The sequence below is a fragment of the Hypanus sabinus genome, chromosome 2, assembly GCF_030144855.1.
Source record: "Hypanus sabinus isolate sHypSab1 chromosome 2, sHypSab1.hap1, whole genome shotgun sequence".
Lineage (NCBI taxonomy): Eukaryota > Metazoa > Chordata > Chondrichthyes > Myliobatiformes > Dasyatidae > Hypanus > Hypanus sabinus.
In genome coordinates this window covers 59,277,149-59,349,237 of record NC_082707.1, presented here as the reverse complement: position 1 = coordinate 59,349,237, position 72,089 = coordinate 59,277,149, and positions in this window count along the sequence as shown.

The following is a 72,089-nucleotide window of genomic DNA, read 5'->3' as shown; positions in this document are numbered from 1 at the left end:
TATGCCAGTGATATTATACCTGATTCTGATTCTGGACAGTAAGCATTGCCAACTTCAGCCTAACATAATATTTCATTCCTGGACATTTTTGACAGCTATGGACCTTGGCTTGGATTCACGGCTTGAGCAGTAAAGACTTCACTGAAGATGCTTTCATTAAGCATGTATTGTATGTCTTTGGTGCTGTAATTCACTAGGTTTAAAATTGTCACTGGGAGAAGAATTGCAGAGTGAAATGTTGTGCTGAAATGATTTTTAACTGACAGTTTCTCTCTACTTGTACGTGAGGTTCACTGTCCTGTGAGCCTATTTGCTGTCTCTCAGACAGGGTATACTCCAAAGCATCCAAGTCCAGAAGCAAATGATTTATGCAGATATTTCACATCAACCAAGAGACCTCTGCTCTTGTGATACAGCTCTCTGCAGACTGAAGTAGCTATAGAACTCAGATAATACTTCCAGAGCCAAGAAAACAGTAAATGAAATTCAGCTGTAATAACATGCAAGTGGTGGATACACCCTGTGCAAAATGCAGGGCATAAGGGATATTTATTGCACGGCCAGGCAAGCAGGGTTAAAAAGGTGGCCGTAGCTGGGACGTTGAGCTCCTAAGTGGCAGACTTGATCTCATAACAACATTGTAAGCTGATCAACATCTTGATCCATTTCCTCTGCATAATCTGACAAATATTCTTTCTCCTGTTCCTACATGTGATGCACTATTTGTGACTTACAGAATGATGTACTCTGAAGATGTCAATTTGGTGCTAAACAAGAGCCAAGGAATTATTGATGTGAATTTTGCAACAGATCTGTTTAATTGTTGTTTATCATTAAAATTAGAAATATAGCATGTATAGGTTATATACAAGGCAGAAAATGTGCATTCACATTGTCAGCACACTGATAAGCTTATTGGTTATAGAACCCAGAGAGAACTAAATTGCACTGTGGTTGCCAATGGTTACAACCATGAGTCTTACCTTAGGCCAACAATAAGATCCTGTTTTCACTTTCAGATAACTGAGCTATCCACCCATCCATTTCAATGAACCGCACTTATTAAGGGGGTGTGCGGATTCCTACAGGTCCAAAGTTGTGAATAATCTTTAAAGACAAAACAAAGAAATAATTTGAATACTCATTTATACCACACATGTTTTATTATTAATAAAGTGAACAATATTCCAGGATCAATTCTGTTTTACATAGCAATATCAGAACAGGTTTTTACTGCATTTAAAGAAATAAAGTTCTATTATTCTGATACGGTAAATCAGGGACAGACATGGAAACCAAACAAACAGCACTGACTTCTGAAGTTCTTCTTGTCCACAGCCCACACCTGACAGCCTAACCACTTCCAGCTGAATGTCCAGAAGATGATGGAATTATTTATCCTGAATCTTACACCAACACACACCAAATGCTGGTGGAACACAGCAGGCCAGGCAGTATCTATAAGAGAGAAGTGCTGTCGATGTTTCGGGCTGTTACGTCCGTAGCCCCCTCCTTCGTGAGAATCGCAAGATCACTGTTGGTTTGGTTAAAGGGGCCCAGGAAAGGGGAAAAGAGACGTGCAGGCTGGCTCTTTTCCCCGGCGATGTAAAGCTACGGTACATGGCCATTGTCTCCGGAAGACCAAGTTGTGTATTGAGTACTGTACTATTCATTGAAGCCCCTCAGGGGATGACCAGAGTGGGCTGGTTGAGGGATTGCATCATCCCAACCTGATTGACATCTGAGACCACATGAGGAAGTATAAAAGAGGGTCTGGGGAACAACCCCTTCAGATGCACCAGAAGAAACATTAAGCGACCATGTAACAGCAGGAAGTCATCTGAAGGAAGCCAAGTGCGTTCGATTCCGTGGCTGGAATTGGCTGGAACCAATGGAAAACAGCTTTTAGCTAACAACGGGGAATCCTGCTCCCCTGGCTCAACGGATCGGCATCATAAAAGACATGGGGCAAGTTAAACCACATCGTTTTTAAACCCAACAATGCTGCAGCTTGGATGAACTGATAGTGACTGTTATCTTTCCATCGGACAATACATTATCCCCTAGACAAGGAGAGAACGATTTCTTATTGATTATTATACCTGCGCACTAGATTTAGTATTGACGATGTATATTATCTGTATGTTTGCATTAATCTTATTTTTGTGCCCTTTATCAATAAATACTTTAAAAAATAGTACCATCAAACTTCAATGGACCTCTCTATCTTTGCTGGTAAGTGATCCAGTTATGGGAATTCTTAACAGGGCCGAGACCCTTCGTCAGGACAAAGCTTCGACAGCGCTTCTCCCTATAGATGCTGCCTGGCCTCCACTATTCTACCAGCATTTTGTGTGTGTTGCTGTTTGAATTTCCAGCATCTGCAGATTTCCTCGTGTGTGCTCCTGTATCTTACTATGCTTTTCAGCTTCTCTGCTGAGTTATCCACTTGAGCTTGGTGGTACATGTTCTCAAGCTTTTCTCCTTTCTCTCCAATGGGAAGATGAAAAAGAGGGAATAACTATGGTTGGAGAAGGCCTTGATTATGTTAACAGTTTTATCAAAGCAACAGGAAGTGTTGACAGAGTGAATGGAAGGGTGGCTGTTTTTCCCAATTGGTTGGGCTGTGTTCACAACTCTGTAATTTCTTGTCGACTTGGGCAGAGCAGTGATGTATCTGGACAGGATGCTTTCCGTGATACATCTCTATCAGTAACTTTTACGGAAAGCATGAGGACATGTTGTATTTCCTTAGCCTTTTGAGGAAGTAGAGGCACTGTCGTGCTTGCCAGCATTATTCCACTGGCTGTGATACCACCAAATGCTGTCGTCACCCAGACTTCCTGAACATGAGAGCTTCTCTTCCCCAATTTTGTGCTATTGTGATTTCTCACTGCCCAAAATAAGTGTTGCCTCTAATGTGTCCTTTTCCCTGATGTTTGAAATAACAGAAGGCCTGGTTCCTATTTCTACTGGGGTACTTACAGTATAATACCTGAATATTATCTTGTAAACCATTTCAATGGTTCAATCATTCAATTTAATGTCAGAGAATGTACAGTAAACAGCCTGAAATTCTTGCTCTTCACAGATATCCACAAAACAGAGAGAAAAAACAATGAATAAATGACAGAAAGATGTTAGAAAACCAAAGACGCCTTCCCCCACACACACAAATGCAGCAGCAAAGTGTCAACCTGCCCCCTTTCCCTCTCCCACTTGTTCCAGCAAAAATAATCAGTCCCCCCACCACCTACCATGCTATTAACACCAAGACCCCAGAGACCATGATCTAGAGTCCATCAAAAACTACCATCCATCCCAGCACATCAACATCTCAACAGGGCCTCTCTCTCACTGACGGGGGGGGGGGAGGAGAGAGGGGGGGGGGGAGGAGAGAGGGGGGAGGAGAGAGGGGGGAGGAGAGAGGGGGGAGGAGAGAGGGGGGAGGAGAGAGGGGGGAGGAGAGAGGGGGGAGGAGAGAGGGGGGAGGAGAGAGGGGGGAGGAGAGAGGGGGGAGGAGAGAGGGGGGAGGAGAGAGGGGGGAGGAGAGAGGGGGGAGGAGAGAGGGGGAGGAGAGAGGGGGAGGAGAGAGGGGGAGGAGAGAGGGGGAGGAGAGAGGGGGTGGAGAGAGGGGGGAGGAGAGGGGGGAGGAGAGGGGGGGGAGGAGAGGGGGGGGAGGAGAGGGGGGGGAGGAGAAGGGGGGGAGGAGAGGGGGAGACACACACACACACACACACACACACAAACACACTGGCTTTGTCCACTTAAAACTATTTATATCATTATATAGCTTATCGGACTTACATCAATTAGAGTAGCTCTCAGTTTTATGGGCACTTCTTCATCCAAGACTTTAAAGGTTAGTTGGGAATATTAGTTATTCAATAGCTTTCAAAGAGCACTTTGAGAATATAGCATCACACTTGCATTCTGTACTCAGGCATTCGATTTCAGCCCAGAAAGTGGTAGAGGTACCATGGGAAAAGAATGAAATAAGCAGTACATATCAGCATCTGGTTTGCAACTGTAAAACAGCCACATTTCCAATACACTTGTAGGCTATTGAATAGGATAGATGACAGTTTTTAACCTTGTTACACACTTCTGCACAAGATAGATTCAGAAATACTTTCATCTTCCCTTACATCGATCTTGGAGAATACTATATATCTGAGTTAAAATCTAAGATTTGGCCATGTAATCCCATGGTTACTTGGCTGCTTCATGAGGACTGATTGAACACTTGGTTAAAAGCCTTTTTGAAAATCAATGAAACGAATGTAGGTAGGTTTCCCTTGAGCTTCAGGACACTCAACAATGTCATATAAATCATGTATACCTTCAAACTGTGCTGCATTTCACTTCAATGCAAATTTTAACTTCCTTTCTGATGTTTGCATCTAACACATACCAGAACGACACAAGGAACCATCTTAAGATCCATTGATAACAATAGGATTCCTCACCAGGTTTCATGCTATGTTGTGTGGATAAAAATCATACAAACTCAGAAACTACCAGGATAGATATATGATTCATACATCATGATCTTATGATATTATAATCATATTCATGAGGATCAGAAGATTTAATTTGGTAAAGAGTTAATGTCTATTTTCCATTCTTGCCTGCATTTGCAGTATCAGTACGAGCTACCAATGACACATCACATATAGGATTAACCTTATCAGTTATGTATCACTGTTCCAGGTTACTGGATTAAAGCACTGATTAGGGACCAAAATGATGGCTGATATATGTAATATTTTGTTTGCTTATTCAGTTAAGGTACTGGACTATTTAATTCAAAAAAAATGTGTATTAAAATCTCACCATGGCATTTCTGAATTTAGATTAATTTATTTATATAAATGCATAATTAAAAATGGTAATATCTCAGGTGTTGATTATGATGTGACAACGATTTGTCAAATAATCCCATTGATATATGAATGTCCTTAAAGATATATAGCCTTCTGCCCTCACCTGGTCTGGCCAACGTATGGTTCTTGATCCACATCCATTTGGCTGATTGACTTTGAAATGCTCCAGTAAGATATTGAGATGTGTCAAACCAATTACTGTAGTCAACATCAGCAACTCTTGTCAGTCATCTTAGTCTCAGGATAACATTTACGGAGATTTTGAGGGTATATCCTGGGCCAAAATATTCATGGCTGTTCAGCTACATTGTAAAATGTGCAATGGGAGATTGGTCATGGATTACATGTCATCCACAACTTTCCATGAAAGTAAGCAGTCAATGAAACATCGGAAATAGATTTAGGAAGATTAGTAAGGATTATATTTTTGGAACTTGAGTCTGAGATAATGACCATTCTCAAAAAATTGCCTGTTCTTGGTATTCCATCAAATGATAAAAGTCTGACCCCCATAATCAATGTTCTGTAGGTTATATTTGACTGGAACCTGGATTCTGTCATGTGACTCACTTCCCAACTCGTCATAACTTATAATCATCGACAAAGCACAAATCATGAGTTCATTGAAATATTTTCTGCTTCTCTGAGAGAGCACACTTCCAAAAACACTAAAGAAGCTCAAAAATATCAAAGAGCAAATCAGCCTACTGATCAGTACCAGTATGGGCACACATGCCTGCTCTGCATACCATCAGCCATTCAATGTGGCAATTCAGCAAGGATTCTTCAATACCTCCCAAACTTACACTGAAAATTGATGTGGAAAAATGCTTTATCACAAAGCATTGCATTCTCACATCTATCTTCTGGCTATGATGTGTTTTGAATTTCAGATTAATTCAGACCTCAGGTACATACTTTCAATTCCATTTTTCTTCTCTACATTCAAAGCCACTTTTTCTTTTAAAAAGTAATACATTTTGTTAAAATGTCAGATGAAACAGAATGAGCACTGGCAAATGTATAGGGTATATTATAGACTCAACACATGGTATTGCATTGTTTTGTAATTCTTCATTGTGTCAAAATCCAACTCATTCCATTCTGAAAAGTGTTATCTACTTACCTGTACAATATGTATCAACAACCTGAAAAATCACCTTAAAAGTCCAAAGATATAATATTAGATTAAAACGCACAGCCTTATAAAGGTTGACTAAACTGCTTAATATTAAAGTTTTATTTTTCCTGTCCTGTTCAACTTACCAATGTTTACAGTATTTTGCTTTAATTTATAAACTTGGATGTGTATGAAAACTGTCAGACTGCAGATCAAATTACTCATTGGTCATTAGAATGAGATGGCTTAATTAAAACATTTAATATCTTGTGAATGATATTGAGAGACTTGTTTCCACTGTCTGGAAAATCTAGAACCAGTAATCATATTCTCAGGGCAACGAGTTGCCCATTTGAGTGTAAGATTAGGAGAAATTGGTTCAGTAGAGAATTGTAATTCTGTGGAATTCCTCATAACATAGAATTTCAGATGCTCATTCATTCTACAAATCGAGTGGACTTTTGGCAATCAAAGGAATAATTCAAAAAATGGACCAGCGTGTATATCAATTATGATTTTATTGAAAGACAGTACAATTTCAAGGGCAACAGCTCTAGGTGTGCTTCTATATTCCATGTTCTTAACCTCACCCTTAGGGTTTCAATTTATGCAAACTAGCCACTGTCCAGTATATCCCATTCTCACAAAATGGTGTAAAACAAAATGTACAAATTGAAAGACAAGGCTGAAGAGAAAGCATGACTGCTGGTAGAACTTAACCAACTAAGACCATAAAGCTTTTAAGGATGACCTGTGAACTTTCCTGAAGCTTACCTAGACCATTCCATACCTATGATAAATTTAATGTTTTGGGATATTGGAGAGTACAGTAGATAAAATTGCTTTGCATGAGGCAAACTCCACAATGCCATTAGTCAACCAGGTTAGCAAATCCAATCAAGAGTCCCATGAACAGTCAACCAATCAACAGTCCCTTGAAATTCCAGAGTCCCAGCTGGTCACAGGTTTAAAATTTCTGAGTTTACCACAAAGGATCATATTGGTGCCAACTTCCTTTGCTAGACCATTCATCATGGAACCAAATCAATGTGGAAGAATTCCACTCATTTTTGACTTGTCTCTTGAAGAAATGGTGCCAGTCACCCACCCATACACATACACAGTCAACTAACACCAGGAGTGGATGTTTTTCAATTAGTACTGTACTTTACTTTTGATCTTAAAATCTGTATGGGTAAAATATGGTTAACAGGACAATGCAGAAAATGGATATACTTGTAGTAAAATCCATGGCACATTCTGGAATGTTTTGTCTTATATATTAGATTTTTGACCCTCGTGTCTTGATATAAAAATATTCAAACATTTGGGACTCGTCTTCTACCAAATGAAGCAACAAAATTATTTTCCCTGGAGAAATGCTGCACTTGCATTATTGTTCTTCAATATTTCAATAGTCCTTATCTAATAAAATGCAAATAGTTTAGATAAGTATACTAAATGAAGTATAATGTTGGAGAAAAGATAACTGCTTCTTAATGAATTGACAACTTTTTAAAAAAATATTAGTTTACATTATGAATTTGCTAAGATTTTTAACAAAAAAATACAAACTACCAGATTGCATTAATTAGTCATTATACTTAAAATTTGATTCAAATATAGCTCTGGTCTATTGTAGCACTTCATTTTTAGATCAAAGGATGGCATCTTCTGTTAATTGATTGACTAGCCTCTTTTATAGTTGGATAAATTATTGTCTGCCACACTGGATGCAATGATTTAAAACACTGTAATACAATTCTATAAAAGTCACTCATTGTAGCATTGGTATCTAGACTAGTAAATATAGAGTAAAATTACTGATGCTTCAAGTATCTGTTCTAAAATTCCTAAATGCTTGATAAAGTGCCTGATAATACCTGATAAAGCTTTATAGTCAGCATACAAATTAAATCCCAGTGTTAGAATAGTTTAGGTGCACACAGTAAGTACTTAATCAATTCTTGAGCGCTTGCTATGCCAGAGATGCCTGCATTTTCTATGAATAAATCATTTCAAGGATGCAATCAGTTTAGCACAGAGCCAGTAGTATCCTGTCAGATAGGCATGAAGTGGCAATGGTGTTACAAACAGACAGAAAACCACAAACAGCTTTTTCAGCAACTTGAACTGATCATGCACTGTCATCTTTACTTTTTAAACACCAAATCCTCCAACAATCATTTTAAAATTTCAAACAGTCCCAAGCTTCTTTTCACCACCTTAATCTTCACTTCTGCCTCTTCACCCACCAGTTAAATTATGTAGAGGAAGTGATGTGATTCTTTGTAGTAACATCTTACGTTTGAATTCAAATTGAAATAGCAACATCACAGATTATTCAGTTAAAAGAGCAGTATAATTATATGCATAGAATTTTGACAGGTAAATGGGATTCTCCACCAGCTTCCCCAGTGTCCTTTGAACCATTAACAGGTTAGACTCAATCAGTTGCCAAAACAAAATTTAATTCAATTTAGTTGATAAGGTTTAGGATGACCTCACCCTTGACTCATCCTCATCAAGCTTCAGCACTGCAGATTAACAAGACCATGGAAATATGCTGGTGATGGATTGGTGTTGAACCTCCTCCCCGTTCACCAATTATACTCTCACAATGAGAAAACGATGTGATCAGCTCATCATCGTGCTAACTTTGAGTTGGACCTGACACTTTAATCAGCTATGAGGACGTTAAGTTATTCTCCATGTTTCTGTGTAATTCACATGGATATGTAAATTTCTAAATTACCAAATCTGACAATAATCTCAAGTGTAAATTCTATGCAAGATAAAGCCTCATGTATTTCCATCAATCCAGATTTGATCCTTACATCTGGTGCTGTCGCTGTAAAGTTTGCTCATTCTAACTCTTTCTGCGTGGCTTTCCCCAGGGTGCTCTCATTTACTCTCACAGTTCAATTGTGGCTGATATGCAGTTGGCACTGTAACTTACCGCTAGTAAAGCTGGATGTAGGATAATCAGAATGAAGCTGACATATATGTAAGAAAAATAGTTTAGGGGGATACACACAACTGCTGAAGTAACTCAGAAGGTCCTGCAGTATCTATGGAGAGGAATAAAGAATTGTCTTTTCAGGTCGAGACCCTTCAGTGGGTCCTGCTGGCTGCTCTTGGCCTGAAACATCCATGCTACTCTGGATTTCTAGCATCTGCAGAATCTCTTGTGTTTATAGTATAGGGCAGGGGCTCCCACCCTACTTTTTTGCCATGGTCCCGTACCCCTACCATTAACTGAGGGAACCTCTGGTTTAGAGGGTAATTCTTGGGGATAATGAAGTTGATGGATCTTTCTGAGTGCCAGTGTAAACTTGATGAACTAAATGAGATCTATCTGTAATGTGCTCTCCAGGCCTATGTGGACAGACAGAGAGCATTGGGCTCCCAGTTTTTAAAAGCACCTGAATTAGTTAATTTTTGTTTAGTAAGAGGTATGAATAATTTAGTGTTCCTCGTGTTTTTGCTTGAGTGACTTGCCTTTTGTAATATGGTCTCCTGGTGCTTTCTGGTTAAACTTGTTAAGTTTATTTTGATAAGCTCATGGATTCCATGTTTCTTGTATGATTTAAAGCAGATGCAGGATTAGCACTAATTGTGGGGTCTAGCTTTGAGAATATTATGTCTTGTGGTGTTGCTTGGCCAAACCACTGACATGCTATTGCAATTCTAATGAATAAACTCAGTTTGCTATCTCAACACGGGAGTCTGTCTTTCTTCCGCACTTGGGTTCCGGCATTGCCATTGTGACATTCTATGTTGTACAAAAATATGAGAATATGAATATTCTTTGGACCAGCATCACTGACCTTTCTCAAAACTTGTCTTAGTAGTTCTGAAAGAGGTCAGTCATTGAAATGTTTTGCTGGATTTAAGATGTTAGATAAATGGAGGTTATTATTAATGTCTTAATTCCCAATATTTACAGTTTAATTAGCATTATCTAGTTTAATAATACCAATTGCTATGCAAATTCAATTGTGTAACTTTGTATCACTGCTGTAAGAAATTCTTTATTGTTTTGAAAGCCAGTTTCTTGAGAACTTCAATACTAATTTTTATGAAGATTTAAGGTACAAAACAGGCACATTAGAGGGAAGAAAATCATCAAACCAAATTAGACCAAATGGCCAGTGGCAGGATGTCTATATATATTCCATGCCCTTTCCTTCTAGACTTCTGTAACTGAGACCTGTAGTCAAGAAAAGTCTACCAGCCTTCAACCACGACACAGTTTTCAGGCTTTGAAGCTGCAGTTCTGCAAAACAAAGCTGTTTTCTATCTGTTTCTTGTTCTTTAATTACTGCAACAGACCACTAGACTATCCAAAACTTCTAAAACTTCACATTTGGCTGAATAGTAACTATTACATTAACTCCTTTGCTTTTTAGTATCACTGACTTTACATTTTATTTGCTATCATAATGTTCTTCCAATTCCTACAAAGCTATTTATGAACAGAACTTCACGGAAGTGAGTGGAGGATAAAAGTGAGATGTTAATTGACCTGTTGTTGTCCTTTACCAAATTACAACACCTTCTCCTTAGTTATAACAAATGCACTTGCTTCTGCTGCCTGGCACTCTCACACTTCCAGCACACTACTAGTGTGTTCCACAGTGAAGACTGATGCAAAATACTTATTCAGTTTGTCCTCCATTTCTTGTCCCCCCATTACTTTCTCTCCAGCATAATTTTCCAGCAGTTCAATATTAATATCAATATCTTGCCTCTCTTTTACTCTTTGCCTATCTGAAAAGAACTTTTGTTTTAATTTTTATTATTGCCTAGCTTACCTTCATATTTCATATTTACTTATGTTAAATTGCTTCCATTGGTTTTTAAAAAATTCCCAATACTCTAACTTCCCATTAATTTTTGCTATATTTTATGCCCCCTTTTTAGCTTTTATATTGGTAATGACTTCTCTTGTGAGCCATGATGGCGTCATCCTGCCTTTTGAATATTTCCTCTTCTTTGGGATGTATCCATTCTTCACCTTCTGAGTTGCTCCCAATAACTCCCGATGAAAGGTCTCAGCCCGAAATGCTAATGATTTTCATTTCCATAGCTGCTCCTGAACCTGCTGAGTTCTCCAGCATTTTGTGTGTACTGCATTGGACTTTTAGCATCTGCAACCTTTCTCCAGTTTATGATTTACAGCTCAAACCATTACAGCTCTGCCATCATCTCTGCCGTCATTCCAATCAACTTTGGCCAGCTATTCCCTCATGGTTCTGCAATTCTCTTTGCTCTACTCTATTACTGATACATCTGACTTTAGCTTCTCCCTCTCAAATTGCAGGGTGAATTCTGTCATATTATGATCACTGACCCCAAAGCCTTTTATAAGAAATAAGTACAAAAACAGAGTATTTTGCTTAGTTTGGTATTTCACATAATTTTGATGCACGTAAAATATACCATTTTGTTCTAATTCTTGGATTAAATGTGCTCTAGTGCCCAGAAAATACTGTTAGCAGAGAGAGGGAGTTCTCCATCCAGAGGGCTGGCTTCATTCGCAGTGTCTTATGGACTTTGATTTACATTCCTAGCTGAATATGAAAGTGCTATTCTGTTTTCCTAAGTCATGATTTCTCAAAACTAACTTTACTGAGCTGCAGCGCTTGAGGCATTTCAGCACCTTGTGTGATCTTTATTGGGATTTTTAGTAAAACAAAATCTATTTTCTTGTGAACCAACTGAGAGAAGTATCATGTCTCAATGCAGACACTTCATTATGGTTTGTAATTTATGTTACTGTTAATTAGGTGAACTCATGAAAAAGTTCCCCAAGTACAATATAGAAGTGTAAACTGAAGTATCTCTAAAGTGCCAAAAGTGACTAGCCATCACAGAACAGGTGCAGCTTGAAGAGATTTCCTGATGTGCATTTTAACAGAAAAATGTGAACAACAACCAATAATGTCTTAAAATATTAAATTTTAACAACATCCATCAGAAATGTTATCAAAACAAGATAGTACATAACCACCCTGAATGTTTTAAGAAAACCATAAGACATAGCTGCAGAATTAAGCCATTCAGCCCATCGAGTCCACTCCTCCGTTCCATCATGACTGATTCCAGATCCCACTCTCAACACCGTACATCTATCTTCTTACCATATCCACAGAGCATTCCACAGATTTACTACTGTCTGGCTTAAAAAAAATCTTCCTCACCTCTGTTTTAAAAGGTTGCCTCTCAATTTTGGGGCTGTGCCCTCTAGTTCTGGATACCTCTACCATAGGAAACATCCTCTCGACATCCATCCTATCTAGTCCTTTCAACATTTAGTAGGTTTCAATGAGATTCCCATGAATTTTTCTCAATTCAAGTGTGTACAGGCCCAAAGCCGCCAAACACTCCTCATATGTTAACTCCCTAATTGCCAGAATCATTCTCCTGAACCTCCTCTGGACTCTCTCCAATAACAACATGTCCTTTCTGAGAAATGGGGCCCAAATCTGATGACAATACTCCAAATTCTGCCTGACTAATATCTTATAAAGCCTCAGAATTATCTTCTTGCTTTTATATTCTATTCCCCTTGAAATAAATGCCAATATTGCATTTTGCTTCTTTACCGCAGACTCAACCTGTAAGTTAACCTTCTGGGAGTCTTTCACGAGGACACCCAAGTCCTTCTACACCTCTGATGTTTGAACCTTCTCCTCATTTAGATAATAGTCAACACTTATTATTCCTTTTACCAAAATGCATTATCATACATTTCCCCACACTGTATTCCACCTGCCACTTTTTCTGACCATTCTTCCAATCTGTCAAAATCCTGCTGCAATTGCATTGCTTCCTCAGCACTAGCTACCTCTCTGCTTATCTTCATATCATCCACTAATTTTGCCACAAAGCCATCAATTCCATTATCCAAAGCAATGTGAAAAGTCGCAGTCCCAATACTGACTTCTGAGGAACACCACTAGTCACTGGCAGCCAACCAGATAAGGCTTCCTATATTTTCACTTACTGCCTCCTCCCTGACAGCCATTCCTCTATCCATGTCAGTTTGAGGCTGCTTAACAAGATACAATCTTATGGTGTTAGCAGAAAGATACTGACATGGATAGAGGAATGGCTGTCTATCACGTCTTCACTTACTCTAGCAAGCTGAAAGTCATCGAGCTGCAGCTCCAGCTGCTTAACACAATCTCTAAGATGCATCTGGTGCAGATGTGGCCATCAGGGAGACTGGCAGTCTCCCAAAATCCCACATCTGACACCTAGGACAGAACACTGGCCCTGTAAACATATCCCCTATTCTCTCAAGAGTTAAATAAGAAGAAAAACAGAAACAAGAAATGAATTTACCTACTTACCTTGCCTCCACCTATTTTGCTGAAGCCCTTTTGAGCCAAAGCCTTACTATTCTGATACAGGTCTCCAATGATGACCAGTCCCACAACGACTTCTCTGCTAGACAGTACCCCTCCTTTTATGGAGAATAGGTTCTCAAAGCTCTTTGCTGGACTTGCGCGGGAAGGCTTCTACTTCCCTCTGTGCAGCACTCCATTCAACAATCCTGCTTTTTAAAGCTCTTCACCAGACTTGCAAAGATCTAATACTTCATGTAGACATAAGAAAAGAAATCTGAGTTCATTGCAAATGACCCTTTCCATTACAGTGTATTCATGTCATTAATTCAGCCTCGGTGAGAAGCCTGAGCTGACACCAAAATAAAGTCGAATGACACCACCTCCAGGGTGGTCAGAATGGTCACTGGTTCTGAATTATAGCTCCATTTACAGCAATTGCTATTTATAGGTGAGCGTTTCTTGAGAAGCAAAATGCACTGTACTAAATAATGAATGATTAATTCTCCATTTGTTTCCACTTAATGATCTTAATGACTTTAACATTTCTGCTGTTGAATAAACAACAATCCCCCAGCAGTTAGTAAAAATAAATGCATTAATTGCCCATTTAAGAGTTAATAAGAGCATGAAATGCTCCAAGGTAAGTCTGACTCATTTTCAGTTTGTGCAGCATATCACAATCGGTTTATTATCATTGACATACACTCAGTGGCCACTTTATTAGGTACACCTGTACACCTGTTTGACAATGCAAATATCTAATCAGCCACTTCAAGTGGCAGCAACTCAATGCATAAAGGCAAACAGATATGGTCAAGAGGTTCATTTGTTTTTCAGACCGAATGTCAGAACAGGGAACCAGTGTGACCAAAGTGATTTTGACGATTCAATGATTGTTGGTTGCAGACAAGGTGGTTTGAGTATCTCAGAAATCACTTGGGACATTAATGTATCACAGTCTCTAGATTTTATGAAGAAAGGAGCAAAAACAAACAAAAAAACGGAAATTGGCAGTAAATGCCTTGTTAATGAGAGAGATCAGAGGGGAATGGAGAGACTGGTTCAAGCTGACAGGAAGGTGATGGTAACTCAAATAACCATGCAGCACAATGGTGTAGTGCTGGATAGCATCTCTGAACAGACAACACATCAAACCTTGAAGTTAGAGCAGCAGAAGGCAATGCCGGGTAACATTTCTTTACCTGGTAAGAGTGTATATCATGAAATTTGTTGTTTTGTGGCAGCAGTGCAAAGTAACATCTTAAAAAAAATACTCTATGTTACATTCAATGATACAAAACAAATAAACACATAAATAAATATATAAATAGTGTACAAAGAGAGCAAAAATAGTGAGGTACTGTTCATGGGCTCATGGAGTGTTCAGAAATCTGATGGTGGGCAGGAAAAGCTGTTCTATGAGTGTTAAGTGTCTGTCTTCTGGCTCCAGAACTACTGGCAGTCATGAAAAGAGGTGACGTCCTGGGTGGTCAGGGTCCTTAATGATGGATGTCACCTTCTTGAAGTTTTGCCTTTTGAAGATGTCCTCAGTGGTGGGGAAGCCAGTACCCAGGATAGAAATGGCTGAATTGATAACACTTTTAATTGCTTTTCATCCTCCATATCAGACAGTGATACATTCACAATGCTCTCCATGGTACATCTGTAGAAATTTGTTAATGTCTTTGGTGATGTAAGAAATCTTCTCAAACTCCCAATGAAGTATTGCTGCCTTCATCAAGATTGCATCAATATGTGGAGCCCATAAACACAAAGCTGCTCACCCTTTCCACTGCTGACTCTTCAATGGGGACTGGTTTGTGTTCTCGCAGTTTACCCTTCCTAAAGTCCACAATCAACTCCTCGCTGAGGCTGCCTGTTGTTGCTGCAACACCACTTCACCAGCTGATCTATTGTACACTCTCATACACCTCCTCATCACCATGAGATTCTGCCAACAACAAAGTACATTTATTATTAAAGTATATACACTATATACAACCTTGAGATCTGTCTCCTTACAGGCAGCCACAAAAATAAAGAAACCTAATGGAACAATTTTTAAAAAGACCATCAAACATCCAACGTGCAGAAGAGTAAAACAAATCTTTCAAACAATAAAAGTATGTAAATAACATTCAGAACTGAAGCTCATGAAAGTGAGTCCACAGCCATGAAGCCAGTCACATCCAATCCAAGAGCCAACTAGGTGCAGGCCACAGCCTCAATTCAGCAAAAAGACAAGTAAACCTCACCAAACTGAAACAAGGAGGTGGGGCCTGAGCCCGAGAGTGAGATACAAGCTGATGTTTAATTAATTTAAGCGACCTTTTCAAAAGGTCAGGGTGTTGGGGTTGGCAGCGTGGGACGGACTAGTATTCGGCTCACTGTTGGGTGAGATTCACTTATCTCTGCGCTGAATTGAAGTTGTGGCCTGCAACTGACAGGATCCTGCTCTGGCTGCAGTGATGACTGGCTTCATGGCTGTGAGCTCTCTTAGTGAAATATAGTTCTGAATATCATTACCTTACTCTTTTTATTGTTTGCGCAATATATTCTTGTTATTTTGCAATATTAGGTGGTTAATGGCATTTTTATTGGGTTCTGTTGGGTTTCTTTGTTTTGTGACTGCATGTGAGGAAACAAGTTTCAAAGAAATTTGATAATAAATGTACTTTGGACATTAATAATGAACGAGTTCTTTTCCCTTTTCAAGGAAAATGAAATCTATAAATGAATGGTTTGAAACTAAAACATTAATTATCTGTTTTCTTCCACTGACTTGCTAAGTTTCTCCAGCAGTTCTGTGCCACTCTATGAAAATCTTCCTGTTTATTTTCACACAAAGTTTTCTTGAGTTCAGTTTGTAGTATTATTGCCAGAATAGAAAGCGAAAAGTTCCCAAAGAACAGTTACGGTTTAAAAGCAGCATTCAGCACTGGTGCCATTTCTGTCTTTACACTTTGGTAATAAGCTAGTAAAAGGACATGGTTCATCTGTTATAGTACTTGCTTGACTGTCTTTCTATGCTGCATCAATGCTATTTGATGCATTTATCCAGATCACTGACACATCTAATTATATTGTTATTGGTGCTCACTTGAATGGTGCAGAAAGAAACTCTGCTTTTTATCAGGTAATGTATTTACTGAAACTGACAAAATACAAAAAAATTGTGATCTTAATTGTGTCCTGCATTTTCAGCCAAATTTTAATTCTGATCTTGTGATCACCAATTTAATACTTTGCACCCTTCACACTTAAAAACTTCTATAAGATGCACCGTAGAGAGTATCCGGACTGGTTGTGGAAGCATCAATGGCTAAAGTCAGAAAGCCTACAAAAGGTGGTGCACACAGCCCAGTCCATGCCCTCCCCACCATTGAGCACATTTACAAGGAGGGCTGCCTTAAGAAAGCAGCATCCATTATGAAGGACCCCCACCAACAGGCTATGTTCTCTTCTCACTGCTGCCATTGGAAGGGAGGTGCAGGGACCATAGATAACACACCACCAAATTCACAAACAGTTATTATCCCTCAAACATCAGGCTCCTGAACCAGCGTGAATGACTTCACTCACCTCAATCTGAACTGATTACTCAACCTATGGACTCACCTCCAAAGACTTTACAACTATGTTTTCCCTTCCCCTCCCCTCTCTCACAATTATCTTCTGAAAAAAAACAGAAATTTTCTAAAGTAACACATACAAAATGCTGAAGGAACTTAGGTCAGGCAGCTTCGACGGAAATGAAAACAGTCGACATTTCAGGCTGAGACCCTTCGTAAGGAAGCATTATCTAAATAGTGAGAGTCTGCTGTGTTCTGAAATGTAGAAGGATCTAGGCAACCAAGTATGCAATTCATAAAAAGTACATGCAGTTACTGAAAGCAACTAGGAAAGTTAGAAGAATGTTATCATTTACAAGTTTATGGAAATTATGGAAGATTTTGTTTCATTTATGTTAGGCATAAGTGATACATATCTGGAGTAAGTGTATCACATTGATCTCCTTAGTTAAGGAAGGATTGAATGTGTTAAAAGAAATTCAATTAATGTTTACTTGATTAGTGCCTGGAATGGGTGGGTTGCCCTAGAAGAAGATTAAGCTTATATTGTTGGAGAGTAGAGGAATATGCACTAATTTGATTGAAACATGTAAGATCCTGAGGGATGTTTGCAGGTGAAGGGACAATACGTGTACTGTCATAGAATATTCTACAGCTCAGGGTCACTATTTAAAGTTCATGTTCAAAGTAAATGTTCTTATCAAAGTACATATATGTCACCATATAGAACCCTGAGATTCATTTTCTTAGAACTATTACAGAACTATTACAGTAGTACAGAACTACTACAGTAACTATTACAGAATCAAAACAAAAGGTCACCCATTTAAAATAGATTAGATTAAATTTTTTTCACAGAGAGTTGTGTGTCTTTGAATTGTCTTCCTTAAAACATGGTGAAACTTCTTTTGAATATTTTGAAGATAAACAAGGAATAAAATGTGGCTGTGAGCAGATGGGAATGTAGATTTGTTTTTAAAGGTCAAATCAGCCATGGCCTTAGTGAATAGTGGGACAGGATCAAAGGATCAAATGGCCTTCTGTTCCATGCTTGTAATTGACATATCTCCAAAGTTTTCTGATTTATTTTTAGTTAGCTGTATTACAGAGAGTAATAATGAATGGACACCGTGGCAATTTCAAATAAAAGCATTTCAGGCTTGTAACCTGTCACCTACTGCCATGTTAATAAATGGATGTCAATGTTATTCTGTTATACAGGGCAATGAGCTCTGAAGTGGTAATCAGTATAGAGCTCCACAATAATTATTACGATTCTAGTTCTATTCATTTCTCTGTTTTCTCACAGTGGATGCTATCAATCTGAAAAGTTGTTCACCAAAAGGTATTAAAACAAAAGCACTTATTTTGTTCATTGATAAAACCATTTGTATTTGCAATCACTTATATGAAGTTATTGCCAATCAGTTATTTTTACATCAACCTTAACCCATCTTTGATTAACATCCTTCTTGGATTTAGGCATCTTTTCAGGAAAATTTCATAATTTTCATATTTTGAAGAATATCTGTCATGCTTTATGACAAAAATCATACATCAAAACCTATTGCATTGTGCAAGTTAATTCAAAGCAGACACATATGAAGGGTTGACTTTGGGATCCTCTCTCTTGGATGTGTATATTAACCTGTATTCAGCAGATAGATCACTATTTCAAACTTCACATATGAATCTGAATTGGAATCAGGTATATTAGCATAGACGTATATCATGAAATTTGTGGATTTGCAGCATCAGTGCAGTTCAAGACATAACAATGACTATAAGTTACAAAAATAAGTTATTAAATAACGTGAAAGAGGAATAGTGAGGTAGTATTCATCAACTGTTCAAAAATCTGATTGCAGAGGGGAAGAAGCTGATCTAAAATGTTAAGTGTGGGCCTTCATAGTCCCATACCTCCTCCCTGATGGAAGTATTGTGAAGTGGTTATGTTCCTGATGGTGGTCAGGTGCATTAGGTTCTCTGTATGAGGTGGTGATGCAACCAGTTAGAATGCTCTCCATGGTGCATTTGTTTTTTTTAAATTATGGAATTAAGTGAAAATAGCAGGTATTAACTCAAACAGGAACCCGTCTTCAGTTCTTAATATAAGTTGCAGACCAATAATCAAAGTTAAAAGGACAGCTTTGCTCACAAACACCACAGAACAGAAACTGCAGGCCCACTGCCGGTGGGGGGGTGGGGAGTGGGTGATAGATGCTCAAGAGATATGGTTTGCAAAATGCTGTGACAATGAGACATTTTCATATATGTCAGAAAAGTTTAAGACAATGGGGTTATGTTAATCAAACCAAGCAACACTATTGATCAATCAATGGTTGAGCTATTTGTGTACACAGAGTCAGCTCTGACAGAGCTAATTTTTGGGTGCCTGGTTTATCTGTCACCTGAAGCTTTTAAACCATCTGTATGAATAATTTTGTCTCAACAAAGTGTTTGTACATTCAGAGCAGTTTTCTACTGTAGATGCACATGTAGCTCAAATGAAGCATTGCCAAACATGAAATGTTGTAACTATTGAAATTGTATTGAATCATCTGTTGTTACCTTAGATCTTAAGGGTATAAAAATGTGATAAACTTTGAGTTTGACTCTACCATGAGGGTTTCTAGAAGAATACCTGTTTGCCATGATGAGTAAAGACCTTGATATCACCAGCTTCACTGTGATTTAGATCACAGACTCAACATGTCTATAGAAATCTGATAGCATTTTTGGGGACATACCAAATCTCCTCAAAATTCTAATGAAGATTAGCTGCATGACATGCCTTCTTCACGATTGAATTAATATATTGTGCCCAGCATAGATTTTCTTGAGATGTTGTTGCTCAGGAATTTGAAGTTGCTCATCCTTTCCACTGCTGACTCTTCAATGAGGATTGGTGTGTTTTCTCCTGAATTCCCTTTTCTGAAGTCCAAAAGCAATTCCATTCAACTGAAATATTGGTATTGATGGGAAGGATAAGGAAGCAGGTGAATCTGTCATGTTTACTTGTGGAAATTTCTACCAGTTCTGCCATATACTGAAAGCAAAAGGTTTACCAATGGCTCAGCTGGATGACTGGACCCATGCCCAAAAGCAGTGAGACATGCACTTCAATGTCTCATGTTTGGCAGCCATGACAACTTGGGTCTGTAGCTCTCTGCTGGCCCTAAGCCATGAGCCTCATTGACAACAATTTGTGCACCATGTGATGAAGTGAATTGCAGTGATGAATTTACACAAATAATATACAAGGAGTGACATGGCTCCATAAAAATAGTGAAAAACTGATCACCAGTATGCTGAAACAATGATTCGATCATCATCCCTGAGAAGTCCTGCCACATTTGAGTGAAGGGATTTCAAGATTCAGGGTTGTCTGCTTCTCCCATGTTGGACCATTCTTCAATCTTTTATAGGGCAGAATCACTTCTTGCACAGTTTCCAACACTGAAAATCTCTTTCCAACAGTCAAATAACCATGGGCTGAAAGCCCATTTCTGATGAGAAATTAAAACTGAGGCTTGACTGTTTTTTCAGCAAAAGGTATAATAACAATATTGTGAAGAATGGCAGGAAAGCTCCTCCCTGTATCCCTCTGCCAATGATACACTGAGGTCATTATTACATTGCTGTGTGTGTGGACCTTCAGTCCAAAGAATTGCAAAGAATTGGCAGCCACTTTTCCTACATTACAATTATGACTACACTCCAAAATTCATTGGCTGTAAAGTCACCTAGGATGTGAAAAGTATAACATCAGGTGGTTTTCTTTCTTTTGCTAATCCATTGATTACATTGTTAGCACTGACCTGATGTGGAGGCCATGCCAGAAAGCCATCAGTTTGCTATTTGTGTAACATCGCATTTTAAGCAATGATAATGATGACTGGTTCTTTGCTTGTGAAGGTCCACCATCACTGTTCAGGAGGAAATCTCCATCTCCATCACTTTTCTTCCTGCCTGCACTGTGTAGGTTTATAGTGAGGATCAGTACACGCAGATTGATTCCACAATTTAGGCCGGGGGACACTCCACAATGGCACAGCGAGCTGTGACAACTGCAGCAACCGCAATGCTGTAGGTTGAGTGTTGCAATTTTTCTTCTTCTAGACAGACTATCTGTCAAGGCTAATGAGATCCATCCACCTGAGTTTAGAATTGGAGATGTCCTTCTCCTAGGCTGGCTGCCAGCCAAGGCTGATGAACCCAGCCTGCCTGTCCAGTTATACCGCTGGACACCCAATCGCACCATGACATAGCAAACTCAGTAAGAACAGGGGCACCACATGAAGGCATTGCTATGGGCACAGTAGTGTAGGAGAGACCATAAGTGAGTGACCTCCTGCATGACAAGCCAAACAGTATCCTGCAGTGATCACTACTCCTGGAAAAGAGAGGCTATGGAAGACACTTCGCATTCCTTAAGTGAGCAAGATATCCAGCCTAGGGTTCACCTGACCCTTTTATTAAGCAACAGTTGCAAGTTAATGGTGCATTTTAATCATTTCATCTGATTTCTAGGCCCTTACAACGTAGCTTTCAGTACTGATTAGACTGGCTCCTTCTGCTGCATATGTGTGGAGTTACAGCATATAGACTTAAATGTTAATGAGAAAGATTATTTTTGTTCCATTTGCACTTTTCATAAAGCAACTTACTTTAAGTCTGTAATAGAATAATCAGTATTGTAATGTCTTGCTCCCAGAGCTCTGGCTCTGCTTCTACACTTTAAAACAGATCTGTGGCTTAGTTTGTATGCATTTTTTACTACAGACCATGTGTTAGTGAGAGATAAAATATATGTCACACTAGGAAGTGTTCCAGTACAATAAGTATATTTGTGCCAATGTAGATCCCCATGCACATAATATAGTATTCCTTCTTCTCTTTTTTTTCTGACTGTTTTCAAACTTGGCGATCTATTTTTAAACTTAATTGGAACTCTATTTTCACTTGTAACACCTCTTGGAGCATCTTTATTAATATCAGTCAGGCAGTACGGAGCTGTATCTCTATTTTGTGGACAAAGATATACTCATCTTTCTCTGAGGTGAACTGATTCCTGTAGCACCTGTTGCTGCAGAGGTTTGACTGAATGTTTCTGTTCCACTGTGAATGTTGCAGATATTACTGCTGATATTCTATATCATCATTTCTGGATTAGGGATTCTATTCAAGCTCATACTGGTTTCAATAAAATGGCTAGTTCCATTTACTTGTGTTTGGCCAATATCCATCTAAACCACTGGTTCCCAACCTTGTTTTTCCCATACACCCCTGACTATGGACACCAGGCTGAGAATCCCTTCCCAATCTAAACATTTCCTATTTATGTAACCATCTAAATGTCATTTAAACATTGTAATGATATCCACTTCCTCCTTTCATCCACATACCCACAAACCTTTGTGTGTCGTACTGCCCCCTCAGATTCCTTTTAATTCTTTACGCTCTCACATTGAACCTATGCCTTCAAATTTTAGAGCCCCTTACTCTGGGAGAGAGATGTGACCTTCTCAGTGCCCCTCAGGATTTTGTATATTTCGTATGCAGTCGAAAAAATATTTCCCATATTCTAAAACTTATGTGCTTATTGGACTGTATATTGGTTTCCTCCAGATTTTCGGTGTTTACTTTCTTGTGGAGGATTGGCAGGTGGGTGATCTGTTAGTTGTTTTTGTGTGTTAAGAAGGGGATTGGGTGTTTGGTGCTACCATCACTGTTCTTTTCTGTGAGTGAGGGGATCAGGGGATTGTTATGTGTAGGGAGTCGTTGATTGTTATTGTGGCTGTTCTTTTGCTGTGGGTGAGGGGAGATTTTGGGGCCTGCGAGTTGTGTTTCTTTTCTTTTTTCGTGCCGGTTGGGAAGGAGTTAAAGTCTTTTCTTTCATCAGCACCCATGGTCTTTCTGTATTTAATGGCTATCTGCGGTAAACAAATATCAGAGTTGTAGTATATATACATACTTAAACAATTAAATGGACCTTTGAGCCTTTTCTACATCACATACATGTCAATAATGTATATGAGAAACACCAATGGTCCCAGAGCAATCATTATGGTATACCATTGGCCACAGACCTCCCATCACAAAAGCAGCCCCTGACCATCATCCTCCACCTTGTGTCACAAAGCCGGTTTCAGATCCAACTTACCACCTTGCCCAGTGACCAACAAGCTCTTAGCTTTTGGACCAGTCCCCCATGTGTGACTATGTAGATACTTATGAAACTACTTAATTACCATTTTCAAAAAGTTCAGTCAAATTAATTAGATAGGAACTCCTCCATTCTAAGTATCTTTGATTAATTCTTGCCATTCCAAGTGTAGATTAACTTTGTCTATAGTAATGTTTTCCAATTATTTTCTTACCAATGACACAGAAATCATGCATAACAATGAATTTTTCAACCTGTGGGCACTGTGATGAGATCACATTGGTGAATGAATCCAGATCAACTAAAAATTTCCTAAATTTTCCAGAGCTGAATAGATTCATTTTGTCAAACATCAGTTTTTTAGGAAAACTATTCTACAGCAGAATTTGAAGTGGAATCCTTGATAATTCTGATGGAGGAAATGTGGTTAAGGTAAAAGGAAAACACCACAGAAATAATGGTATAGGAGCTCCTTAGCAGATTAGAAACCAGATTGAAAGAATTAAAATAGGATTTTACAGGAAGTAGGGTGGGAGGTAGTGATATCAATCTGGCAATATGAGATCACGCGCTCTACTAGGAGCTGGGTATCCTTCATGCAAATCAATGAAAGCTCATCTGCAGGTCCTACAGATGTTACAGGCAACTAGTAAGGCACTTAATACATTTGCCTTTTTATCCCCCAAGAGATTTGAACACAAGTCTGAATGTCTGAATACAATTATATAGGGTAAGATACATTGTGCACATTATGAGTAACCTTATCTGAAAAAGGGCAACTTGCCAAAAGGATGGCAAGCTTAACATTGCGATTGTGTAGACTCTGTCAGTATTCTCTAAAGTTTAAGAAAATAAGAGGAGATATTGTAGGGTAATGTAATTGGAGAAATATACATAATTCACAACCACCAACATTGAGTCGGTGTTACACTTCACAAGGCTAGTCTGACAAGATAACGTTGTTATGTATTGATTTTTAGTGGGCTTTTGTGTTTTCAGTTTTGGAGTTCAATAAAATGTGTTATGGGTTTCATTAAACATAAAATGCTTCACTTTGTTTTATTTGCCAAAACCTACTGAACAGTGAAGATGAAAGGCGGGTATCGAAGGCCGTGGAGTTGGTGTCACGGGAGCCTGGATGAAGTAGGATCTTCCCAAGCACAAAATTACTTGGGCAGAGATTTGGAGGCTGGAGCCCTTCTGCATTTCTTTGCTCCTGCAGTCCATGTATGATACTCTCCCTACACCATCACAGCGGCACACTTGGGGGCTGAGAGAGGACCCTAACTGCAAGTTTTGTGGTCAGTGGGGTTCACCGGCACACCTACTGTCAGGATGCAAAACAGCTTTGGCATAAGAACGGTATAGGTGGCTACATGACAAGGTCCCTCTGTCCCTTGCTGACACACTGGAGCGGGAGAGGTGTGAAAAGAGACCGGCTGGCAGGGAGGCAGACAAGAGAGACATTTCAAAGAGGCCTAAGTCCAAACTGCTGGAAACTGCTGCATGAGAGATGAGGGTTGATGTGGAGGGAGGGGAGCTACAGTTGGAGGTAGCTCCAGGAGGAGGTGATACAAACCACACTTTGACCAGACATCGTACTGTGGTCCACTGAAAACAAGAAAATCATCCTGGTGGAGCTCACAGTACCTTGGGAGGAAGGATGTGAGGAGGCTCATGAGAGGAAGGTCCTGAAGTACCAACCCTTAGTCCAAGAGTGCAGGGACATAGGATGGCAAGCGTGGCTATTCCCCATGGTGATTGGCTGTAGAGGGTTCTTGACAAGGTCAGCATGGAGGTTGCTGACTGCACTGGGCCTTGATGAAAAGTGCAAGAACCAAGCAACTCACAGGATGGGGAAGGAGAACCTCTTGCTGGATATGGAGCAGGCAAAAGGTGTTGAGCTAGAAATCAGAGACAAATGGGCAGTATCTTGGCCACCACTGCTGACCCACCAGCTGGAGAGTGTAGTGGTTAAGGGTTGATTCACTGTATGAATATTGGGCACCACCTGACAACATCTGCCCCTGGCTAAAGGCTACAGTTACCTCATCAGGTAACTGAAGGAAGCACCCCTGTGGATAACGCAAGTGACAACATAATTGAAATTTACAAAACCTTTACAGTGATCAATAGAGTGAATACAGATAGGATGTTTCCTTTAATTGAGAGGTTTAGAATCAAGGCTGATAATGTCAGCAAAACAGAAACTATGGTCTTCGAGACACTGGGAGAATGAAATGGGGCTCTGCAAGAAGCAGATTCAGAGATAATGCAGTCAAAGTGCCTCTGTGAGACCATGCACTTTAGTTTAAATCATTCATATTGTATGTATTATAAAAGTAATATATAAGAAGACTGTGATTGTATTAGGTTGGCTGATCAAAATGTTCTAAACTCAAATGAAGACCTTAAGCCCTATCTTATATAAATAGTCCTTACTAAAGGGAGATTACACTGTAACAATGCAATCCTCAAAGACTAGTTCACTTCCCTGTTTATTCTCCATGGGAAGTTCAGCTGCCAATACCCACATCTTGAGCAGTGGGTCCCCCTTCCCTACTTGGGAGGAGATACTTCCAGCTTACAAACTAGTTTAAACACAGTTTGCTTATTCTCAGTGTTACACGTTTAAGTCCAAATAAAATTCTTAAAACACAAAACTCACAGAGGATTTCTATCTTCTAAAACACTTCAAAATTACTAACGTTTTCTAAAACAGAAAGGATTTCCAAAACACAAGTACAATTCCTGTAAGTTTAAAAGGCTTACCAGTAATGCAGACAGCCTGTCATTTGTTGCAGAAACTAAACACAGAGTACTGGACTCTAGGTCTTCACATGCTTCTTGATGTTTCTTACCCATTCCTAATAAGCCTGAACTACTCTTTTAATTTATACAGTTATTTAGCCATTTGGGTGACTTCACACACATGTGATATTTTTTCTGATACCTTTCAACACCAATGAACTAAAAGTTTCTTGGAGACACAGATCCCAGAAACCCACAATTAATGTTGTGAATCTATCTTCCCTGAGTACATATAACTTATATTAATAGATTGATTATTGAAGTGATTGTCTCCACCTGGACTGCAAGCTTCCATGAATTAAACAACTTAGCCAATGTTGTCTAGTTTGAAACAAGACATATCAGCTAACATAACCTCTTCAGCAGAAGGGCAAGGGTTATGGCCAACATCCTATGCTATCAACAGTGTTTGTTTAGAAAGCTATGTTTTTTTTCCAACTTCAAGTGATTACTGCACTCCATTTGCATTAAGAACTGAAGACTGGCTCCCATTTACGACCATAATAAATATTATGTTTAACTTACAGCTGTTTGACCATTACAAGTGTCAGCTGTTGTGTTTAGAAAGCAAATCATGGCAAAAATCAAAATGTCCCCGGACCTGGAAGTGAATATCCATCACACCCCCATTGCTAAGCAAATAGTTCTAACCCAGCTTTTTCCTACGGAGATGAGAAAATATTCAGATGCTCAAAATCCAAGAAAAAGTAGTATCAAAACTTTGGGTTGCTATGTCCCTCTGATGGGAATGAATTCCAATTGGTAAGCTGTATCTTAGCATTCTGATACCAACCATACAATCTGCATAAGTCTTTTGCCATTTTAGTGATTCAGGACTCTGTGTATAATTGCTCAGATCTTCCCCTTTCACTTTGTTAAGGACTGAGTCTAACAGAGCAGAGATAACACATTTTCTCAACTTTTCTTTCTTTTTCAATCTTTTTATTGAATTTCATATATAAAAAAACATAATATAATAATGAATAGGTTATAAATGCATAAGACTTGAAATTAAATTAATAGTAGGATAACAATATCTTATTAAAATATCAACAGAAAAGCATAGTACATTATCAATCAAGTCTATAGTACTTACATGAAAAAAAATCATCAAAAGAAAAAGAAAAAATTATAAAAAAAACAGGCAAAAAATATATATTAAGAAAAAAAAGTACTAAACTAAACTAACATGGGCAATAATAACAATTTATTTGTATATGGTAGTGCCAAAAACTCCGGAACTCCATACCTGAACAAGAATAAGTAGAGAGAAGGTCTGGAAGAGGCCAAATTAATTCATATGAAAATGTCGAATGAACGGTCCCCAAGTTTCCTCAAATTTAATTGATGAGTCAAAAATAGTGCTTCTAATTTTTTCCAAGCTCAGAAAAGAAATAGTTTGAGAGAACCACTGAAACGTGGTAGGAGGATTTACTTCTTTCCAATTTCGTAATATAGACCTTCTGGCCATTAGTGTTACAAAAGCAATCATTCGTCTAATTGAAGGGGAAAATTGATTACCATCCTCACTTGGTATACCAAAAATTGCAGTAATAAAATGAGGTTGTAAATCAATATTCCAAATTGAGGAAATGGTAGCAAATATGTCCACTCAACTTTTATGTTTTCCCAGAAAACTTTAATTGAACAGGGCTAGCCAGTCTGTTCTGTCAAACCATGGGATTTTATCAACCAAATATACAAATTATTTAGTAGCATTTAGTATAACACAAATAGTAGCGTCGGTAGGTTTAGTGCATTGTTGCTTTGTAGGAGCACCACCTAAGCAATATATGTTTATACCCAAATAGTAAGCAAAACACATTCAAACAGTTCTACCTTGTAAACCTTGGAGGCCCTAGGATTATTATGCCATTTTTGAAGAATTCACAAAAGAATAGGCAAAAGCATTCCACAGAGGAAGCGATCTTTCTCCTCTTTTTAGGCCCTTTACCATTGTAAAACATAACACACAAAATATATTAAATATAATTGGTTTAAAATGCCAAAGATGTAAACCTTGATAGTATAATGCCGTCATTAGCAAAGAATCACATAGTTACAAAATACATTGTATAAAATCTTAAGAACCATATTATATAAAAGTTACCCGTATTAAAATGTAAATATGCAACTTCCAAATAGCTAGGTGAAAAATTATATTTTTATTTGCTTGTCTTTGCTTGGGATTGTGCTATTTGACCAATTATCCAGGGCAGATACATCCCAGCTCTGCACCTCCCCCCCCCCCATAACGATGCCAGAAACATGCACACATGTTAGTAACCAGGACTAGGGAAGAGAGAGGAGTAAGAATATCATGATTAATGATCCCTGCTCTTTCGTCTCTTAGGGTTAAGGACACAACAGAGGAATAGGTAAAGAGGTGAGTATGAATCCGTGTATAGTAAAGCAGGCACATGAGAAATAATCCATACTAGTGCAGGTTAGGTATGGGAGTTGGCAGAGTTTTCGGAGTGGAGCTGTATACATAAAGCCAAAGTCACCAAACTTGTGTACTTGCAGGCTTCAACCTCTCAGCAGAAGGAGCACTATGACAATAATAATTCCAATGGTTGGGTGAATTGTCCATTGGGAAAGTGCCAATTCATCCAGAAACTGTATTCACTGCTTGAAAAGCTAAACCTGCAACAGCTGGACAGGTCTTAGCTATTGTTTCAACTGGAGAGTTAAGCAGGTCAAGAGTTTAGGAAAACCAGACTTGTGCTTCTCTCTTCAGATCTGCTACATAGATTAAATCATCGGGTTACTCCAAGAGTCATTCTCTTAAACCCTAAAAAATGGGTGATAGCAGTGTGTCTGAATAACTTTGATCATCAGAAATGTCTACCTTCTGTGTGAACCAATGCATCACATAAGGGTTATTATGAGAGTGAGCACTGTCAAGGCATGGCTGTACAGGCAGTTTTACTCTATTTTTTAAAATTAAGACAATTGTTTTTTTGCCTGATGATGATAAACCATGTGACTAAATACACACCAATAATTGAAGGTTTGATTTTGTATGTAACATTGTCTATTTGAGGAATAATGTAACCCCAAAATTAAGCAATATTAATTGGTCTCCAATAGTAAAATTTGTCATTGGCTTGTTTCTTACTTTTTCAACATGTATTTGAAGTCAATCTGAGAGATAATTGGGTTCATAAGGACACCAACATTTCAGAATGAACTTTTGCTTTAATATATTATTCGCATCACAGTGCAAATCTTCATGACTGTTTGAATAAGAGCTAGTAGGAAATCTGGGCAGATGTAATTGTCTATGGGACTAAACCCTTTAAAATCACTTTTTGGACTTGTCATTAATTTCTAATTATGATTTATAATTGTAATGTTTATTATATTTACTTCAATTTGTACAGGGAGCGCGAAGCGCAGAATCAAATATCACTGTGATGGTTGTATGCTCTAGTATCAATAGTTTGGTGACAATAAAGTAAAGTAAAGTAAAGTCAGTAGCAGTTGACCAGGGAGAAAAATGTTTTCATTTTATCTTACCTTTCACTTCAATGCACCTTTCCATCTTATCTCCTCATGCAAAAACCCAGATTAAGGGCTTCAATGGATCATTTAGGGCTTAACCCAGAAATGCAGAAAATTGTCATGTTACCTAGACATTTAACCTTGAAGTGGAATAGACATCATAATTGGAAAAATGGAAACTTCTAAAATCTTTGTAGTAAGTACATTCATATACTTGTTGGCCATAGATATCTGTCTAATGTAGATAATTAAAAAAATGTCCACGTCATTTTCCCATGAGTAGGAATATCCAATGACATAACAGCTTCCATACTTTCTTTCAAGTGTACAGGGATCCATGTCAAGGGATTCCTATATTACTTTACTTTCAATATCTGGGCTGGAATCTTTCAGTTTTGTTGGGATGTTTTCACAAGTGACTCTTTGCTTTCCCATGTATCTATGCTCATTTTGTCTCCAATACAGTCAGTGAATGTGTAAGTGAATGGGAACAATCATTTTACAGAGGCAAGGATTGAGGTTTTCAGTGGATTAGTTCATATATGACCAAGGAGTCGTGGCCATTTGGTGTCATTTAAATTAGAATAATCAGAACTCGCAGATCTCCTTAATCCAACATTCTCAGAGGCATTAAGTTTATGCATGTACAAGCCATTATAAATGTGACTTCATCTGCTAAAAACAAATTGGTATGTAAGACAGCACTAAATAGCATTGTTATTAGCACACATAGTAAAAGAAAGTATAAGAAGAGTAACGTTTCTCCCTAGAGTTTGAGTCTTTCCTACTCTGAAAACAACAAAGCATTTTGGCTGCTTTATGCCTGGGCAATGTATTTTCCTCAAGTGAATAGGAAATTTTACATTTCTTTTTAGATCTTAACATGCATTTTATCTTTTCAATACATCTCATCCCCTTCCCCATGTGTGTGTTGGGGAGGGTGTAGGGATGCTGTGACGGACCCATGTTCTGGTCTAATATAAAGCTTTCACTCATTCTAGGAGGATACACTCTGCTGGGGCAGCTTTGATGTTATCTATGAAGACAGTTTTACTTACTGTCTTGTTTCCCCTCAACTTTAAGTCCTATTGTTGATAACCTAGGTAATGAAACAAGGAGGTTTGCATCTCGGACAGAAACTAAAGTCAGAATTATTTTTATGGAATTTCTTTTCTTGGATTGAGTCCCCTTTTTGTGGTACCCAAACTGTTTATTATAAGTTACTATAAATTGCACATTGCACGTTTAGATGGAGAAGTAACGTAAATATTTTTACTCCTCAAGTATATGAAGGATGTAAGTAATAAAGTCAATTCAATGCAATTCAATTCTTTTGTTTTATCTTGAATTCCTATAAACTCTCTTAATTCCTGAGGAGAGTTGTATCAGATATAGGTGATGGTCAGCCTAAGTTAGCAATTAGGGGTGTACTTAGGTGGACTCTGTACATTAAGAAATAAAGTGTAACATTTCTGTGTACTCCTATTTTCACAATTGCCAATTTGTTTATGAACAGTTGTACTTCAAGACCAAGTGCAGCCTACTTTAGCCTCTAGAGTAGATCTACAAACATAGAAACATAGAAAACCTATAGCACATTACAGGACCTTAAGCCCACAAGGCTGTGCCGAACACATCCCTACCTTTGAACTACCTAGGCGTTACCCATAGCGTTTTCTAAGCTCCATGTAGCCTTCCAGGAGTCTCTTAAAAGACCCTATCGTTTCCGCCTCCACCACTGCCACTGGCAGCCTATTCCATGCGCTCACCACTTTCTGCGTAAAAAACTTATCCCTGACATCTTCTCTGCACCTACTTCCAAGTACCTTAAAACTATGCCCTCTCATGCTAGCCATTTCAGCCCTGGGAAGAAGCCTCTGACTATCCACATGATCAACGTATTTCATTATCGTATACACCTCTGTCAGGTCACTCCAAGGAGAAAAGGCTGACTTCATTCAACCTATTCTCATAAGGCATGTTTCTCAATACAAGCAACATCCTTGTAAATCTCCTCTGCACCCTCTCTATGGCTTCCATGTCCTTCCTGTAATAAGGCGACCAGAACTGAGCACAGTATTCCAAGTTGCGTCTGACCAGTACCACAAATCGCTGTAACATTACCTCACGGCTCTTAAACTCAATCCCATGATTGATTAAGGCCAATGCACCATATGCTTTCTTAACCACAGAGTCAACCTGTGTAGCAGCTTTGAGTGTCCTATGGACTCGGACCCCAAGATCCCTCTGATCCTCCACATTGCCAAGAGTTATGCCATTAATGCTATATTCTGCCATCACATTTGACCTATCAAAATGAAACACCTCACACTTATCTGGGTTGAACTCCATCTGTCACTTCTCAGCCCAGTTTTCATCCTATCAATGTCCTGTTGTAACCTCCGACAGCCCTCCACACTATCCACAATACACCATACCTTTGTGTCATCCACTTCCTCATCCAGGTTATTTATAAAAATCACAAAGAGTAGGGGTCCCAGAACAGATCCCTGAGGCACACCACTGGTCACCGACCTCCATGAGAATATGACCTGTCTACAACCACTCTTTGCCTTCTGTGGGCAAGCCAGTTTTGGATCCACAAAGCAATGTCCCCCTTGGATCCTATGCCTCCTTACTTTCTCAATAAGCCTTGCATGAGTTACCTTATCAAATGCCTTGCTAAAATCCATTCACACAACATCTACGGTTCTACCTTCATCAATCAGGCTCATAAGGCACAGCCTGCCTTTGACAAAGCCATGCTGACTATTCCTAATCATATTATGCCTCTCCAAATGTTCATAAATCCTGTTGCTCAGGATCTTCTCCATCAAGATCTGTTTTGCCAGGCCTCCTTAATCAAGATGTCACCAGCGAATAACATGGCCAATGGTGATGTACTGCTGACAGTTCATAAAACTACTTATTTTACTTTTTGTCTTTCAAATATGATTCTACTACTAAGCTGTGTGTGATTGGAACCTATGATTTACATTTGATATTGTGTTTTGGAGCTGATCTGGTGTTATGTAGTCTCCAAGGGAATTTGATGAGGTTTGGAGCAGCGCGTGAGACTTGGAGATGGGCTTCAAGCTCACGATTAACTCCCTTGCTTCTCTCCAATTGAGGCATCAAGAGTGCAAGCCCATAATTAACACCATTGCTTCTCTCTGATGAAGTCATCAAGCAAGATAGAAGTCGACAAGGGTGAGAGCAGAGGATGGGCACGAGCTCAGTACTATCTGCCTGTGTTTGACTGGTCTTCCCCTCCCTCTTGCTAGCTACGGTCAGAAGTAAGTGCAGACCAAAAATGATTGGCAAGGTTGTGGATTTGTTCTGGGGACTTTGAGATTCATGGTGCACTTGTTCCTGAATCTTAGTTAAGTTTTTTGCTGTTTTGCGTGGTTTGATCAGGGCGATCAATGCGGACTGGGATGCTTCCGCAAAGAATGGGCCCATGGCCTGTGAACTGAACTGAACTGAATACTACTGATTTGGTATTCAGTTTTCTATGTGATGTTCACTCAATTTTTGCCATTTGCACAATTTGTTCCTTTTTTCATATGGTGTTTTTTTTGATATTTTCTTGAATGGGTTCCACTGGGTTTCTTTATTTTGTGGCTGCCTGCAGGAGGACAAATCTCATAGTTATATTCTGTATACATATATCATTAATATATGTAGTCTGAATCTTTGAATGTCTTGATTCCTTCATTCGTCCATGCCACTTGATTGCTGGTGGAGTGGTGTGCTGTACTCCACTTTACACCTGTCTGTTCACACATGGCTTGAAAGCCTTTACCTTTGAAGGAAGACCCTCGGCCGGCAGCAGTGCAACCATAGAGGATTATGGGGTTTTGGAGTGCTGTGACAGTTGCAATCTCACTGTAAGAAACTGCAGAGACTAATCATGTATATTCTGTACAAATATCAATAATCACAAGGATATACTGTACCTATTAGATTTCCAATAAGGTCTGTTGCCTCAGGATGCCAGAAATGGGCCTATATAATCAACTTGCTACACTTGCATTGGTGCAGCTGGTTTTGTTTGTCTTGTGGCTGCTTCTTTACAGTACCATAGGCCAGACACTCTTTACTATTTTCAATAAGTCGCTTACTATCACTCAATATGGAAGGTCACTGGTATAACATGGCTAGTTGTTGGAGGGCTTCTTGAATCAGTGCTTCCCCCTTGTGAGCGGGAGACATTTTTTTCTTATCTTTTTTAGGGCACCAAACCCAAACATTACCTTCAACATCAGCTTCAGATCTGTATTGTGATAGAAATCCTGTGGAATTGGGTTCAGTAGTATCTAAGAGAAATCTTAAAACGTCATCCTGGTTATTTTTTTATTTGTTACTTTGTCACGACTAAAACCCTGTCCTCCCTTACCATTGTAAGGTCCATCCTGACAGCTTGTTTTACTTACTTATTAACTAATTTATTACTATAGATGTGCAATCGGCCTGCAGTACATCCTGGGGTTTGTAACTTCTGTACTAATGATCCAGTTAATAATAATGCACAAATATTCTTCCATGCAGACAAACGTGGAAGCGATTTACCTCAGCATGATGACCAGATGGGAAGCTTTCCTTCTACTGCATTCCTTGCATAATTAGACTCACTACATATCAAAAACGATGCACACAAAAGATGTGAGGAACTCAGCAGGTCAGGCAGCATTGATGGAAAAGAATAAATAGTTGCAAAAACTGCTTGTGCACTATTCTGAAGACCTTGTCGGGTGCTGTAGAGGCTGTGTAATGTAGGTCACTTTCAAGAAGTGGGTGTGACCAGAAGCCATTGGTCAGACCTGTGCAAGACTTGTATTTTTACAAGTTAATCCTTGCAGCATGTAGTTGATGACCAAACACCATCATGCTTCAAGCTTTGCTATGCTTGTTTATAGGGAGAATCTACAGTTTCTTGTGGGAATTGCTTTTGTCAATCATTGGGAATATGCCAATGTGTCTTACATAGGAAAGAACTGCACCCTAATTTAGTTGGTTTAATGTCAACCATCCCACTGTGGTTAGGATATTGATGGTATATGGTCATAATATGTTTCAATTTCGCTCTGACCATTTTATCCTGCTGATAGTCTAGTGGTTTCCATATAGTTATGTTCTGTTCATCCAGAGCAATTGCATCGGCTGTTGATTTTATTACAGTATGAATCCAACAGGAGGAAACCGACATTTCTGTGAGAAGTGCTAATTTGTTAAAATGCAAGGTAAAAACTTTATGGCTACTTCTATTGTTTATTTAATACTGTATACCTGTAAAGGAATTTTAGAAGTTGGGCACTCTGCTTTCATGTTTGCCAACAACTTAAATTCTCCTTTCGGCTCCCCAGTTGAATTTTGAATAATATCAGAATTTGGCATTGAAACACTGGCAGCTGTGTCAAAATGGCTGGGTTGTACAGAAGAGTTTGGTCTGTCTAATCCACATCCTACTCTATATTCTATCCTTTCACTATTCTGCTCTCTGATTTAAAGGATAAAATACTAATCAGGTTGAAATCAAGGAGTAGTTGCATATGATCTCATATTTTTGTTATACGATAAACTCATTCATAATATCAAGAAACATTTTCCTGCTCAGCTACTGGAAACTAGCATGTTGACCATAATAGAGTACTAGGTAGGGTGCTGCAGTGCACTCTGCTAAGTTGGACTACTGCTAAATAATAGTTCGGTCGAACATAATACTTTCAGCATAGCATGACCACATCAGGTGAATTTCCATCACTAAACCATTATGCATTGAAGGAAAGGCAGACACTGGTTACTCCTTGGAATTCTCAGTCCTGGAGGTCACTGGATGCTCAATCAGTAGTTAATCTGCAACAGGAATCAGTTGATTTCTGCATTGCAAGCAATCAAGGGGTAAGGAAAATTGCAATGTGGTAGAAGATCAGGAATGATCTTGATTTATGAATGAAATATCTATGAGGGGTGATTGATAAGTTTGTGGCCTAAGGTAGAAGGAGATGAGTAATACAGCTCTCATTACATGCACATGCAGTTCAACTCTTTGAGTGAAAATGCAGAAAGTTTGAAGTTAATAACTCATCTCCTACCTTAGGCCATGAACTTATCAATCTCCCCATGCTGTGGACCACTTCTGGAGGTCCAAGACGCCGACTTCTACAAAGAAGGGATCCATATTCTCCACAACCACTGGACTACGTGTGTAAATGTAGGAAAAATAAATGTGCTAGGTTTTCTAAAATTGACTACTTCTACCTTGGGCCATGAATGTATCAATCACCCCTTGTATTCCTACTCTTATTTCTTGTTCATAGGCTGTATATCAGTCAGGACATGCAAGGATAAGATATTGAAGGTTTGTAAAATGTAATAGTTTTTAATCCATCATGTTTGTACGTGTAATTGACAAGATGTGCACTTGTGCTACAGTTAATAACTTAAAGGCTTTTTTCATACCAGTACCTCAAATACTAATGCAGACTGGTTGTATCATGCTCTGGTACGGAAATGCCAATGCCCAGGAATGGAAACATCAACAAAAGGTATTGGATGCATCCAGTACTTAGCAGGAAAAGGCCTCCCCACTATTGAGTACATCTACAAGGAGTCCTACCACAATGAAGCAGCTTTCATCAAGGATCCGCAGCATCTAGGCCATGCTCTCTTCTTGCTGCTATCATCAGGAAGGAGGTATAGGTATCTTTGATCCCAAACCACTAGGTTAAGAAAGAGTAATTAGCTTTCAACTGTCAGGTTCCTGAACTGGTATGCATATCTTCACTCACCTCAACTCTGAACTGACTACAGCCCAAGGACTCTACAACTCATGTACTCAGTACTACTTATGTACTTAATTAAAGAAGTAATTTTTATTTGCACATTGGTTGTTTGTCAGAGTAACACACAAATTTTATTTGTGGTTATTCATTGATTCTGTTGTATGCCTTTGTTATTTTGTGAATGCCTGCAAAAAATGAATCTCTTAAGAGTATACGGTGGCATATGTGTACCTTGATAATAAGTTTACTTTGAACTTTGTATGAGTTTACTCATACAGAGGTACTGTAGTTTCAGACTGAGCAAATACATATCACAACTGTATTCCTGTATATTCCACCTGAAATTCATGTCTCTGTATGGAAGGATTAAAAATCTGAGGTCTAGGGTAAAGAACTGCTAGCAGCGGATGGGTGTTGGTGGATGAGATGAATGGAAAGTCATGGTTATCCAATAGTACAAACCCAAAGCAATGAAACATAGGTTTCAATCAAGCTGAGATCTCTCCATCATTCTTTTTCCTCTTTCACTCTGTAAATGCTTTTTCTCTTTTATAGCAGCTTTCCTTGTTGATCTATCCAACTTAACTGATGTTTACTTAAATTCTTACTTGAAGGCAATTTTGTTCCTCTGAAGTAACAGTTCAAAGGCCTTCTGCTTACTCAGGTGTTAAACTTCAATGGACTGTCAATGGCATGGTCCAAGCTGTTGGTTTTGAAGCAAAGGATACTTCTTCATTTGAGTTGATATTCAAGATCAGAAGTAAATTGGGACTACGGGTCTAAACTGTGGTGATAAGTAGTTGTTTGTTGTCACTGTGACAAATAAACTGCAACAGAAAAAGCTTTCCAGTTACTACTGCTGAGCTCACTATGGGTGTAGCTTCCTGCTCTGAAGCTCTGCTGGTAATAGTCATACTCCTAAGCAAATTCAAGTGATCTTGCAAGATTTGGAAGGAAGGCAGACAAGCATGGATTTCAACTGTGCAAAATAGCTATCAATAAGAGGGAAGAAGTTGGAATAAAACTTGGTGTTGAATGCTTCAGTTTGATTCCATCTCGATATAACAAATAAGATGCTGTCTAAGTGGACCCTCAGGCATTGTGGGAAACAAGGACAGAAATTACTGCGGAGCTGTCAAAGATTTCGTATCTTCCTTAGCCTTGGATGAAGTATCAGAAAACTTATATTGTGCCTTTATTTAAGAAGAGATGCAAAGACATATCAGGGAATTACAGACCAGTGAACCAAACATAAATGCTGGGGAAGTTATTCAGGCAATTGTGAAAGGCAGGTTCTTTTGACAATTGGAAGGCAAAGACTAACTTGGGTAAGTTATGTGTCAGAAATCATGAAATTGATAAGTTTTTTGAAGAGGTGACCAAGAAATTCTACAAGGGCAGGTAGTAGACATTATATGCATAGGCTTTAACAAGAATTTTGACAAGGTCCTACATGGTATAATGTTCTGGAACATGAGCTGGATCCACATCTTGGTTCATTGGTCCCTTCAAGATAACCTATTGCATCAATCCAGTCATTTACCAATGGCAACTGCCACCATCCATCAGGATCAAAGCTACGTTCCATATGTTCTACCTCAAGCCCGCCCGATGTTCATGGACCACTCAACCAATTTGAACCTGTGCCTCAGGAATCCAGGTTGATGGAAGGTGGCCTATTGTACATTGTTCCCAGTTTGATGGATTCGTATTGTCGTGGAAGGGTTGTGCGGTAGCTGGTCGACTGGGAAGTGTATAGCCCAAAGGGGAGAACTTGGGTGCAACGTATTACTAAAGTTATTGTGGTTTTATAACTATTATTTTGCAGTTTATTGTTACAGCTATTGATCACCAGTAAATCATCCCTGCTGTTCTGCACTTGGGTCAAGCCTTCTCTATGTTTCATGACTGTAAAAGGAAAAAAGTTTTGTTGTGAAGGGTTGTCTTCAGATTGGAAGCCTTTGGCTAGTAGTGTGCCACAAGAATTGACATTAGATCCCCCATTGCTTGTCACATATAGGAATGACTTGGATGAGAGTTTTTTTATTGTCATTGTCATTTTTCAGTATCCAAGTGTAAAGGAGAACAAAATGATCTGATGCATCATGAAAAATACAATAAGAATAAAGAACACAACAAATACAAACACACAAGGTTACCTTAAATACATAGACTGATACTATGTAAATAAAGTAATGTTAGCTACAGGAATATATGTACATAAGGTGACTCTGACAAGAAATGATAATGTGGTAGTGAAGGTGTTGGTGTAGGTGGGGCTAGTTCAGGGGTGGGCAAACTTTTTGACTTGTGGGCCACAAAGGGTTCTAAAATTTGACAGGGGGGCCGGACCAGGAGCAGATGGACAGAGTGTTTTGGTAATACACCTCATAAGAGAAAATAAAATATCATGGGATATGTAGAAAACATGTGCTTTAATTTCAATTGAAAATGAACAAATGTATTACAACAAAATATCTGTCTTTGAAGTCCCATGATATTTAGCTATTTATTGAAATGACTTTTAAAACACTGAAAATTAAATAAATAAAATACAGCTTTTTTTAATAGTAACAGTTATTATTTTAAAGCACTGAAAATTCTGTTATCCTTCAAGATATTATCATCATCACTCTCCTCCTGACTGTCTTTATTTCAAAAACGGTAGGAGATGCAGGTCTACTTGTCCTGCTCCTTCTTATTCAATTGTCCCCTGTGCCAAAACTCAACAACGACCAGCACAAAGACAGAACAGTGACAGCGCACCAGTATGCGGAGTGCGTTATTTGATCTGGAGCGCATTTTTTATTTTGAGAACGTACGTGCACCTGCGCACTACTCATGTCCATCACTTAACAGAAATGACATGTAACATGTAAGGCTTATTGAAAAAAATATTTTCAAATGCATTTTTTACATAACACAACGAAGAAACTTATTTTTAATTTCAGTGGAAACAGTGTTGTTGGTCTCCCTTTTTAGCCAGCGCATCAAAATCTGGATTTAGTTTTGTTGTGGCGATTCTCAGGATGGATCTGAGGTGTTGGTCAGTTAACTTGGATCTGTGGCTGGCTTTGTTGATGTTCATGACGCTGAACGCCTGTTCACACAAATAGGTCAAGCCGAACAAAGAGTAAAGCGCAAATGTGGAGTAATAGGCTGCACCTCAACAAAGGTCAATGTATATAGAGTGTGTCATCAATTGGAAAAACGCCAGAATTGCAGGGAAAAAATGTTAACAAGGTTTATTAATTTAATTTCATCAAGTTCTGCAGGCCGGATTAAAAAGCATATGGCCCCCGGGCCGTAGTTTGCCCATGCCTGGGCTAGTTAGTGGGTGGAGTTGTTGATCAGCCTGGTGGCTTGGGGGAAGTAACTGTTTTTGAGTCTGGTGGTCCTCAAGTGGATCCTGTGTAGATCTTCCCTGATGGGAGTGGGAGAAACAGTCCATGAACAATCTGTCAATCTGCTGACTTCTTTCTGGAACCTTTCTTTATACATGACCCTGATGGTGGGTGGGCTGGTGCCGGTGATGAGTTGGGCATCTGTAGAAGGTCGTGAGTATTGATGTGCAGATGGCACTACAATTGGTGGTGTAGTGGACAGTGAAGAAGGTTGTCTAATGTTATAGCAGGACTGACAGAACTGGGGAAACAGACAAATGACTAGCAAAGGAATTTAACTCGGAAGGTGCAGATTGATATATTTTGGGAAGCTAAAGCAGGGTTGGACTTGCATAGTAAATAGCAAAGCTCTGAGGAACATTGTATAATACAGAAGCCCAGGGTTCTCTGAAACAGGTAGATGGGCTAATGAAAGCCTGTAGCAGGCTTGGCTTAATCTGAGTTAGGACATCATGCTACAGAAAAGAAGTCACTGGTGAGCCCACTTCTGGAATAATGTGTGAAGTTCTGGTCACTATGCTGAAGGATATGAATCACAAGGATGTTGCTGGTACTGGAGGAGCTCATTTAGCAGGAGACACTGGATAGACTGAGATTGTTTTAGCTGGAGCACAGGAGGTTGATGGGTAACCTTGGGCACTGTTGTAAAATCATGACAGACGTAAGTACTGTGGATGGTCATAATGGTTTCCCTTGGGTAAGAGAGTCTAAAACTAGAGGTCATAGGTTTAAAATAAGAAAGAGGGGCCCTAAGAGGGAAGGTTTTCACACCAACAGTAGTGCGTACATAGGACGAGCTGCTACAAGGAATGTTATAGATGGGTACTATTAAAACTTTTAAAAGTGTTAAACAGGTTCATGGCTAGAGGGATATGCAAGCCAGTGGGACTAGCTCAGAAAGGCACCTTGATCAACATGGATGCTTTGGGCTATTTTATACAGAATAAATCTTTGACTCTATGAAAGGTAAAGACAGTCACTGGTGGAAAGGGAAGAGTGGGATCTCTGAAAATTCTGATGGAGACAGTAAGCACATTTTTCATGCAGTGATCATTTGCATTCTTAAGGCAGGTTTATCATAATATAAATTTCTTCCACTCTTCCAAGCAGTGTTGGATAACAGTAAATTGGTACCAACTACAGGAACTAGTTTTGCTGAAAATGGAGAATGTCACTTAATTAAGCGTATAAACCTGCAGAGGAAAACTTCTGCTTCGCTCTTTCAGCAAAGTATTCATGGACATTATTACGGGAAAATCATCTAAAACATAAAATTTATTTGACCAAGTAATTACAGTAATTACCAATGAAAGGTAATCAAAAATGAATATTTTACTTCATCTCACACCATGAAAGGGCAATGTTAATTAAGTAGAGTTCATGAAAGTACTTTAGCTCCATGGGTGGAAATTTCTATTACTGAGGGATTTTCAACGCATAGGTTAGATATCATGCACTTTCATTAGTATAAGAAAAGTTGATTCATTGGAAATACAGATTGGCTCAGAGGTAGACTGAGATGCAACCAAATGCAACTAATGTAATAGAGCAGTTAAAGCTATATGGGTATGATAAAAAATGATGCACAATGAGATTTCAGTTCAGGAAAGGTTAGAAAATATGAATTCAATTGGCACCAGATGATTTGCAATGGAAATTTACTGTCTACACATTAGGATCAATTATGATGGTCTTTTCATTTGGTTTTGATATTCTTTACAACTACCCACAAGAGGCATGCCATGCAGGAGCTATTTTACCATGTACTATTCTATAATGAGTCACCACATGCCCATGCAAGATTCTAAAGGCCACTGTAGAAACCATTGTTTCCAATTTCAAATTTCAAGATTTGGAGCATCAATGATGGAAGGCATATGCAGCTTTGTCTTGGCTTTTCTCTTCTGCTGAAGTAAATTATCTTGGCTTTCTAAAAACTGAATCAACAGCCACTGGAATCCAAAATATAAAGTTTAACTGATTCTTTCTTGAGCTTCATAAGGAAACCCTCAACATAATAACAAATGTCATAAAATTGGCCAATATAGTTTTTTATTATTTCTTATGAAATGATATCACATAGTTCTCTAAATTGGAAGTATTTACATTTGTTATAAAAAACATACAGTTGCTGTAACTTGTTGAAATGTTTTATTTTACTATTCATTTTGAAGAGCAATTTCATTTTTACTGTTTCCTTCAGATAAGTCGTGAATATCATTTCTAAGATATGGCCAATTTGGTGATGTGCTATTTAGATTATTTACTATTTATAAACATAGTTCTCAGCATTTTCAGAAAAAGCTACATAGAGCTAAGAATCTTTTGCAGTGAGCAAGTATCAAAATTGTTTGACATATCTCTTGAAAATGGCATCTAGTTTGAGTGGGGAGAGTAGAGTAAGTTAAGGGTGGTTCATGTTGTACTAACTAATTTTATAGATTCTGTAGTTAACTTCAGGATTAATAGATTGGCAAAGGCATTTTCACTGACATTTTCTCCATTGTTTAACAATTACCATTGCAGCGATTATGATAAATTTAGATCTACATTGCCGATTGATAATATCTAAATGTTTTGCAGTAATTGTACAAAGGCAGAGAAGTATTCATAACAGATTAGAAAGAGAAAATATTAAAAGTGTGTTTGCTTTTGAGAGGTTGGATGTGTTCCATGAACCTATACAAGTTGGGATGAAGAATTTGAAACCCAAGATAAGGACTTTGAATTCAGTTTCAAATGAGTTGTGAAGCAAATGAAGATTGGTGATAAGGAGGCAGTTAACTAAAACCAGAGGATTGAGTTCAGAGTAGTTCAGATATATTGGAAGGTCTAACACTGGAAGCCAATGAACAAGAGAGAAATTAATCCTCAGAGTAACAAAGGTGTGCAGAATTTAGGAATTAAGAAGTAGCAGGTAAACAACATCTGTAGATGTTCCTGTTGTTGATGTAGAGAGGTGTAATGCTAAATTCAAGACTGAGCAGGATGTTAGAACATCCACTATCAGAGCCAGCCAGTTGTTGCTACTATATATCAACTTAATCAAGTGAGTCGCAAGTCACATAAAAACTTAATAATGGTTTAAGCACTCATTTAATGAAGTTATTGGAACCTATCATGTTAACATTAAAATAAATGAGGTCTGGTATCTTTATTGATGAAGGATTGTACTAAACAACTGTTATGAAGGTACCACAGCTCTGAGGGGCTGAAGGAGCGGGAGCAGCCCCCTCCTTCCGGAGAATAGCAAGATCGCTATTAATTCGGGACTCGGAAGTGAGAGACAATGCAACGGCTTTGACCATTTGTTCTTAGAGGCACCTGTGTCACGTGCAAGTCCCGGCTATGTGACAACTACCATGAACCTGAACACCCTCGGGCCATGTGGGGGTGGAGATTGCATCCCCCTACTTTGATGGACAGCTACAACTCTGCAAGTAAAGATAAAAGTGGACTGCAGGAGGCAGTACCCTAGCAATGCACCAGAGGAACTTCCTCGCTCAACGCTCCCGGGAGAGCTGGAAGCCACTCAACGCCACGTGTGCTCCTAACTCCTTTGCCTGGGGAGCGGGTGGCTGATAATACCGAGAAGGACTTCGAACTAACAACGGGGAAACCAACGCTCCCCTGATTTTAACGGAGTGGTCAAAAAGATACGGGCAAGTCTTCTTTTCGTTCTCACCGATCCCCCTAAGACACGTGAAACTCAACAATTCCTCGAAAGACTTCTGAATGACTCTTTAGATTTCCAATGGACAAAAATATTATCCCCTAGACAGCAGCCGAGATTAATGATGATTATGACTATATCCGGGCTTTAGATTGTGTATTGGTGATGTGCATTATCTGAATGTTTGCATTAACCTTACTTTTATGCCCCTTTATAAATAAAAATGTTTGAAAATAGTGACATCAGACTTCAACAGACCTCTCTATCTTTGCTGGTAAGTTATCCAGTTACGGGATACATAACACAACAAAATAATCAGCAAATCTGTGTACTTCAATAGCAAAGATAGTTGTTCAGCGAGTTCACTTTGAAAATATTCTGTTTGAAAGATTTAAAACCATTTTTAAAGAGTAAAGATATATTTTATATACTGTCACATTGGTCATCACACCAGTCTGGTCTTCAACAATTTTATTTATTTATTTAGCAATACAGTGCGGAGTAAGTCTTCGAGCTACACTGCCCCAGGAACCCCACAACCCTGATTAACCCTAACTTAATCACGGGACAACTTACAATGACCAATTAACCTACTTGGAATACGTCTTTGGACTGTGGGAGGAAACCAGAGCACCTGGGGAAATCCATGCATTCCATGAGGAGGACGTACTGAGAATCTTTACAGAAGAGCACTTGAATTGAACTCTGAACTCCTGTATGCCCAAAGCAGTAACAGCATTTCACTAACCGCAATGCTATTGTGGCACTCAAATTAATCACCATAACTTTCCATTAGCCCTCAACACCTACCACCTTTCTTTTATTTTTCCTGTTCATTGTATATCCTCTCCACAGTAAACCATGCAGTGAAGCCTTTGATATGAAACTCCACTGTAGTCCAACAAGGCAGCGTCATCCTTACTTGATTCCATGGAGTCGGTTTGTTTTTCATATCTCAATATCTTTGGCTCCTTTTTATTATTCTCTCCTTAACATAGTTTCACATTGATATTATTTCAAACCAATATATTTATATTCACATATTACATTTAAAAATACATTTGTATGTGTGGTGAACTATGTGCCTGTCGGGACACGCCCCTGCTGACTGCTCCTGTGGCTCCTCCCACAGGCCCCTGTATAAAGGAGACCTGCGGCCTGAAGGTCGGCCTCAGTCTCCAGGACCTTGTATGATAGACACTCACTCCTGGTTCCTTCTTCCAGTCAATAAAAGCCGATATCTCGCCTACGTCTCAGTGTGAGTTATTGATGGTGCATCAGTATGTATTGCTTGTGTCCAGACTGATCCTTGTGCATTTATATTGGAAGTTTAATAAAGATGAACATTCCAAAATCCAAACGGGTCTAAAGCTGAGCAAAATTACAGACCAAAGAATAAACAAGGCAAACAAAGGGATGTTTTAACAAGAGGAGATACTTTTAACAACATCTTAAAGAGAGAGAGTGGTATAAAGCTGAGGATTCTTGAAGTTGATATGACAGGGACATTCCAGAAATATAATTAATCAATACCTTCTTTGGAAACATCTATTGAAGGAAGAGATTGAAGGGATTAAGTCTAAAGTTCTTGTACAATTAATTATTAATCTTCAGTACTCTTTCAATAAAAATATGCTACATATAGCAGGAAGAGTTTTAGTTTCAGCCAATTTGCAGAGACCAGAACTGTAGCAGATATCTGACAGCTCATTCTAGGTCTGGCATAAATTACAGTGAGAGTGTAAATTTTATTTCAAAATTTACAGCAATTATTTAAATAGAATTCAAAGCAGTCAGTGAACAAGGTACTAATATTTAAGTGGCACTTAAGTAGGTTCAGATCCTAATGTTAGGTACTTGAATTAGTTCAATTTGAGCATGTTCAAGGAGTTCAGCAACAGAGTAGCTGAGCAGGAACAGCAATGGACAATGTCAGCAATAGACATGTCCTACTTAGAATAAGTGGAAGTAGACAATCCTGCAACAGCATAAATACTTGCTCAGTAACTGATCTTGTGTTTACCAATGACACTGTGGTTACCAACAGCACGCTGTAGCTTCAGAAAGTTACCAGGTGGGGGAGGAACTAAATGACCAGGGAACACCGCTTGTAGTTCATCCATTCCAAAAAGATCAGCTTCAAACTGAATACACATGCTCCACTCCAGCAGTCCCCTTTCACAGAGGGATGTTAGAACTGCCTTTAATGCCATATTACAATATGCAAGGAGCTTGATGCCTCTAAATGGCTGAAAAATAGAATAACTACAAACAACAGGAAATCTCACAAGTATTCTTGAGGTATAGAATCTTTATCCATAAAATGGGTGCTCTTAAAGTGAGATACAAAGTATATTTAAGATTGATTATAAGAATTATATTAACTGAGTGAAACGTCCAGTACAATAACTTATGGGGCCATTTAATTTACCAACCAGGTTATTTGCAATCAACCTTAGAACTCTGTTTGGAAAATGAAGCACGTTTATTTGGAAATGCAGTACAGTAACAGTCAACAATCAACAGTCCTGTGCCATCCCATTGTACCCACATAACCAATTAACCTAATTCCCCTTATGTCTTTGGAATGTGGGAGGAAAACTGGAGTACCTGGAAGTAACCCGCTTGGTCACAGGGAGAACGTACAAACTCCTTACAGACAGGGGAGGGAATTGAAGCTGGGTCGTTGGTGCTCCAATAATGTTATGCTAACTGCTCTGGTACCATGCCACCCCCAAGGATCAACCTGCATAGGCAAGCTGAAATAGATTTTACTTCTATACCTCTGTGATGTAAACATTTTAGCCTTTGCAGATTTACTTACTTTTCAAACTCAGATGTAACATTTAATCATAACTCGGGATCTTAGTGTTTAAGTACCAGTCAATCTCCTTAAGGTCTTCCTTCATTAGCTGGAAGTAACTTTTAAAATTTATAACAAATATATTAATTGATTACATTTCTTTGCTCAGGTAATGTTAACTTAAATAATTGGTTGTATTATTCTAGAATTGTGTAGAATTCAGCAACACAGCTTTTTTTCTAATATGCAAACTGAGTTTTTTTGTCATCATCAGGGATCTCGTGAGAAATACTCATTGTGTCAGATCAAGATGGAAAACATTGTATCTCCTGCTTAATAGTAGATCACTCTCCTCACTGTTTTCTAACTTCTAGTCATACTCACTTCAACAATCTAATAATCGCTGTTCTCCTCCCAAATCTTGAGCCCTTGCTCACTGAACTGCACATCTCAGTTCCACCATACATATATCCATACAACTGCTTCCTAACTTTGTCAACTTATTACAGAACTTCACTTTTCCTATCCCCATCTCCTTCTGCTCGTGAAGGAGCTTTAGGTATTCGGGCTTCACTCTTTGAAACTTTGTCTTCAAGTACACCCATTGTGCTTCTCTTCCCTTTCCCTCTTTAACAAAATCCTTGAAACTTACATTTTTAAGCATAATTACAGTGGCACCCCCTTACCTTTTTGCTCATACTCTCCTCTGTGAACCATTTTGACACTTCTATTACATGGAAACACCTACATAATGCAATCAATCTATTAAATGCTACTGCTAATGATGTTTGTTTATAATAACTTCAGGTATTTGCAAATGCAAAGTAAATTTAAAACTCTTGATGTCAAATCATTTCTGATTAACAAAATATCTGACCTGATATGTCGGCACCCAGAGCTGAACTAAATTATATATTGTTACTCAAATAAAAAGTTAACTAACTACTTCCTAGAAGTCTAATATGAAGATAAAAGATTTGTGATAGTAAAAAGCAATCATATTTAATATAATATTTTTGTTAGGTTATATGTTTCCCTAGATTAGTCTTACCATAAATTTCAAACTGTGCATTCATAATTAAAAATTAAAACAGAAGTAGCTTGATAAAGAATTTTATCCATTGTTTTTACATTGGATTGTACACTATCTATTGAAGTACAGATGTACTTTAGTCTCTGTGTCAGTGTGAAATTAAAGGAGACAATACAGTTCTATTTTTTCTCAGTGACACAGCAAAAACTAAACATATTACAGCAATACCATTTTCTTCCTTAGATGGCTTATTTGAAAACCTGTATTTTCAGAGGTTGTTGTATCTCATCAATGAAAGTAAATTATTTTCCACCATTAATCTTTCTATAATCTGATTAGCTGTGACCTGAGGTGATAGCTCAGTGTGCGTTATGGAGGCTGAGGAGAGAAAACATAAATCTTTCTGCTGTTGTTGACAGGACTTCTAATAGATTACTGAGGCTTTGCAGACTTTTCTGCTCCAGCCCCACTTATCTATGAACTGAGTGTGTTGGTGATCAATTATTTTGTCTAATACTACTACAAGTGATTCACTAAAGCTGGAATTAATACCATATTCACATACTTGCCACAGAAGTGGGTAACCTCCCAGTTATCTGCTGTTATCATAGGGAAGTCAAAAGACTTATTTTCTGTCCTTAATTCAATGCTTCCTTTTAAATTTATCATTCACAGGGGTAATTATAATGGGCATTGCCCAGAAAGTTGCACCCAAGACACTGATATATTGCCGTTATTCATATAATTATTTTTTTCCATTAGCTTCAAGAAGAAAACAAATACAAACAGAGGTAATTAGCATGGTTAAATAAAAAAAACTGGTTTGAGACAAGAGTAATAAAATTGTCAGAGTCAGGTCTGCAGGAAATCATTTTATATTATCTGTTATGAACAAGCATCTTTGTGCAGTTGTTTTCTATTCCTTTAAAATAAGGGGTTGTGGGTCTCATTTTCACCTAGTTATGGCAGTCTTACAGCTTCCAATGTGCACAAAGTCTGATAAAATATTAATGTCATTGCTTTATAAAATGTTTAAATTATTACAAATATTACAGTGAACTCATTTGTCATAATCCACAAATCACTGCATTTAAATTTGACAGGTGAAAATTACTTCATCCATTATTTAATGAGGCAGACTCAATAGGCTGAGTGGCCTAATTCTGTTCCTATGTTTTATGGTCAAGAGTAGCTGGGTCAAAAACCACGTTCATTAACAAGGTCAGTCAGTTGCAGAATACTAGATTGGTTACTTAAATTGCTAAATGCTATAGTTATATTAAATTACTTGAAATTCTTAAAACTCATATTTCTTTTTTGCTGTTTGCCTCTAAGGGTCCTGCAAGTATGAGACTTTGAAGAGTTAAGTCTGCATTGTAAGGTAAATTTTATCACCGAGTGGTGATAGGTTTAGATGGCTTCCATCTCTCTGTCAAGTTATAGTTTCAAATCCAAACTTAAGTTAGTAGGAAGCTAAGGTTAGCCATGTTAATTTTGTTTAAATGACGTTTTTTCAAGGTGAGGGAATTCATGAGATTCACAAAAGACCTGCCCCTCTGCCGATTTGGTTAATCGGTATAGTATTTTCACAAAGTGCATATTCCTTCCTTTTTCTATGTTTATTTCTATACTTCTCTGATGCTCCTGCAGTGAGATGCTTTCTCTAGCTGTTTAACATCTCTTCTCCTCTCTTCCTGCCTGCATTCTTTCCCACAAATTTCAACAAACCTCCTGTAAGGATACTTCCTATTTTAATATACGACACACACTGGTTCTGTCGGCTGTGTAAGTCTGGGGATTACAATCTTCAACCCCGCCAAACGTGGGAGATTTAGGTGCAAGTCCACCAAAACTCCCTGATGGTGTGGATGCTGCATGATCCGTTACCCTGTTACAAATTAGTACCATGAAATAACGAACAGTACACTGCATACAATTAAACAATTTAGCTTTAAAATTCTTGATTTGACTAAAGGGTTAGAAATGAAAAAGCAAAATAAAGAAAAGGGCCCACATTTTAATGAAACAGTCTAACGTGCACCAGTTGGAGTTCACGTTTTCCCCTTCGCCGATCCTCCTTCGATTTCCCTGGGCTTCGTTGAATCATGTCCCTGCTCTGGGTCGAGTCCTATGACCATTTCTCTCTGGCATATTCTCCCTTCATCTGCTGCCGAAACAAAAAAAAAACCCGCTCACAACATGAAAAACACACTCCCTTCATTGGACAGCTTGCATTCCAAAGCACTCATTATCTCCAACCATAACCTAAACACTGCTTCTACAGAAAGACCATTATGTTAGCAGTGAAACCTTTCCCAGGGTGTTACATATATTTAATCTATTTTCCTTTTTCTTTTCGTTCCACTTCCAGCCTGTAAATACTAAGTTCAACACTGCATCTCCCCTTTTAAGCAACAATCCGCTGGAGGTACTCGGTGGTTGATCAGTGTTTGTAGGGATAAGGAACAGTAGCAATCTAGACAGTTCCTTTCCCCTGAAGAATAAACTACACAGCAATGCCTTTTCGTTCTTATATTCAATAGACAATGCACTAACTAATGCTCTACTACACTTATTAAATCCAATAGAGCCGTTGCTACTCAGGTGACCCCCTGAGATGGTACACAACTACGGTCATTAAGGGGCTTCCTTCACCATCCCTACCACTCCCTGTCCAGCAGTGAAGTAATGCTATACCATCGTCCTTCCTCACCAAGTCCTTGCTGTGGCTGGCCTGATTACAGTGTGCCCCTCAGCACGTAATCCTCCAGCCTGGAATGTGTCAGTTGGCAGCATTACTGCACAGACAAATCAATGCATTGACAGACCAACAAGTTTTGGGCAGACCAAAGAGCTTCTCTTACTGAGTTGATGATCTTACAGCAGTGCCTGATGATCGTTTGCGTGTGTATCCTCATGAATAGCCCATGCATCAGAGAGTGTTTTGTCACACAGCTGTCCAGAATGAGCAATTACTCAGGCATCATTCTCCACACCCTTGTTGCAAAGCCAGGGCCAGCAAAAGGCTGATCTTGCCCCCAGTACAGTCATCTCACAGGTCGCCTGTGGTGGGGGTAATGCTCGGAGCATGCAAGAAGAAAGGGTCCTCTCACCACCAGTGAGACATGGTGTTGATGCCTGCTGGTGAGTCTGGCAGGTTTTTTCATATGCTGTTGCATCTATTCATTTCCTCCAGCATTTGTATTCACTTGTCTCTTTCCTGCTCATGTCCAGCTGAGCATTCCAGTGAAATCACCCTTTTGGCTAATCTGCTCAATCCCTGTTTTTATGGCAAACTCACCATCCATGAGATCAAACAGGTGAAATGTTGCTGCAACCATGAACGTATCTCATCCAAGGCAGGGAAATCATATCTATTCTCAGGATCTACCGTGGTATACCTGGAGGAGGTACAAATTACAGGAAACAAATAAATTTCATATGCTCACTTTGCAGCATTGCTTTACCTGCTGCACTTGGACATTTAGACAGTGGATTCTGATTAACTGGGATACATCAAGGCAAGTACATTTTGGCCCAATTATGCAGCCACACCAATTAACTGAAGCTTCCTGGAAATAGTGAAAGAGGTATAAAAAGTCAAACTACCATTTAACTGAGTTACAAATTGTTTATTTAAATGAAATATAGAACAAATTAGAACACTATCAATACTACAACAGTACTATGAAACTACGTATTAGTTCCTAATAGTTATCAATGGAGGAATTAGTCCATTGTACATGGCCATATTCATTTAATTGACTGTAAATGAACAAAATCAGTGCAGACACCTAGTGCAGATAATGGACTGCCTTCTTGCCTTCCTGCATGAAGTAGTGTTATAATCCAACAATAAGTTTCCTGGCATCCTATGTAATCACTAGCTTGAATTCAGATGTGTTATCTTCATCACATTCCTCAGCTTCATATTTCCCACTTTGGCATTCTGCTGCAATGTTTTATTCAATTGCATCCGTTGCTTTTTTTTAAACCTGATAATGTAGCTGTTTGCTCTGAGCATGGAGTAGTTTCTAACATCCACACAAGACACACAAGTGACACTTGGTAGAAACTGTTCTGCAAAGCTTTCTGTCACAATGAAGCAACATACGCTCATTTTGAGGTGGAAAATGATGTGGTGGTGAGGAAGACCAGTCCTCCTCCCAATGACCAGGTGCTGTGTCTTACTGTGGCCGACGTGAGGAAAACTCTAAGTGGTGTATACCCATGGAAGGCTGCTGGACCAGACAATATTACTGGCAGAGCGCTCAGAGGGTGTGCAGACCAGCTGGCAGATGTTTTCACTGACATCTTCAACATCTCCCTGATCAGCACCATCATTCCAACGTGCTTCAAGACCGTCGCCATTGTCCCCATGCTTAAGAAGTCTTCAGTGTCCTGCCTCATTGACTACCGTCCAGTTGCCCTCACATCCATCATCATGAAGTGTTTTGAGAGGCTTGTCATGAGGCACATAAAGACCCTGCTACCCCCCTCACTGGACCCCCTGCAGTTCATGTGTTGTCCCAACCGCTGAACAGAAAACACCATTGCCACCACCCTCCACCTGGCCCTAAACCACCTGGACAAAAAAGACATGTATGTTTGAATGCTGTTCATAGACTTCAGTTCAGCATTCAACACAATCATTCCTCAGAAACTGATTGGAAAGCTGAACCTACTGGGCCTGAACACGTCCCTCTGCAAATGGATCCTAGACTTCCTGACTGGGAGACCTCAGTCAGTCCAGATCAGAGGCAGCATCTCCAACACCATCACACTGAGCACGGGGGCCCCCCAGGGCTGTGTGCTCAGTCCACTGCTGTTCACTCTGCTGACCCACAACTGTGCTGCAACACACAGCTCGAACCATATCATTAAGTTCACCAATGACACGACCGTGGTGGGTCTCATCAGTATGAACAACAAGTCAGCTTACAGAGAGGAGGTGCAATGGCTAACGAATTGGTGCAGAGCCAACAATCTGTCTCTGAATGTGAACAAGACAAAAAAGATGGTTGTTGTCTTCAGGAGAGTATGGAGTGACCACTCCCCGCTGAACATTAATGGCTCCTCCGTTGAGATTGTTAAGAGCACCAAATTTCTTGGTGTTCACCTGACGGAGAATCTCACCTGGTCCTTCAACACTAACTCCATAGCCAAGAAAGCCCAGCAGCATCTTTACTTTCTGCGAAGGCTGAGGAAAGTCCATCTCCCACCCCCTATCCTCACCACATTCTACAGAGGATGCATCAAGAGCATCCTGAACAGCTGCATCACTGCCTGGTTTGGGAATTGCACCTTCTCAGATCGCAAGACCTTGCAGCGGATAGTGAGGTCATTGGGATCTCTTTTCCCGCCACTACAGACATTTACACTACACGCTGCACCCACAAAGCTAACAGCATTGTGAAAAAGGTACCAAAGCATTTGAGGTCTCAGAACAATTTCTGTGCAACAGTGTCTTCCCCCTGAGCCATCAGACTGCTCAATACCCAGAGTCTAGATTGACATCTACATTATTTATTATTATATTGAGATATGTCCTCTGCTGTGTCTATTGTCTTGTTTATTATTAATTAATTATTGTACTGTCCTGCACTGTTTTGTGCACTTTATGTAGTCTAGTGTAGTTTTTGTCCGTAGTCTAGTGTAGCCTTCAGTTGTCTCACATAGTCTAGTGTAGTTTTGTGTTGTTCCATGCAGCACCATGGTCCTGGAGGAACATTGTTTCATTTTTATTGTGTGCTGTACCAGCTGTTTAAGGTCAAAATGATAATAAAAAACAACTTGACTTGACTGATGTCCCAATTAAATGAAGGGAATTCTACCTATTTTCTTGATTAGTTTTTGTTCTTTAAGAGTTGTCCCAAATGAATGACTACCCTGATTAATCAATGGCCCAATCAACCAAATCAAAGGAAGACCTGTGTGTACTTGGAAGTGGAAATAAAATTTTTAAAAAATCTTGGAAACACTTGGGAGATCAGGAAATATCTTTGGAAAGAGAAACAGAATTGAGGAGTTGTGAATGGAGCTGTAGGTTGTCGGAGGTTACAAGAGGATTTAGACAGGATGCAGAATTGGGCAGAAAAATGGCAGATGGAATTCCATCCGGCCAAGTGTGAGGTGATGCATTTTGGAAGGACAAAGCAAGAGGCTGAGTACAGGGTTAATGGTTGGTTACTTAAGAGTGTGGATGAACAGAGGGACCTTGGACTTCAAATCCGTACATCCTTTAAGGTCGCCGCAAAAGTTGATAGGATTGTTAAGAAGGCTAATGGATGCTAGGCTTCATTAATAGGGGGATTGAGTTCAAGAGTAGAGAGGTCATGTTGCAACTCTACAAATCTCTGGTGAGACCACACAGAGTACTGTGTTCAGTTCTGGTCATCTCATTATAGGAAGGATGTGGAAGCTACGGAGAGGGTGCAGAGGAGATTTACCAGGATGTTGCCTGGATTGGAAAACAAATCTTATAAAGCAAGGTTAGCAGAGCTGGGACATTTCTCTTTGGAGCATAGAAGGATGAGAGGGGACTTGATAGAGGTCTACAAGATTATGAGAGGCATGGATAGGGTGGATAATAGTACCTGTGTCCCAGGACATGAATAGCAAACACCAGAGGGCATATGTACAAAGTTAAGGGAGGGAAGTTTAGGGGACACATCAGGGGTAGATTTTTTACACAGAGGGTTGTGAGTGCCTGGAATGACTTGCCTGGGATGGTGGTGGAAGCTAAAACATTAGGGGTATTTAAGAGCCTCAGACAGGCACATGGATGAAAGAAAAATAGAGGGTTACGGGGTAGTGTGGGTTTAGTACTTTTTTTAAGGAATATATGGATCGGCACAACATGGAGGGCTGAAGGGCCTGTACTGTGCAGTAGTATTCTAGTGTTCTAGTGTTCTAGAATTGACATTTCAAAGTCAAAAACCCTTCATCAGGATTGGGAACAAGGGAAACTTCTCAGAAATTTAGCTTTTAGTTTCAGAGTAGATATGGAGGACAGTGGAGGTGGGGAACAATGGAGGTCAAGGTGATATAAGAACATATTGGATCATCTCTAATTGAGTTAAATTGGGGTTGCCATGGAATAATTTCCTTTAGTAACACTTTAGCGATCTGTATTTTGAATTTAATAATGGCAGTTAATATGAATAAGGGAAGTTAAAATCTTTGTGAAAGCAGTTAGAGAGAGAAAGCACAAAAGAATATAGGCCATGTTAATGGAGAGCAAAAAATGGAATGAATATTTACAAATGGATAACCTCTGACAGAATTGCTAGTTCTTAGGCAAACAGAGAGAGCTATCTGAATCATGCTCCTTTGTTATATGCTTCCTTCCTACCTGAATCATGGACATTGTTATAACTGCGGGAGTCCACAAACGGATATTGTAGAAAGGAAGTGGGCTGTTGTGTCAAAGTGGCAGGAAGATCATGGCCACTCTTGTGAGCTGAATGCAGATGTTCTGCAAAGTGTGCACCCAAATCTGAGTCTGTGCTTTTTCAATACAGAGAAGATGACATTATGAACACTGAATACAGTAGACTAGATTAGAAGAAGTGCCCCACCGGCAAACACAGCTTGGGTTCCTGGATGGCTGGAAAGAAAGAGATGAAATGACAAATGTGGCATCTCTTGTTATAGCATATAAAAATGGAATGAAAAATGTGCGCTTGATGAGCTGGAAGATCCAAAGGGAATCTCCCTACAAAATGTTGGAAGGGGAGGGAAAGACATGTCCACACATGATATCTTGTTGCAACTGCTGGAAGTCTTGAAGGATAATTCACTGAATCTCAAGGCCAGCAGGTTGCAAGGCAAGGAGCAAAGAAATTATATCCATGTTCCATCTCGAAGGAGAGGATTTGAAAGCAAGGGTGCAGGAAATAGATGAGATGTGTTCAATAGCTCTATCAGCTGTTGCAGGGTCAAACTATAGTTCAGCAAGAAGAAAAACATCTGAGGCATCTGTATGAAAAATCTGATCATAGAAGTGGAGGCAACTGAGTCAGAGAACTGGGAATGTGCAAGGGCTTCCTTACTGGAAGTCAGGTAGGAGGAAGTATAGTCTACTAATATACTTAATTGCAAGAAATATAAATAAATCACTGCTTCAGTTGGAAAATTCAATAACAAAACTAGAAGTGCAGATGAACGAACTGTATTTTTCTTAGATCAAACAAAAATAAAACAAAATCTACCTATATATTGCCATATTATTATTCCATTTGTAATCTTTAACCTAGCCTGCTGTGAAACATAGTAATGATGAGTTGTGTAGCACTTTGCAATGAGGAGGAGAAAAGGTCACTCAGTTTTTATGAGTTGAGTGTCTAATGTTACAATGGCTGATAGACACAGCGGTACAAATAGTTGAACTCCACCAGTCACATAACTGGATTTTACATCAGTGCTTGTATCAGGCTGAAACAAGATTGTCATTGTCAAAAGGATTAGCAACGCTCATGTACTTCAATCGAAACCATGCAGTAGGTAAATATTGTTGTGTGGAAATTAATCCCATTCTGTAACAGTCAGGTCACCTTACTGTACCTGCATCTGAAACAAAATGAATTTCCGAGGCGGAGTACAAAATGTTTGCATATATTGACATCAATTTTGAATTAACCATGGTTTTATTGAATGGCCAAGAAGCTCAATGGAATGATTAGTCTATAGCTGCCTCTGTTCCTTCTGCTCCTATATCCATATAATCTGTTGAGAACAACTCATAGCAGATAGCACTCCAGGCACATCTGGTTGTGGTTTCTGTCATCTCTTGAATGGAAGATTCAATTGTGTGCAAGTGTGTTTTATCATATGACAAACAGAAAGTAACAATTGCATTTATACAACATATAATTTGAAATGAAGCCTATGTTGCTAATACACAGCAGGTTAGTGAACTCCTACTGAGAGAAACAGAATTAATGTTTCAAGCTAATGCATATCATCAGAAATTACTTTCATTTTAAACAGACTTTCACATCCTCAGGGTTCCTGAATGATTAGCCATGTCTCCATTGGTAACTATGGGAACCTCCCAAGCATTACGTGTTCTTTTGTGGGATATGTGGAACAGCCCTCGTTTCAGTCTTATTAATTTGCCTTCCCTCAACCTCTTGTTTTAGTACATGAGAACTGTAGAAGTGCTATTTCCTGCTCTGGTACATAATAATAATTAGTGGTAAAGATTTATCACTCCTGCTGCTTGTTTCAATGTTATTTTATTCTTAGCTGGTCCAACATTGATCCTTCCATCTCTTCACATTTCTATTTCTACTTAAGAGGAGGCAATTGAGCAATGACCGGTGTGCACTACACTTGCAGCTACCTTCACCACACCTCTTCCCACAGCGTTTTCTGTAAGGACTCTACTCTATTCTCTCTCTTCATGTCCATCACATTAATATGATAAAGCCACTTTCCACGCTACTGCCTCTGGTATGTCTTCCACAATCCTATTTCATTTTCCTCAATCATATTTCATTTTCTCCTGTACTTTATGGGCTGTCAGTCACATCTGTTCCATTTTCCACACTTCCTCCCCATCCTTCCACCCAGAACAATGATAGGGGTTCTCTTAACCTAACTTCCACTCTACCAGCTCCAGATTCAAATTATCCTCTGTCATTTCTGACAACTCTAACATGATGTCACATGCCATCTCCAGCATTTCCATCATTCTGGAGGTACCATTCCCTTTCTGATGCTCTGGTCCACTCTTCTGTCTCCAAGCTGCCTACTCCCCTTTTCAACTGACATGAATGTAACATATTACCTTTTACATCTTGCCACTGCTTAATGACCTAAATACTCCATCCAGATGTGGCACGAAAGGGTGGGCTTCTCAATTCTGAGGAAACAAATGAAAATGGATGGCAGTTTTGCGGAGCGTCTTTGTTCAGTCCACAAGTGTGGCTGTGAATTTCCAGTTACCTTTCATTTTTATTCACTATTCTATTCCTACTCTGACTTTACACTTTGGCCTATATGAAACTCAATATAAGGTCCCTTTCCTTTTTGACACTCCTTAACAGATATCAATCATATTTCCTACATTTTCAACATTCAGTTTCTTGTCTCTCTCTTCTCACACTTCATTTGTCTTTTTACATATATAGTTCCCCCAAGACAGAGCAATTATTATTTTGAAGATTTCACCACCATCTTTGTTGGATTCAATCTGTTTTAGTCTCCACCCTCTTATAGACCTTCTCCTTTGTTTCCCCACCCTTCTCCACATGTTCTCCTTTTCAAAAGTTGGAATTTCAAACTTTTCCCTGTTGATTGATCTGAAATATTAACTCTGCTTTTTAATCTTCACAAGTGGTGCCTAACCTTCCAGCATTTCCTGTATCTATTTCAAACTTGCAGGATGGCTTTAGAGTCAAGTTACACTGAATACCACAGTGTAGCACTGAGGAAGGGTTGTATTGTCACATGCTAATTCCAGATGAACCTTTAAACAAAGGCCATTTGCACTCTCAGAGGAATATAAAAGATTCCATGGCACTATTCAAGAGAACAGGAGAGTTATTTCCCATTGTCAATATTTATCCATTAATTAATATTACAAAAAAAAACATGGATCTTGACTGCTTTTGAGATTTAACATGTGAAAATTCCCCACTGATTTCCTGTATGACAACTGTGAATATGCTTTAACCCTACTTGAAATGATTGGGTATGTCCTGAATTTATGAATATTACCATGTAATTACAGGTATTTTGTCAAAGCACTTAACAAGGAACTAATTAATTTTTAAATTGTAGACTCTTGTTATGTTGATAAAGGTGTCATTTTCTACATTTCATGTAGCCAGAAGGTTTTATTTAATAAAACTGTCTCCAATATCAGTTCATCTTTTTTTTAATACATGGTTTTTGAAGAATGACCCAACTAATGTCCATGCCCTCTGGTCTATCCTTATATCCTAAATGCAGTAAACTTCCAAAAATACAACATCTTGCACTATACTGCACTCTACTGAAGTGTCAGTTTACATTATGTGCTCCAGTCCTGAGGTATGACTTGACTCAAATCATTTTTAGAACTGAGTCAAGATGTCAGCTCAAGGTTCTAATCCAAAGTTTTGGAAGGCAGGTCAGGCCAACTGCTAGGCCTACCCAAATCCAAGCTGCCCAGCCATTACTTAAACCTTTTTCTCCCATATGGATTTCAGAACCATGTGCCCAGATCCAATGTCCTTTCTCAAGCATATGCATGTCAAGTTCTGATGATGTTTTGTGGCCAAAGAACAATTGTTACCAGGAGACCTAAATGGGAGGTCCCACCCGTGTATTGTTTTACCTCTGAAATTTATTCCATGGATTTCCAAACAATTAATATCCTGGATTTTTTTGTTCAGACTAGAGAAAATGCCAGGCAGGATGTTGGAATGTTCCTCTTGCAGGATGTGGGAAGTCAGGGAGACCGGAGGTCTCCCTGACAACGATACCTCCAAGAAGTGCATCCAGCTGCAGCTCCTAACAGACCGGGTCAGGGAACTGGAGCAGGAGCTGGATGACCTCTGGATCATTCAGGAGACTGAGCAGTCTATAGATGGTAGCTTCCGGGAGGTAGTTAGACCTAAGGAACAGGGCACAGGTAATTGGGTTACCGTCAGGTGAGGGAAAGGGAAAGGGCAGGTAGTGGAGGGTTCCCCTGTGGCCATTCCCCTCCAAAACAGGTATTCCGATTTGTTGGGGGGGATGGCTTACCTGGGACAAGCTGCAGCAGCCGGATCTCTGGCACTGAATCTGGTTCTGCAGTGCAGAAGGGAGGGAGGAAGAAGAGGAGAACAGTAGTGAAAGGGGACTCCTTAGTCAGGGGTACAGACAGGAGATTCTGTGGTCGTGACAGAGACTCCCAGATGGTTTGCTGCCTCCCGGGTGCCAGGGTCAGCGATGTCTCTGATCGCATACACAGCATTCTGAGGTGGGAGGATGATCAGCCAGATGTTGTGGCACACAGTGGTACCGATGATATAGGTAGAAAGAGTCAGGAGGTCCTGAAGAGTGAGTACAGAGAGCTTGGTAGGAAATTGAAAAACAGGACCTCGAGGGTAGTAATCTCCGAATTGCTGCCTGTGCCACGTGCCAGTAAGTGTAAGAGTAGGATGTTCTGGCAGATGAACACGTGGCTGAGAAACTGGTGCAGGGGGCAAGGTTTCAGATTTCTAGATCATTGGGACCTCTTCTGGGGCAGGTGGGACCTGTACAAGAGTGACGGGTTATATCTGAACTACAAGTGGACCAATATATACTTTCAGAGAGGTTTGCTAGTGTTATTGGGGAGGGTTTAAACTAGATATGCAGGGGGATGGGAACCAGAGTGCCAGAGTAGATAGTGGAACGGGGGGAAAAATAAAGGATTTTAATAGTTCATGCAAAGTCACAAATAGTAACGTTGTGTGTGGTGGTAATAATCTTCTGAGGTGTTTATATTTCAATGCGAGGAGTATTGAGGGAAAGGCAGATGAGCTGAGGGCCTGGACTGACACATGGAATTATGACATTATAGCCATTAGTGAAACTTGGCTACAGGAGGGGTAGGACTGGCAGCTCAATGTTCCAGGGTTCCGATGTTTCAGATGTGATAGAAGCAGAGGGATGAAGGGTGGGGGGCTGGCTTTGCTCATCAGGGAAAATATTACAGCATTGCTTCGGCAGGACAGATTAGAGGGCTTGTCTACTGAGGCCATATGGATGGAGCTGAGAAACAGGAAAGGTATGACCACATTAATAGGGTTGTATTATAGACCATCCAATAGTCAGTGAGAATTGGAGGAGCAAATCTGCAGAGAGATAACAGACAACTGCAGGAGATAGAAAGTTGTGATTGTAGGGGATTTTAATTTTCCACACATTGATTGGGACTCCCATACTTTTAAAGGTCTAGATGGGTTAGAGTTTGTAAAATGTGTTCAGGAAAGTTTTCTAAATCAATATATAGATGTACCAACTACGGACAATGCAATATTAGATCTCCTATTAGGAAATGAGTTAGGGCAGGTGTGTGGAGGGAAACACTTTGGTTCCAGTGATCATAACGCCATTAGTTTCAACTTGGTCGTGGATAAAGATAGACCTGGTCCTCGGATTGAAGTTCTAAATTGAAAAAAGGTCAAATTTGAGGAACTGAGAAAGGATCTAAAAAGCGTAGTTTGGGACAGGTTGTTCTCTGGCAAGGATGTGATTGGTAAGTGGGAGGCCAAAGGAGAAAATTTGAGAGTGCAGAGTTTGTATGTTCCTGTCAGGGTTAAAGGTAAAAGGTACAAGGAACCTTGGTTCTCGAGGGATATTGGAACTCTGATAAAGAAGAAAAGAGAGATGTATAACATGTATAGGCAACAGGGAGGAAATAAGATGCTTGAGGAGTATAAAAAGAGTAAGAAAATACTTAAGAAAGAAATCAGGAGGGCTAAAAGAAGACATGAGGTTGCTTTAGCAGTCAGGGTGAAGGATAATCCTAAGAGCTTCTACAGGTATGTTAAGAGCAAAAGGATAGTAAGGGATAAAATTGGTCCTCTTGAAGATCAGAGTGGTCGGCTATGTATGGAACCAAAAGAAATGGGAGGGATATTAAATGGGTTTTTTTTGCATCTGTATTTACTAAGGAAACTGGAATGAAGTCCATGGAAACAAGGCAAATAAGTATGGAGGTTATGGAACTTATACAGATTAAAGAAGAGGAGGTGCTTTCTGTCTTGAGGCAAATCAGAGTAGATAAATCCCCAGGACCTGACAGGGTATTCCCTCAGACCTTGAAGAAGACTAGTGTTGAAATTGCAGGGGCCCTGGCAGAAATATTTAAAATGTCGATATCCACGGGTCAGGTGCCAGAGGATTGGAGGATAGTTCATGTAGTTCCGTTGTTTAAAAAAGGCTCTAAAAGTAAGCCGGGAAATTATAGGCCAGTAAGTTTGACATCGGTAGTAGGTAAATTATTGGAAGGAATACTAAGAGACAGGATCTACAAGTATTTGGACAGATGGACTTATTAGAAAAAGTCAGCATGGCTTTGTGCGAGGTAGGTCATGTTTAACCAATCTATTAGAGTTTTTCAAGGAAGTTACCAGGAAAATGGATGAAGGGAACGCAGTGGATGTTGTATACATGGACTTCAGTAAGGCCGTTGACAAGGTCCCGCATGGGAGGTTAGTTAGGAAGATTCAGTTGCTAGGTATACATGGAGAGGTAGTAAATTGGATTAGACATTGGCTCAATGGAAGAAGCCAGAGAGTGGTAGTGGAGGATTGCTACTCTGAGTGGAGGCCTGTGACTAGTGATGTGCCACAGGGATCAGTGCTTGGTTCATTGTTATTTGTCATCTATATCAATGATCTGGATGATAATGTGGCAAATTGGATCAGCAAATTTGCTGATGATACAAAGATCGGAGGTGTAGTGGACAGTGAGGAAGGTTTTCAAAGCTTGCAGAGGGATTTCGACCGGTTGGAAGAATGGGCTGAAAAATGGCAGATGGAGTTTAATGCAGACATGTGTGAGGTATTGCACTTCAGAAGGTCAAACCAAGGTAGAACATACAAGGTAAATGGTAGGACACTGAGGAGTGCAGTAGAACAGAGGGATCTGGGAGTACAGACACATAATTCCCTATAAATGGCATCATAAGTAGATAGGGTTGTAAAGAGAGCTTTTGGTACATTGGCCTTTATAAATCAAAGTATTGAGTATAAGAGTTAGAATGTAATGATGAGGTTGTATAAGACATTGGTGAGACCAAATTTGGAGTATTGTGTGCAGTTTTGGTCACCTGGAAGGATATTAATAAAGTTAAAAGAGTGCAGGGAAGGTTTACAAGGATGTTGCTGGGACTTGAGAAACTGAGTTACAGAGAAAAGTTGAATAGGTTAGGACTTTATTCCCTAAAACGTAGGAGAATGAGGGGTGATTTGATAGAGGTGTATACAATTATGATAGGTATAGATAGAGTAAATGCAAGCAGGCTTTTTCCACTGAGGCCAAAAAAACAGAGGTCGTGCATTAACAGTGAAGGGGGAAAAGTTTAAAGGGAACATTAGGGGGGCTTCTTCATACAGAGAGTGGTGGGAGTGTGCAATGAGCTGCCAGATGGTGAATGCGGGCTCACTTTTGACATTTAAGAAAAACTTGGACAGATAAATGGATAAGAGCGGTTTGGAGGGATATGGCCCAGGTGCAGATCAGTGGGACTTGGCAGAAAAATGGTTCAGCACAGCCAAGAAGGGCCAAAAAGCCTGTTTCTGTGCTATAGTGTTCTATGGTTCCATGGTTCTATATGATGTCCAGAATGGACTATGAGGTGCTGCCACCAAAAGAAAGCAATGTGATTCTTACATTTCCAAGATTATAACTGTGAGTGTACTTCAGACCTATCACATTGAGTTAAGAGTTATGAAAAAGTCAAACATGATATAATTTTATCTTTGGGCAGCAGTAGATGAAATAGCAGCCCATATGACATGATCTCATTTGTTGTAATTAAAGGGGCAATCATTTGAATCTCCATTCTGAGCACATAAGAATAGAACAATTTCAACAACATATTTGATATGTTCTGAGGCTCTAAGCACTTCATGGTTTATGAATGTGCTGCTGGTGGAGCAAACTGACTTCAAAGTTTGGAAGACTTTGATTATGTAGTTGATACACTAGCAGTTTCCCCACTGCTCCCTTTCCACTACTCCCTCAACTATGCTCTCTTCCCCACTACTCGCTTCCTCCCTGCTGCTTCCCTTGTTCAATTGTTCCTCACTGTTCTCTGCTTCATTGCTCCCTCCCTGACACTGTCCTTTCATCTACTCCTCTTCTTTCTCTAGTCTCCACCAGTCCCTTTTCCATCACTCTCCTTCATTGAAGCAGGTGTACACCTGCAACAAGCAGGTGCACTCCTGCTTGTTTTTTTCCCCATATAAGGCAGCAAGACGTCCAACCACTTCCAATAATTAAACATGAATAAATACACTCCATCTTCCTCGCTAATGTGGCTGTGAACTTAGTAACCAGAGTCACTGAAGCTTATGATATAAAAGTCTTTATTCATCACAACAGTCATTCTCCTGGCAACTCACTCAGTAAAGGACAGTAGAAACAGTAGGTGAGTTGATACCATTTCAAAAACTACAAAGCCTTGCTTATCTCAGCTTTTGGCGTCTGATAAACTGTTCCAATAAAGTACATATTTATAACGTGTGTGTATTGTGACTGATGTTCATACATGATGTTCTTGAGGTTCATATACTTGTGTTGGGACAAACTAATTCACAAGAATTGTCTTAAAGTTTCTAAAGACAGAGAACCATACATCATAAACTAATATTTTGAGTGATGATTCAGTGAATACATAAATAACCCAGTTATTCATTGAGCAAGTATACCTGTGACCATGTTTGCTATGCTAAACTGAGGATCTTAGGAAGAGGGGTGTAAAATAACTTAAGCTGTAGGTGCTTTGTTTGATGTAGGCCAATTGGCATAGAACCATTGTCCTATGTTCAGCTAGTGCAGATGAGAATGGTTACATCACTGTACAAACCAGATCTCTTGGATGGCTTTTAATCTGTAGATGCCTTTTAAATTCAAAATAGATCACTGCTTGTATTTTACATGTCAACAGGTTTTTTGAAGACTGGTTGGTTATTGTTTGTAAATGAATGCCTGCTATTCATAACCATAACCCCTAAATGATGTCCCATGTCTGATAATTCCCGGATAATCACAAGTGAGCAAGAAAGCATCTGTGGACCCTCATCATTTTTTGTCATTCCTCTTCCCTGAGTTAGTGTCAGTCCTCCCAGATGCTGCTGTATGCTCACTTTGTTTTTACTGCTGAGTCTCAAGTCACCTGGGGAAACCTGTGCACTTCAGTCAAAACTCAAATGTGCATGCAAATATGTCTCTGATTGGTGGAATAACATTCATTAGCAAGCTGTCTCTCCTGAGGGGTTGGATTGCAAGCAGCCTAATGTGCTGTAGTCAAATGGAGAATCTAATACGTTGAAGTTTGATTCCTAAAAAAATGCTGATTTCAACAAAATATGGTCTCATCTTCTCTCAAACCCACACAGAGACAACAGTAAAATCCTCTGTCTTTGCCTAAAACAATTTAGCATATCCAATTGTGTAAATATGTTGACAGCTGCTTTGTTTAGATTGGCAGCCTAGTTCAAGAACAGAAGACATGTTCTTTCATGCATGTCTGATCAATCACAGTGCCTGGCACTAGCTTGAATGTGTGATGACAAATGGAACATCTCTAAAATTCACTCATGAAATGTAGTTTATCAAAACTGAGTGCATGAAATTGGGCTTAAGGGTTAACATGTTGTATTGATTTATCAGTAATTATGTCATATTTTGACCTCATTGGTCAAAACCAATTATGTAACTAGTGGGATTAGTTTTGAAGAAGAAAAATCTCAAAACATTTAATGAAAAGACTTAGAATGATTTATAAACAAATAGAATATTGAAAACAATTTTGTATATCTCAATATATTTGCCAGAGCACTTTGTACCAGTGGCTGATGGCTGACTATGAAAGGCAATATTCCATGACATCCTAAACCATTCTACAGCCAATTATTTACTTTGATAAGCTTGTCTGAATTTGTGTTCAATTTTTTTTTTTGCCTTCTGCTTAAAGGCCAAATCATTGAAGGAAACCTACCTTAGGAGGAAATTCCATGAAGGAACTATTGGAAACTTGTCCAACCAATGAGAGGTGGAATCCCACATTCCACAGAAAGATCCAAGCAGTTAGTTTCAGGTCTCAAATATTAAGCCTATTGCAAAACAGGTCTAATTACTAATCTAAAGTGTATAGCTGATATAATAACTGTATTAACAAGTTTTCACTTTGTTTTTTTCTTGATCATGACTTCATCTTATTATGTTTCATTTTCTTAAGAAACAGGAAACCATAATATACAATGTTAGTACTCATGCATTTTTAAATTCTCAGGATCCAGCCATATTCCACTTATCATTTTCCCAGTGTTTTATAGAAACATAGAAAAGCTCCAGCGCAATACAGGCGCTTCAGCCCACAATGCTGTGCTGAACATGTACTTACTTTAGAAATTACCGAGGATCACCCATAGCCCTATTTTTCCAAGCTCCATGTACCTATTCAAAAGTCTCTTAAAAGACCCTATTATATCTGCCTCCACCACCATCACCGGCAGCCCATTTCATACACTCACCACACTCTGTGTAAAAAACTTACCCCTGACATCTCCTCTGTACCTGCTTCCAAGCACCTTAAAACTGTGCTCCCTCATGCTAGCCATTTCAGCCCTAGGAAAAAGCCGCCGACTATCCACATAATCTATGCCTCTTATTATCTTATACACTTCTATCACCTCACCTCTCATCCTCTGTCGCTCCAAGGAGAAAAGGTCAAGTTCACTCATCCTATTCTTAGAAGCATTCTCCCCAATCCAGGCAACACATTTGTAAATCTTATCGGACTCCAGGATCCCTCTGATCCTCCACACTGCCAAGAGTCTTACCATTAATACTATATTCTGCCATCATATTTGACCTATCAAAATGAACCACCTTACACTTATCTGGGTTGAACTCCATTTGCCACTTCTCAGCCCAGTTTTGCACCCTGTCAATGTCCCGCTGTAACTTCCTACAGCCCTCCACACTATCCACAATACCCCCAGCCTTTGTGTCATCAGCAAATTTACTAACCCATCCCTCCACTTCCTCATCCAGGTCATTTATAAAAATCACAAAGCTTAGGGGTCTCAGAACAGATCCCTGAGGCACACCACTGATCACCAACCTCCATGCAGAATATGACCTGTCTACAACCACTCTTTGCCTTCTGTGTGCAAGCCAATTTTGGATCCACAAAGCAAGTTCCCCTTGGATCCAGTGCCTCCTTACTTTATCAATAAGCCATGCATAGGGTACCTTATCAAATGCCTTGCTGAAATCCATATATACCACATCTACTGCTCTTCCTTCATCAATGTGTTTAGTCACATCCTCAAAAAATTCAATCAGGCTTGTAAGGCACGACCTGCCTTTAAAAAAGCCATGCTGACTATTCCTAATCTTATTATGCCTCTCCAAGTGTTCATAAATCCTGCCTCTCATGATCTTTTCCATCAACTTACTAACCACTGAAGTAAGACTATCTGTCTATAATTTCCTGAGCTATCTCTACTCCCTTTCTTGAATAATGGAACAACATCCGCAACCCTCCAATCCTCCAGAAACTCTTCCGTCCCCATTGATGATGCAAATATCATTGTCAGAGACTCTGCAATCTCCTTCCTCAACTCCCACAGTAGCCTGAGGTATATCTCATCCAGTTCTGATGACTTATCCAACTTGATGCTTTCCAAAAGCTCCAGCATATTCTTTTTCTTAATGTCTTTATGCTCAAGCTTTTCAGTCTGTTGCAAGTCATACCTACAATTGCCAAGGTCCTTTACTGTAGTGAACACCGAAGCAAAGTACTCATTAAGTATCTCCGCTACCTCCTCCAGTTCCATACAGTCTTCTCCACTGTCACACTTGATTGGTCCTATTCTCTCACGTCTTGTACTCTTGTTGTTCACATACTTGTAGATTGCCTTGGGGTTTTCCTTAACATGCTTGCCAAGGCCTTTTCATGGCCTCTTCTGGTTTTCCTAATTTCATTCTTAAGCTCCTTCCTGCTAGCCTTATAATTTTTTAGATCTCTATCATTACCTAGGTTTTTTGAATCTTTTCTTTTCTCTTGAATAGATTTTCAATAGCCTTTGTAAACCATGGTTCCTGTACCCTACCATCCTTTCCCTGTTTCATTAGCTTGCAAAGTTATTTGCTAAATGAACATATCCATGTTCATTTGGATTCCTGTGCTCCAATGGGAGTATGTACAGTACATAGACCATGCTTGTAAAATTCCATTAGCTTTTTGTACAGTTCATGAAGGCATGGACAACATAACTGATTACTACCATGTTTCATTTTCATGCTCCTCCTCAGTAAAATGTCATTGAGAATTTAGGGTGAATAGCATAGTAAAGTACTGTACATCCAATAAATTTCTGCATTTTGTGTAGCATTTTTTTCAGTAGTTATTTCCAGAGTAGAAAGAGGTAATGATGATTTCAAGGTCAAATCATGCTTCTCCAGAAACTCAATTGCTCACTTCCAATCGCAAATTCTCCTGGCACCATGAAATCTGACGCATAAGGAAGGATGACATTCCCTTTGGCAGGAAAATAGGTCACATTCTGGAATGTTCCCATCACAGGGAAATCTCAGAACAATTAGTTTTCAGTAAAAGCATCATCTCGGGCAAATCATAGTGAAAACCAGTCAGGTTAGACCTTTAACATGCCACTTCATTAAGTTTCCCTCCTCCTCTCACCCATGCTGCTAATCATACTCTGTATAACCACACTCATTCCTCCCTTTCCCCCAGATTTTCTGACATCCCCAATTTCCCAAACATTACTAATTCTGAAATCCACTCTCTCCATCTGTAATTCCACAATTTTCTGACTCCTAATCCCAACCAATGATGCCTATCCCAGGAACAAATACAACCTCTCTCCATTATATGGACAGGAAAGGAACGGAGGGTTATGGGCTGAGTGCAGGTCGGTGGTACTAGGTGAGAGTAAGCGTTCAACACAGACTAGAAGGGCCGAGATGGCCTGTTTCTGTGCTGTGATTGTTATATGTGTATATTACAATCATGTGAATCAAATGAACCTTTCTCTGTTACAATCCTAAGACATGTTCATGGACTGACCCAATACTTTGCAAAACCTGGGGGTTAAGCAAATGCTGGGCTACAACCAAAATTGTAGTTGACGTTGCTACATGCAAACCTTTTCATTTACTTCTCTCTGCCAAGAAACATCTACTCTTCAATTTGTTAAGAATTAACAAATTTTCTGTTGAATAACATACCAATTTTCTTATGATGGATACCCTACAACTATTCAAAGAATAACCAGGGTTTTTCAGTGATAACAACAGAAACATTTCCGGTTTTCACTGCTACTGGTGGTGAAACTGACTGTAGCTGGGATCTTTTTGCATGTACCTCATATTGAAGTGGTTGTCAGTGACTCTGCCCATCCCCACACTAGAAGTCTGCAGCACAATCAAGGGGAAAGCAAGTGAATTAACATAATGAACTCCTTTATAGAATACCCTCAAACTTCCACACTCTATTATGTGAGGTCTAAGTGAAGTTTTTATGCATGTTACCTCATGATCTCTGCTTAACATGGTCTGGTTCTAAAAAGTGACCTTTATGATTGTATTGTGATTCAACTCACATGATTTTTTTCAAACTTCAAACATTACACTATAGTATAAAAACGGACCAGATTTTCCCAAGTCATCCTTCACAAACTGGATAATCCTATACTTTGCCTACTCCAAATCGTGCTTCCAAGATGATCTTGGAACTAAGTGACAAAATCCTCAGGAGCAGATGAAATTATCACCAGATGAAATTATCAGATGAAACAGGTTTGCCCAGGAAAAAAAAAATCCTGCTGTGATCTTTGACGGCCATCCAAGAGCATTGCAGTGCTTTGCTTGTTGCTAAAGCTATCAAGGTATTTCTGTGCTACAGATTGTCCTAAAGCCTGGTACTGGATTGAAGTGTAGGTTCCCTAGTATGAATGCTTGTGGATTCTCAGGAGGCTCCTAGTCTACTGTTTGATCCGCTCAAAGTCCAGTAACAAGAAAGTCACCTGGGGGTGACCTTCTACATTTAATTATTTTGCTTCTTGACATCTTTATCAATACTGAAATTAAAAGAATGGGAGATCAATTGAGGGTAGTGTCATAGAAGCATAGAGTAACACAGCAGGGGAACAGTGCCTTTGTCACCATTCATCCATGCCAACCAAAATGTCCAACAGAGCTAATCCCATTTGCCTGCAGTTGGCCATACTCCATGTACCTGTCCAAATGTATTTTAAGTGTCATTATTATACCTAACTCAGTGCTTCCTTTGCTAGCTCACTCCATTTACTCAAAACCTGTTTCCCTTACCCCTGAGGTCCTTTCTAAGGCTTGTCTCCAAACTTTTTCTCTAATCTTTGATTCCCATACTATAGGAGAAAGATTATTTCCATTCACCCAATCTATGGCCTTTACATTTTATATAACTTTATGAGATCATTCCTCCATCTCCTATGGTCCAAACAATACAGTCATAACCTAGCCAACCTCTTTCTATTAGTTTAATACTTTTTTTTAAAGGATTATATGGGTTGGCACAACGTGGAGGGGTGAAGGGCCTGTACTGTGCTGTAGTGTTCTATGGTTCTATGGTTCTATATCTCAGACCCTCGAGATAGGTTATATTTTCAAATATCTTATTTGTAATTTTTCCTATTTAATGTCATCTTTCCTGTAACAGTGCAACAAAAGCTGTGCAGAATAATTCAGGTACACCTCACCAATGTCCTTACAAGCTCAACACTATATCCTGACAATCTCAGTGCCCTGACTAGTGAAGACCAACATGCCACATATCTTCCTCACCACCCTGTCTGCCTGTTGCATCATTTTCAAGGAACTATGTATTTGTAATCCGAGGTCCCTCTGTTCTACAATACTCCCAGGACCCTACGTTTCACTATGAAAGTCTTATCTTGCTGTATCTTCCCAAAGTGCAACACCTTACACTTCACCTGAACGGGACACAAGTTTAAATTCCTCGGCCCACTTACAAACTGATGAAAGACTAGGACATATGCTATGAATGGTTAGGCCCCAGGTGTATTGGAAAATAAGGGAAACTTGGTGTACTAGTCCAAAGATCCCTGAAGGTAACAGCACAGGTAGAAAATGATTCTGAAGAAAACTCAAGGGATACATGTGTACATTAACCAGGGCTTAGAGTTTAAAAGCAGGGAGGTTTAAAGAACTTTAAAGAACTTTTTTTGGGCCACAGCTGGAAGATTGTTTGGAGATTTGTTGGCACATTAATGAAAGGATGTGATTGCACTGGGGATGATTCAAGGAAACTCACCAGGATTTTGTTGAGAGAATGTTTGTTTAGAGAGAATTAAATATTTTGGGTTTGTTTTTCCTGGGGCAGAGGAAGCTAAGAGAGGATGCAACAGGCATGTACAAAATAATGAGAAATAAATAGTCAATGCTCTGGGCCAACACCCTCCATCAGGACTGGAAAGGGAGGGCCAAATGCCAGGCTTCTTTCTGGATTCTACCGTCTTCCTTTCCAGTGCTGATGAAGGGTTTTGGCCTGAAATGTCAACTGTTTATTTTGCTGTCTAGATGCTGCATAACCTGCTAAGCTCCTGCAGCATTTTGTGTATGTTCTAATGGATTTCCAGCATCTACAGAATCTATAGTGTTCAAAATAATGAGAAACACAGTTAAGATAGGTAATAAGAAAATTTTCCCATGGCAAAGATGTCTGAGGCATGAAAGAGGTGGTTTAAAGTGAGGAATTACCTATTTAAAGGATCTAAGGCAGGATTTTTTTCACCTAGGGGATGTTGTAATCTGGAAAGCATTGCCCAGGAGGTAGAGGGACTTTAACTACATATAAGAAGCAGTTGAACCACCAATAATATAGTAGACTATGGTTCAAGTGCTGCTGAATTAGATAAGTATAGAAGGAACCTTTATGTTTGGCATGGGGCTAGTGGACTGTAGGACTGTTTCTATATCATGTAGGTTGAAAACTATATATAATTTCTGATCTATTTTTCAATGTCCTGTGTAATGTTACAAAAATAATTGGATTTTGCTATTTTTGTTTCTGGTTATGAGACTTCTCACTCAGCTCAGCAAACTTGATAGATTCACAGCTGCTAGGTGCCCAAAAGCAAAAAGGTGTTAGGAAATGGCAGATTCTACTAGGTCTTTGTGAGCAGTTTTCAGTAGGCAGCACAGTTCCTGCAAATTCTTGCCCACTATGTTAATTTACATCTGGGAAGGAATGGCTCAGGGTTAGAAAACTACAGGAAAAGGCATCACAGGCTTCCAACCCAAGATTTCCTTTGCAGATAAGCTGTTCTTCAGCTGCAAGCTGTAACATTCGAAGCTGTTACATCACACAGAATATGTCTTATTCTTATATCAGCTCTGCTGTTTACAGGGAAAAGCCCCTTGCAAAATCACCACTCTTGAAAGCAATAAAGTAACAAATACTGTGAGTTTCAGCCCCTCAACACAGGTAGGAGAAAAGGACAGCCTGCCCCTCCTTACACATTGTTTCCAGAGGATATGAAATTGTGTTATTATTGCAAGGAATTAAAGGTATTTATGGGAAAGTGCAAACATCAGATTCAGCAGTATGAAACAATAAGTGATAATTTATGCATGTTGTCATCATTCATCATTGCTTGACTCAGGCACATGGATTTCCAATGTGGCCTTTCCCTTGCTCAAGCCTATCAATCTATATGTCAATGGAGCTCATGATGGGTTTCAGAACATGCGTCAAGAGTAGGGGGAGAAGCTTTCTTTCTGCATCTTTCAGCCGGAGAGGCAACTAAATTGCTTGTGGATCAGTTAAGAATGGACCAAATAACAAAATGCGCCCAGTCCCAGAACCTGATTGCCTGGGGTCTCCAACTTCTCGTAAGATGCGTCCCCCTCCCTCATTTGTTGAGCTGATCAGAGAAGTACAAGAGGAGGAGAACATGTCAGCAGGGTACAGTACTCAGTAGTAGCCCCCTGCGTTGAAATGACCATGGATAGCCCACCCCAGGGAGTGGTAAAGGAGGTCGTGGCAGAGTTAAGAAATGAACCGGTTGTTAACAGTGGGTGTGGTCCCACCCATATGATGGAGTTGATAGGGAGGCAGATCCTCTAAGGGGATGGACTACGCAGAGGGCTGCAAGCAGCCGGGGTCCCGCGAGAAAGGGAGCGGCCAGTTTTGTCTGTTATAACTGTGGTGAAGAGAGACACTTCAGGCAGAAGTGTGAATGATG